Below are 64,121 nucleotides of genomic sequence, written 5' to 3' on the forward strand. Positions count from 1 at the left end.
TTTTTTTTGACGGGCTTCTTGGAAAAGGAAATTCAGTCTGCCCTGCATCCTTACTCTGACCCTTACAGCTTCTACGTATACCCAAAGAATGACTTAGTCTTGGTTAAAATGGCGTTCATGGAACCATCGGATAACATAACAACTCTAGAGACAATATTATTAGAGGATTTATAGAAATCTATTTTAAATTTCCCATTAAGGTCGATGCCTTGCCTGCTAAAGGCTACTCTACAGATCTATGAAGAAATAGATCATTATAGGGAGGTGTTGTTGTTGTGCTTATGAAGTTCGACTGACCTGACAATTGCAATTTGCTGGTGCGTGTGATAGTTTTTAATAGGCCTTTGCTTTGGTCTACCCAGGACCCGAAATATACACAAAGTGAAAAAAATAAGGACTTTCTAAGTAGTCTATATGAGGGTGGGTGAACCGCTAGCGAACTGGTCGAGTATCTCTGGAAGAATTAGGATATGTTGGAGCTGCCATTGGGCCAACTTCTCGACCTTTCTTTTGATGCTCCGTCTCAGTGTCTGCTTTATATGAATCTTACCCTTGGTCTCCTGCAAGAACCCGGTTGCTTTGAGGGGAAATGGGGACCATTTCTTATATGCCAAAAAATCCTGAACCAAACCTTGTTCTTAATATTCCTGATGGAAACATCTTACCTGAGCTTTTTATAATCATTTGCTGTGGTCCAGTTGGCCTGTGCTTTGAAGGTCACTATTGTCATAGCACATTGTTAACCGGTTTTGAAGTTCCCCCTCTGTTTGTTTCGTGTTCTGTTACTAGTTCCAGTCTGAAAGTTCTAGATGTGCACATCTTTGGGTAGCATTGGGTAGTGTCAGTTATTTCACTTTTGGCAAAGTCTTATGGGTTGCTTGAGACACAAAACCCCAGTCTGTGGTAGACGCTATGCAATATAAGCAGCTCCAGTGGCCGATGTCATCTTCTTCTTCCAAAGAATAGATAATGTCCAAATACCTTCAGAGTCCAGCAGTTGCTCTTTCTCATCTATGCTTACAGAAATAACTTTTGACAACTAAACAAATTACCTGGATGTTGGAGAGGAACCATGAGGGGACATAGTCTTGGTTTAACCAAATAATAGTTGGAAAGTTCTGTTGGACAACGACTGCAGCTGACACAATGTAGCAGCCATGGACCTTCACAAAAGTTATAGCAGATTAGCAGCTTCTTCTGTTCCATTGTGGAAAACCATGAGACAACAACCTTCTAGACTCAATCGAGTCATAGATGTCTTCAGTTATTACATTAACGCACCGAGCGGGTATTTTGGGCTTCCAGACAAGTAAAGTATTTAACAAAAAAGAAAAAGGCCACTTATGTCTCCTCTAAACCCAAATGATAGATATGTAATTATAACACAAGAAAAAGTGTTTTGTTGACAATAGATTCGTTTTAGAATAGCCTGTGCCGATCAACAAAAAGCATTGAAGTTTGCAAAAAAATACACATTGTGTTTCTATGCCGTAACTATTTTCCAGGTTCATGCATCTCCGCCATCCTTGATTATTCATTCGGAGCAAACGCCTATCAAAAAGCCTTTCATGTTGCGCTTATAATAGGTTTCAAACAGTCCAAACTGTAGCATCATTTTTTTTATGTACTAGCTACTTTGATGCAGGGTACATTAAAGTCCTTGTAATCAGTTATGGGTTCTTAAGAGTCTGATAGAAGTGTCAGATCACAAAAGCCTCTAAAATATTTTCCTGTAAGATATTAATAGATTTATGAACAAGGAAAAAAAATATGTCTTCCTTCATTCTTTCGCTTTTACAAATCATTCTGTACGGTACAAACAGAAGCCTCTAAAATATTTTCCTCTAAGATGTTAATAGATTTATGAACAAGGAAAAAAAATATGTCTTCCTTCATTCTTTCGCTTTTACAAATCATTCTGTACGGTACAAACAGAAGCCTCTAAAATATTTTCCTCTAAGATGTTAATAGATTTATGAACAAGGAAAAAAAATATGTCTTCCTTCATTCTTTCGCTTTTACAAATCATTCTGCACGGTATAAACAGTTTCTTATGGAATATTTTTTTCTTAAATAGTATTTGTACCAGCAAAAATACATTCAGGTCCTAAGGGCATCTCCTTTAATGATGATCCATCTTATGATGGTGCCTCCAGTTATGTGTATAGCATGTAAAGGTTCTACTATATGCTATATTTTATGGTTATTATAAGAAAAAAATGCAAAAAATGGGCTGATTCTTTCATAAATAGTTTGAAATACCTCCTGGTTGTCAGGCCCGTGGGAAAAGCCATTATCCATGCATAATAGAAGAATTTATTCAATTTTTTTTTTTAATGTTAATATGATAATTTAAAAATGTGCCCAAAGTACTTTGTTCCAGTGATCTCAAAATGCAGTAAATTGTGGCATATTAAAGATAAATTACATGAGATGAGGCATGTAAGAGACAGGTCTGGAAAAATTATTAGATATTTTAGATTTGTCAAAACAATCGCACCAGAAAAAAGCACAAGTTACAGGTAATTTTACTTAAATTATTCAGTTATGCTAAAATGTAACGGTTCCCTTTTTAACGCCGCGTTTAGAGGTAATTCAACAAAGTACAGGAAGGAAGATTATTTCAAAGGAGGAGAAAGAGGTTATAATCTAAAACTAGAGGGTCTTGGATGGAAAAAAAAGTTTTAATTTGCTGAGAGGGTAGTAGATACGTGGAACAGCTTCCCAGCAGTGAAGTAAAAAAAAAAAAAAACATGTTTTGGGGTGCTTCTAAGACATATGTTGTCCCATATAGAACCCCAATTCTTTTAAAGACATAGTATCTCACATAGTTTATTCTAACCATTTCTTGATTGCACATTTTGAATAATAGTTTGAAGTGGGCAGAACCTAATGATATCAAATGAGTCCCTAGTTTAGTGTGGGCTGTGATTACGACGCGGAGATGGCTTTGAATCCTAACTCTTGCCACTTCATTATCCGGATCATTTGAAGCATCCTTATCATTAGTACTATAATAAAAGTTAGGGGGCGATTATTGAGCTACTTAAGTCTAAATTAAAGTATGCCAATCAAAAAAAACAAAAAACATTCCCTTGCATGAATTATTAACGCCATAATTCCTCCCCGTAACAGTAAGTAGAATTTTTGTCAGTTATCGGTACAATTTTTTAAGATTTTTTTGCTGGCTCTTTATAATCCATAGTGATTTGAAACATTAACTCTCCGGCAAACTCCTGATTTAGGCAATATACCCCATAACTTTATTACAATCTGTAGACTTGCAGGAAAGACCGAGGGGTCTCAATATATACATCTTGGGATGGGACGTTATAGCAACATTTAAATACAGAAAGGAATTAAACAAAGATGAAATGAGACTAAAATTTAAAACCAGAGGCTTAGATGGAATGTAAGGAAGTTTTACTTTACTGAGAGGGTGGTGGATACGTGGAACAGCCTCCCAGCAGAAGTGGTGGAGATTAATATAGTGAGGGAATTTAAGCATGCATGGGCTAGGCATATGGTAAGACCAAAGACCTATTAAGGTTTGAGTCTTCACATTAGGGAAAATAGGCAGACTACACAGGGGCCGAATGCATTAAATATTAAAAAGGCAGCGTTTTAACAGAAACCCAGTGGTTTGGATGGTTATTTCTGACTTAGTTTTTTCAGGTTTTTCTATTCCCATGACATCACTCGTAATGCGATAAATGCTGAGGCATCTGGCGAGGCAATCGGAAGGGCTTTAAAGATATCACCGCAGAGGGACATTGTATTACATTCATACAATATGCGGCATCATTGCTACAAATACATGCGCCGGGTCCTCTTCCATCCCAAGGAAGCCGAAAGCAATGCATTGTTGATGTATCAAATCCCCCAAAACGGATAAAAGTTTAAAAGCGCCCATAAAATAACCGTTTAATGGACATACGCCTGTGCTGAAGACGGCTAGGATATTACAAATATCGAAGTGCGTGGTCAGATAATACGGACCCTTATCTGCTGCCTGCGAAGGGAACAATTTTAACAATTCTCACTTTATTTTATAACTTTGCAGCTAATCAGATGCATCAAAATATATATAAAAAATCCAATTTTATCAACTTTAATATGAAATAAAATTTGTTTTATCGTTTCTATGATCATGTAGACGAAGGCCAGGCAGACACTGAAATCACAAGAAGAATACTAATTGTAAAGGATCAGAGGCACGGAATACAATTCTCCTTTGAAATTTCCATCTCATATGGTAACAATGTACCCCTTACACCTTTGGATTATTAAAATACCTACAATAGCTCACGGGCCAGAAATGTTGTGTTTCACAAATGTATTTTGTGTCAAGATAAAATAATATTTTGAAACACTAAATAAAGTGGTTTATATAATAATATAGCAAAGAATAGAAGCATAGAATCTGCCGGCAGATCGGCCCCTTTCGGCCCGTCTAGTAACCCGTTTTTCCTGCTTTAAAGACTTTAATCAGATGTTGGTCTCGTCTTAGATTCAGGAGCCGTATGCCGATCCCACGCATGTTTAAATTATGTTAGGCCAAGTCCTTGATATTGATATAAAACCTGGAATCTAACATTAAAGGAACCCTATATGCAATAGTAATGAAAATAGATACCATGAATAGTATTTCATAAAGATTCTATTGTTAGCCAGACAGTAACAGGTTAAATACAAACCAGCAATATAAAATCTCACCAAAAATAACCTCAAGTATACCGTAATATGAAATAATTTTTGCTGTATGAATATGGCAAGAAATCCATAGGATTTTAGAATGATCAGCCAGAAACAAAGGGTTAAGTTTACTTAAGGACGTGAGGTCCAAAGACAAAGATCAAGATTTCCCAAGGTCAGCGAAGTCCAAATCCAAGGGTCAAGGGTTTCGGAGGTCAACAAAGTTCAAAACCAAATCTGAGGGTCAGGGGTCCCAGAAGTCAGCAAAGCCCAAAGTCAAAAGGGTTAAATCCAAAAAGCAGAATAAACCATCTAAAGAGATAGTATTCAGTTGTGAACAGGACAAGCAACGATACAATAAACAATCTCAATATATACAGATCTGATTAGAAACACATAATACAGAACATGTGGAATTAACCCCTTCATGACAAAGGGGTTAATTCCACCCTTTTTTGGGGTGTATATCCACTACATTTCAAAATGATAAATGGGTATACAGCTTAAGAGTAAACTGAGTCTTTGATTAAAGCTGATACTTTTTTGGGGGGGCAAAAAATAAATTCGGGATTCGGAGACCTTAGAGGTCTCTTCTTCAGGTGGAATGGCAAGACAAGACCAGGGACCAACTAAGGTTTGTAGTTCCACCTCAAGTCAAAAACCTTATTGTAGGTGGCCCCCAAAATTTCAGGGTTTAAACATATCATTATCCCACAATGGCTTAAGAAGGACGTCATGCTTATCCAAGGGAAGGAATAAAGCCGGGAATCCTTTAATAGCTGTGGATCTTCAAACCCGCCATTGTTTATAGGCGATATATGATACAATATATGATACGGAAGAGACTATACGGCAATTCTTAGTTTATATTAATCACCGATAACGCTTCTTTATATTGTTGTGGTCACCTGCATTCCAATACTTGTTATTGGACTACAAGTCCCATCATCCAGATGTCCTGAATATGGAATAACAGCTGTATGGAAGCGGTTCCCTAGTTATACGCGCCTCTCATTCATCAGCATCCTCCATTCGATATTTTATCCAGTTATCGGAGGATATCATTCCCCATTATCAACAGAACGCAAAGCGCTGCAAAGGACTCCTCGGCTTTCATCTCAGAGGAAATGGTAGTTTAGCTGGAACAATGCGACTTCCTTCCAGTTCAACGCCATGTTACAAAGCCAAAGGCATGACTTATTCATGAGATGTTTGATAATATGTGTTTCAAAATCCTTTGCTCTTCCGTTCCTCGTGAATAATTCATGGTCTCTCTCTCTCCACTCTCTGAGGTTTTATTAGGATTTTTTTTATTTATTTATGCATTTCTAGAGATTGGGTTTATGTGGTTTTTTTTTTTTATTACGTTTTAAACTTGTTAATGGCACTAAAGTCTTCTGACGCATCAAAGGCATTTCGTGATATAACGGCAAAGATAAAGCAAGGCATCCATACATACGATCAATGAACCAAAAGGATGTCAGTATTCTTTAAGGACATTTCCGTTCCAATGTTTTTAAAGTTAAGTGTTAATATTTAATGTAAAAACATAACATTTCTGTTTGAGCGACAAAATTATGTTTATTTTTGTTATATTCTTATAGTAAAAGAATACACTATATGGACAAAATTATTGGGACACCTGACCTTTGGACCAACTGGACTTTGATGACATCACATTCTAAATACATAGACATTAATATGTAGTTGGTCCCCCGTTGCAGCTATAACGGCTTCCACTCTTCTGGGAAGAATTTCCATGAGATTTTGGGGAGTTTCTGTGGTAATTTTTGCCCATTCATCCAGTAGAGCGTCTGTGAGGTCGGGCACTGATGTTGGATGAAACGCCGGCTCACAATCTCTGTTCCAGTTCATTCCAAAGGCGTTCGATGGGGTTGAGGTCAGGGCTCTGTGCGGCCGGTCAAGTTCTTCCATCCCAAACTCATCCAACCGTGTCTTTATGGACCTTGCTTCTCATGCTGGAATGTCCAGCCGTAGGTCGCGCTTACGACATCCGGCAGCCACTGGCCCTTAAGTACCATGGCCGCCTCAACATCACCAGCCTGTGCCTGTAAAGTAATGTCAGGATAGATCGATGCCTTTTGTAGTTGGAAGATATTATTAATGAGCAAAATGCTTAGCGGTTTATCTTTGTTATAATGCCATCTGCTGCCACCGTGGCATTTTGCTCCCAGTGCAATAAGCTTTCCCCAGCCTGCACCATCTGTCTTTATGGTTTCAAGGCAACTTCAATCACTCTGCGTTTGTACATCAGCTTGTTTACTTTCATTAGATGTTAATTTGTAGCCGCTAATACCCTCTCTTCTGTGCTGAAAGCATTTGTCAGAGAGATCTGCCAACGTGTGGGTTTAGTCGTCTGTTCCCCTTTGTCTTGAGACGTGAATTATGTCCACGCAGCGTGGAAGAGACAGACAAAGCTCTTCGCCTGGGTATTTTTTTTATTTTATCCATTAACCTGCTTTCTGTAATAACTGGTCCAGAGCACAGATATGACCCACTTTAGACTCTCATGATGCTGCATACTGATATTTTGTGAAATGAGGGCTTTCTAGGTAAGAGGAGAGTTCACTCTTTTGAAGTCTGTGGTACGGAAAAGTGGATGTTGCCGTATTCTTTCCGGATAGTCGGAGAACTTTTTTCATGTTGTTTCGTAGATTTATGTTCTTCTCTAAAGCCCGTATCATGTTTTTCTTATCGCTGGTGGTGTACAGTAGCTGTGTAGTTAGTAGGGTATCTGGTGTTGTGTGCTAGTGTTACGTGAAACAGTGTGTGGACCTTGAGATAAGTATGGACCTGGGGCAGTTTAAGGCCCCTCTTGCCCTTAATGTCGTTGACAGCCTTGGTAGACATATACGTTTTCAACAATGAACATAAGCTTTCAAGACCTTTAAAATCCCTTCTTTAGGTGTACAGAGGTACTAGGTATACGGGGGTAATAGGTGTACAGACGTAATAGGTGTACAGACGTAATAGGTGTACAAACATAATAAGTATACAGACGTAATAAGTGTATAGAGGTAATAAGTGTATAGAGGTAATAAGTGTATAGAGGTAATAAGTATACAGAGGTAATAAGTATACAGAGGTAATAAGTGTATAGAGGTAATAAGTATACAGAGGTAATAAGTGTATAGAGGTAATAAGTGTATAGAGGTAATAAGTATACAGAGGTAATAAGTGTATAGAGGTAATAAGTGTATAGAGGTAATAAGTGTATAGAGGTAATAAGTGTATAGAGGTAATAAGTATACAGAGGTAATAAGTGTATAGAGGTAATAAGTATACAGAGGTAATAAGTGTATAGAGGTAATAAGTATACAGAGGTAATAAGTGTATAGAGGTAATAAGTGTATAGAGGTAATAAGTGTATAGAGGTAATAAGTGTATAGAGGTAATATGTATACAGAGGTAATAAGTGTATAGAGGTAATAAGTATACAGAGGTAATAAGTGTATAGAGGTAATAAGTGTATAGAGGTAATAAGTGTACAGAGGTAATATGTATACAGAGGTAATAAGTGTATAGAGGTAATAAGTATACAGAGGTAATAAGTGTATAGAGGTAATAAGTGTATAGGGGTAATAAGTGTATAGAGGTAATAAGTGTATAGGGGTAATAAGTGTATAGAGGTAATAAGTGTATAGAGGTAATAAGTGTATAGAGGTAATATGTATACAGAGGTAATAAGTGTATAGAGGTAATAAGTATACAGAGGTAATAAGTGTATAGAGGTAATAAGTATACAGAGGTAATAAGTGTATAGAGGTAATAAGTATACAGAGGTAATAAGTGTATAGAGGTAATAAGTATACAGAGGTAATAAGTGTATAGAGGTAATAAGTGTATAGAGGTAATAAGTGTATAGAGGTAATAAGTGTATAGAGGTAATAAGTGTATAGAGGTAATAAGTATACAGAGGTAATAAGTATACAGAGGTTATAAGTGTATAGAGGTAATAAGTGTATAGCGGTAATAAGTGTATAGAGGTAATAAGTGTATAGAGGTAATAGCACTTCATTAGCAAACCGACAATGTAAGGTGGGCTACAAAAAGTGGAATGCCTTCTACATTCCTCTAATTTAACGACTTTTTAATTGTTTGATTTGCGGTTCCACATACAGATTTTTTTCCGTTTTCCACTGGACTGCGTATTCTCGATGCTCCTGTCTTCAATGCAGTACATTTTGGTGAATTATTTGCGTTGCCCCTGTCCCATACGTGAATATGGAGCTGGATGTGATATAATATGGACATTAGGCTAGCCCTTTGCCTCCAACCCAGTCCGAGCTGCTCAGGACGCTGCTCACATATTTTTTTCTCATCTGTATTTGTAACATATCTGCTGTGGAATTTTTTCATCCTTGGGATTTAAATAGAAATATACATAAAAACCCAACAACGTGGAAGATAATGCCTTTTCAAGATCCAAGCAGCCATGGTTTTCAGATCACTTATTTCAATCACGACAAAAGAATCAGTCAAATAACATCTCGGCTATTTATAAGGGGATCTTAACAATAACTGTGATAAGCATTGCCCACATGGAAAATGTATAGTGCATGCCTTAAAATCATGTGGGGTCATTTTGAATTCAGCTTGAGTGGCAGAGGCTCATCTAACGGCATGTTTCCAAATACCTTTCACAATGAAATCAAGCAAAGTTAAATATGCTTTTATAAATATGAACATGTTTTATACTGAGGTGCACTTTTTAGACACAGCTCTTAAGCACATCATAGAGCTGAAGTGCATGAGCTAAAGTGTCCCCCCCCCTAAAGAAAGTCTCAATCTTTTAAGTGGAGTATACTAACGGCTATGGCTCGTGGAATGTGAATATTGAACAGCACATAGCCAGAATTCTGATGGCAGAAAGCCCAGTCAAGTAAATCTACATAATTGGTGCAACAATCTCCTACTAAACTTTGCAACATTGTAACAAGTTGAGCAATAACAATCTTTTCAAGCAGTTTTCACCAATTAAGATTGGTTCTGCGGGCATGAAGCCCAGAAGGCAATTAAGAAAATATCCCCATAACAGTGACAGTGATTTAAAAAAAAAAAACTTGAAATGCTAAGAGTTAAAAAGTAGTTTCTGGATAACCCTTACAATGCTGGTAACTATTTAATTTAATGTCAATAATAAGATTAAAATGAATTGTATTTAGACTCCTCTCTGTATGTGAGCATTTCTTTTGCCCTTTAGCAGTGTGTTCAATGAGTTAAGGTGTCAGACATGAATAAAACAACATAAAATAAAATAATAATAATCATTAATTATTTTAATAGGAATGTATGACCGATAGACTAAGATGAATCAATACCTTAAAGAGGGCCTGGCTCGCAAGCTTACAATCGGCTATCATTCAGCATATTTATATATATTACCCAATTGCTTTTAGATGCATACTGAGGACCATTAATAATATAATCACTTTTTCTTTATTTCATTTTAATAACTCCACAAATCCTCCCAGTTAAATTAGCGACGAGGAGCCTTTTGTATCGTAAGACTCCAAGCCCCCTTCTAATCATTATTTCATGGTCTTAACGTTTGTTTCATTAACTTGAAACTTTCAAACGATCTTTTCCATATGTTTTCTGAGAGTGGCAAATGTACCCATAATTATCCCAGTTTTATGTTCTGTCACCATGCTAACCTTATCAAGCTCTAATGAGGTGAACTTGGATAGTGTAGCTTTCTTTGAAACATTTAAGCGATGCTACAGGATTTGGGAACAAAAAAAGACAAGGAGATATTTTGGAAGGTCAAAGGAGTGTTTCATAGTTACAATGTGTCTAACAGACCAAGACAATGTCAGATCGAACTTCACCATGCGTCCAAATACTGCGTAATGGTGTGAAAACATACCGATCTGTCACAACTTTTACCATAACTACATTCGTTTATTAAAACCACCTATAGTTTTATTTTTTTGACAGTCAATGTATTTGATTTGGAGATATTTATTTAAATGTTCACTTCTTGGAAGCAGACATCGGCAGCAGCCTGTGGCAGAACCAGCAATCTCATTCCCAAACCTTACAGAGGCTGCATGACCCAATCAACAACAATCAGGAACTCAACAATAGAGGAGAGATAACTTGATGGGGGGGAATAATCAAGCAGATCCCGTGGCGTACAGTTATGGTGGGTTTTATTTTTTTATATAAATTGCTTATCAGTAAACAGCATTACAAATGTTTAATGTAGTTTATACATGATCCACATGCTTCATGTATTAAAATAATGTAATACTTTAATAATAATAATGATAATAATTTCCTAATTAAAATATTAAAGCCCCCCACTCATCAATAAGGAACACCATACTACTTTTCTAAGCCACGGCCTTCGTTCTAAAAGAGGTCCCCCCTAGTCTTCTCCATTAACCCCTTAATAGCTCATTAAATAGATTGCATTGTGGTGATCTGCTAATGGTGGCAAACAAATGCTTTCAATGTAGAATATGAAACCATAAGTGGTCAGAAGGTAAAAATATTTACAGATGTCTTATAGAAGAGAAAAAAAAACAGTTGGAATATTCGAATATAATATATAATATATAATATAATAGCATAAAAGCAGAACCAAATCTGCCTATTAACACTGAGAAAAGAAAAAACATGGTCCTTTTTGGCTATATTTACCATAACTACTAATATGTGAGGGTGACATCACGACACGGTCCACCTATGTTATGTGGGGAGGTAGTTTGATGATATAGGGCCCTCGACGCACAGATTGCCCCATCTCTGTCTATTTATTGGGTTCACAATTTCCAGCTGCTTGACTGATCCCTAAATATACCATTTTATGATCGCCATGGCACAAAGGGAATCTGGTTACCCCCTCAACCGGTTGTCTGCGCAGGGCACCAAATATAAAAAACATATACCTCCAAAAGCTAAGCCTACAAGATTTTTCATCTGGATCTCTTCTGCTTTTAATTTCCCAATGAAAATAATATGGGGTGTTGTGTACCCCATGTTTAATTTTTTCTCCAGTAATAGAAAAGAAAAACCTGTTCTGAATCTCCCCTTTTAACGGCTTTTAAAAATACCTTTAACGTTCTCCCGAGGCTGCTGCTGAACATTTACAGTAAATAATCTGCAATCTTACAAAGTGTTCGTCAATAGCTGTACGAGAGACCCGCAGGGAGGCTTAATGGCTCACACCTCTGATTGCTTATTAAACTCATTCTGTCTTCTCATCAAGGTAGTCAGGCACCTTCTGTGTTAGAAGCGAGAGAGAGGAGAGGAGGGATGAATCAAAGAAGATGCAGGGAGGACATAGGGAGCAGCAAATGAGATAAGGAACGACTTAGCAGGGGGGGAGAGATATTAAGAAATCAGAGGCACATTGACCTTTTCTGTTATGTAATGACTGCCATCCCCGTCGCTTGAAAATAAGTCAACTTTCCTGAGAATGCATTAAAGGACTGGATTTTTCTTTGGTGTAATTATTGTAGAGAAAAATGTTCCTCTCCTGGCTTCTTGGCATCCGGAGAGCGTTTCTACAAGACTTTACCGAGATGCCAAGGACTGAACTGCGGCTTCTCAGGCCGACTCTAGAAGTCTAGCGTGTTGGAGCATTATAGGGATCCGCTTGGATTCCAGCCTGAAGAAGGAAGGCCCGTGCATGTTCTCCGCATGCAGAAATATCTCCAGAAATGTGAATGAATGAAATGTTGTTAATTTTTCTGAAAGACAGGGTCAGGGACGATTCGGTGGGACATCACAAAAAAAATGGTTTGTTATACTCATGGGCAAAAGTTGGGGAAGATAGACCTGTTGGGTGATCAGGGCTCCTGGTGTTCCACCGCTCAATGGGCTGATTACAAGGGAGGCTTCTGATCTTCCCAGCCGGCACATTTACTTTATGGAGGATTAGGCTTAGCTGGAACAGCCTCCGTAGCATACGGTACCTTCAAGAGACGGAGCTTCGTGGATGGGTTGGTTGGGAACGCTGCATGGGTCAGGCCAAGAGAAATGGTCCACTGGTTATGCCTATTTACCTCCCAAGTGGCAAGTTCTTTCTCTGCTTCAGGAGGAAAGCCCTGTAGGACATTCAGATCTCTGCAGTCTCTTCTTGATGCCTTTGATTACAGGGATAGACATTTTGCGTTTGGCTAATATGTGTGCCTTTCCCACTGATTACATATTCAGATATTTAATAAGGAGCTTACATAGTAAATTCTGCATCAAATCCTTTCTTTTTCATTTTTTTTTCAGCATCGCCATCCAAAACGTGAAACAATATTTTTAACTCCACCATCAAATTATCCCTTGTTTCAGCCTATTAATGTAAAATGCAAAATGTACAATTTCTTTGGTCAGGGGCCATTTATTTATAAGTGCCCCGCTGACCTCAGAACTGTTTATTTGTTGCATTCCGCTAACCTGAAACGCATTATTACCTTCCATTACTACTCCGCTCTCTCGCGGACAACCAATTAAGTCAAACTAAAGTACATTAAATAACATAATGACCCAAGTCATAGAAAAGATACCAAGAAATCGACCAATTACAGTTCTTACATAAAACCTAACTTGTTATAAAGACGCCTACCTTGTCCATTATGGCCTAAACCACAAATAGTCACTTAAAAGTGATTAGTGATTTTTAGTACTGTTTGCAGCATTCTTGGCAAGGGCTCACAACTTTTCAGCTGCTATTTGTTTCCTTCCAACAGAAAGTAGCTTTATAAGAAGAAAAATAGTTACAAAGTTTCTTTAACCCCTTAAGGACAATGGGCGGTCCCTAAAACCATGGAAAACAATGAACTTTGTCATTAAGGGGTTAAAATAAGTAAATACAGTGCTGTGGGGGCCATATTTCTCTGTCACTGGACGAGTTAAATCAGGGGTAGGCGATTAATAGTCTCCTGGTCTAAAAATTGCCCCCAAGTACAACAAGCCAAAAAAAGATACATTTTTGCAACATTGTAACAAAATTGTTCATACTAAACAACCACGAAAATGTTAACAGTTTTTTTACAAAGGTACTGCGGCAATGAAAAACATTATAATTTATTTTTAATGCATTAATATCTATCTATCTATCTATCTATCTATCTATCTATCTATCTAGATAGATAGATAGATATTAATGCATTAAAAATAAATTATAATGTCTTTCATTGCCGCAGTACCTTTGTAAAAAACTGTTTGTTAACAATTAGTTGTGTACAAATACACACACACACACACACATATATATATATATATATGTGTGTGTGTATATGTTTATATATATATATATATATATATATATGATTATGTAATGCACAGATAGGTTGTGTGACTATTTCTTTAACCTGTCACTCAGTATCGCACAATGACAGGTAACTTTAACCCCTTAAGGACAATGGGCGGTCCCTAAACCCATTGAAAACAATGCATTTTGAGCCCGTACATGTACGGGCTTTGTCATTAAGGGGTTAAAGCAAAGAATACTGAGAACCTTGGAGATTTCCATTGAAAATGTTGCCAGTAATATTTCATTCTCTTCACTTTAACGTCGCCATTAATTTTAATACAAGTGGGCATCGTAAGGACTCCACTCTAGGAGATAAAGAGCCCTTACTCAATTTACTCAATGGTGACTATTAAGAGATGATGTGCCGGGCATATTAAGGATTCTCCGCTCATATACCTCCGTGTTCCCAATAGCAGACAGGCCTTAAATCAAAAGGGATCAGATAAGGCGGAATAATAACCTTACTGTTATAGTACGCCTTGTGCTGAAGGTCCGTTCTGTATTGAATGCTGACCTAAGTGCTGATAACTGCATTTACTTCGAGGTTGAAAGCAGTTCTTTATTTTAAAAGTCTTCTTATCAGCTTCATTACAATTGCGTGAGCTCCCATTGTTTTCTTTTTATTGAATATTTATTTTCAATATATCATAAGAACAATATAAATAAAATACGATATGTACTGCATTCAGGGCTCCCTCGTGGTGCGTGGTGACTTCATGTGGAGCTCCGAAATATGACATCATAATCATGGTGCCCAGCATCCATTGATGGCACACCTTGTGAGAGAACACTGAAATAGAGGCTTGTAGGAACAGACGTCATTTTGGGAAGGTTCCTCCAGTGGTGGTCCGTTCAGTCTGCCCCTGGAGAGAGCCGGCAGGGTGATTGACACAACAAATTGTGGTGGTGGATACCTGTGTCGTGGATGTAGACCTTGCTGACCAGTTTAATGTTAATTCCAACAACTGATAAATAAACGTAATGTTATTTAAGGAATCCAGATAAAATCTATTCTGTCTACTTTATGATGTTTTGTAGCAATTAGTCCGGTTATTGCCATTTTAGGGAGACTTTACTGCAGCTGGCGGCTGGCGGCCGGCGGCCGGACATGCCCAACTGCAGACTACACGAGCATAAAACAGAGTGACCGTACATCCAGCCGTTGGCTCTTATTTCATCAGGTCGCCGCTGGCCTTAAAGTTAAAGGGCTGCCAAATCATCACCAGCCCAGTCCCGACTCGAGACATCTCATAGCTACAATGTCCCGTTTTACCAATAAAGCATAGAGTATTCTATACACATTATTGCGACTTTTAGGGCTGTAGAACCCTGCGATACCCTCGTACCCAGCAAACATTTCAAGCTTCTCGAAAAGAGGGGCATCAGGGGAGGAAATAGGGGCAGGAGGATTTGGGTTTGAAAGTATCATTACTAAATATGGACACTCGGAGATTTGGTGCTTACCTCCTTCAACTTACATGACAATTGCGGTGAAAGAACTCAACACACGGGACAAGAACTGAACATTGTGCGAAGATATCAGACAGTTCCGCACCGGCATTGGTTCCGTTAATAAAAACACGTTTAGGATAACCTAGGATGCCGCTAATCTTTCTATTCAGGCTTATCACCCAGAGTGCAGAACCTGTGTGTCCTACTCTTTTTTTTCTCCCCCTTATCACCAGAAACACAACACATACAAAATCTTTCTCCGACAAGGAGTAGAAAGCGCTCGGACTGACTTTTGCTGATTACACTCAAAACGATCTTGAAAAGAGAACAGAAGAGACAGACCCACACCGTGCGTTTAACACAATCTGTTCTCTCCAACCCTCTCGGTCCTCTCTGATTAACTCTGGAAAGGAGGAACGTGACTAAGATTCAATGTGATTGCCGCGTTTCTAAAAATATCGATATACAGAGCTTTCACCTCATTGTTAAAAGTCATGGCCAGATTAGGTCCATCCCAAAATATATATACCGTATTGGCTCGAATATAGGCCGCACTTTTTTCCCCCACTTTAAGTTTTTAAAGTGGGGGTGCGGCCTATATTCGGGGTCTAGCGCCCGACGCCCGGGACATGCAGTCCCGGGCGCCGGGCAGGCAGCGGGGTTAAGATACAGATCCCCCGCAGCGGTGCAGGGGACCTGCATCCTACTCCCTGATACGCCCAGACAGCCTCCCCTGCCAGCACTTCCCACGGGGGGGAGTACCGGCACGGGAGGTTATCTAAGCGTTTTACCTCTGCCCACCCCCGACTTACCGGAGCAGACTCCCGGGTGTCTTGCGGGGCCGGCGGGAGACATTTACGCAATACGCGCATGCAACTTCCGGTACCGGTACCGGAAGTTGCATACGCGTATTGCGTAGATGTCCCTCGCCGGCGCCGCAAGACACCCGGGAGTCTGCTCCGGTAAGTCGAGGAGGGGGGGCAGAGGAGGACAGCGGCAGCGTATCGCGGGGAGGGAGGACAGCGGCAGCGTATCGCGGGGAGGGAGGACAGCGGCAGCGTATCGCGGGGAGGGAGGACAGCGGCAGCGTATCGCGGGGAGGGAGGACAGCGGCAGCGGATCTCGGGGAGGGAGGGCAGCGGCAGCGGATCTCGGGGAGGGAGGGCAGCGGCAGCGGATCTCGGGGAGGGAGGGCAGCGGCAGCGGATCTCGGGGAGGGAGGGCAGCGGCAGCGGATCTCGGGGAGGGAGGGCAGCGGATCTCGGGGAGGGAGGGCAGCGGATCGCGAGGAGGGAGGACAGCGGCAGCGGATCGCGGGGAGGGAGGACAGCGGCAGCGGATCGCGGGGAGGGAGGACAGCGGCAGGACAGAGTGGCAGCATGTTTTTTTTGGTGCTTTTTTAAAGAAAAAAACTTTTTCTTTAAAAAAGCACCAAACTATTAGGGTGCGGCCTATATATGGGGGCGGCCTATATCCGAGCCAATACGGTATATATATATATATATATATATATGTATATATTTTTTTTGGGGGGGGTCCTTTCTTAATTACTTTATACATACATATTTATTAGCATTATTTAGAAGTATTATTCTTATATAAAATACAAGTTTTCAGGAAAAGTTTAATAAATAATGCTAATAAATACCGTACTATGTATGTATAAAGTAATTAAGAACCCCCCCCAAAAAAATAATTAAAAATATATATATATATATATAATATTTTTTGGGGGGGTCCTTTCTTAATTACTTTATAAATACATATTATTTATTAGCATTATTTAGAAGTATTCTTCTTGTATAAAATACACGTTTTCAGGAAAAGTTTACGTAGAGGTCTTTTTATTTTTGGACTTGTGAATAATACAGATACCTTCTCCCAGGTTATGAAGAACGAGGAATGAAATGAGTACTAAGCGGGAAATTTTATCGGAGTTGCTAACAGTCTAAACTCTGTCATTAGACTTTCGTTCCAAACTTTGGTGTTCTGGTTTTTGGGCCTCAAATCGGCCACTACAAAAAAAAAAGTGAGCAGAGCATTAGAGTCCGTATTGGAACTTCTTGAGTCTCAGACAGCCTTAGAAGACATCTATTGGGGCAAGTATTTTAAGGTTTGGGGCCCTTGGGTGCGCCTAAACCTCTAGGGGTAAGTTAATGGGTGTCTCGTCTGGATTAGAGGGCATGTACTTCATAGCATTTAACAAATTAGTTCTCTACTTCCAATAGCCTAAGGTGTGTGCAGAAGGTCTGCAAGGACATGCGTGGAGGTAGTCGGTACCGGGCATGATCTCCAATGTGACATTTCTTCCACTTTAGACAAAACACGCACTCTCAAATATAATTATAAACCTCAGACGATATGTTGTTTTGTTCTAAATCGCATAAAACATGGAAAATTGCTTTTTTTTCTATGTGTCTCCTTTGTGTCACAGGACAGGTGCTTCTGGCAATGATTATAAAGACAGCAACATTTTACATGATTACAAGCGGTTGTTGTGAAGAAGTTTGGATGTAAAAATCCCCCATGCTAAGTGGAACAGCTTCCTTAGGGATATTAATCTCACCTAAACGCTATTTTAAGTCCCTAAACCCTGCCCTTATCTAATGCCTACTTTTCGGCTGGTTGTCACAATGTTATATTCCTCATATTTATTTAAACCTGTTCCATTAGATAAAAAAATGTCTTCCACTAGGCCACCAAAGGGGCTGCTTCAACCAATCAGATGCCCGAAAGACATTGATAATCATCAGGTCCTATACATATATGGGTCAGCTCGACATGATGGTGACGGAGGGACTGAACTTTGAGCCATTAGATTTTTCTCATGGTTTCCTCGGTCCAATCACCTCATTTTTACCTTTTTTACATATTCTTATTAAATCACGCCATGTTTTTCTATTCTCAGTTTCTGAATTACAAAGTCCGTTGTGTCTGATCCTTTATTAGGTGGGATGAGTCCTCAGCAAAGCCCTTCATGTATCATGAGAGCCAGGCTCATCAACTGGAGTGGGAATATTCAGATTCAGATGTCATGTAAGGTTACCGGATATCACCTCATCGTATCATCACATGCCCAAGAATAATGTAAATGCAGTCGAAAATGAGTCACAAATAAAAGTACTTTTTTCAGAAAGTATCTTTGATCAACGAAACACTGTGTATACTGGGAGATTTTTGGATTTATCCAAAGAACTTATTGTATTGTAGCTAGAGAGTGTCTTAAAAAGTAACTTTTTAAAATTCTCTTCCTCAAGTAACTATAATAAAAAAAATAAATAAATGTCAGCTAGTGCCTATTACAAAACTATTGGCAATTGGGGATTATATATATATGCACTATATGGACAAAAGTATTGGGACACCTGACCATTACACCAACAGGGACTTTGATGACATCACATTCTAAATACATTAATATGTAGTCAGTCCCCCGTTGCCGGTATAACGGCTTCCGCTCTTCTGGGAAGGATTTCCACAACATTTTGGGGAGTTTCTGTGGTAATTTTTGCCCATTCATCCAGTAGAGCGTCTGTGAGGTCAGGCGCTGATGTGGGACGAGACGCCCGGCTCGCAATCTCCGTTCCAGTTCATCCCAAAGGTGTTGGATGGGGTTGAGGTCGGGGCTCTGTGTGGCCGGTCAAGTTTTTCCACCCCAAACTCATCATTTATGGACCTTGCTTTGTGTGCTGAGCACAGCCATGCTGGAATAGAAAAAAGTCCCAAACTGCTCCCAACACAGTTGGATGCTGAACATTGTCCAAAATATCTTGGCATGCTGAAAGTATATGCCGAAGGAAACAACCTGTCAACAACATCAGTCTTGTCTCTTAGGCAGCGGCCCAGGTCGTCTATATAGTCCACCCTGAACTTTAAGAGACGCTCACACCGTAAAAAAACATAACTCCCCAAAAACGTAATATTGCAGAAACCGCAAGAACCCTTGTATTCCGTTTGACATCTCGGCGACAGATACCGTTTGCAAGATAAATATAAAAAATACACATAGCGTGAAATGTCTGCTGTTGAGCTGTAACGCTAAATAAAGGGTTTGAGTGTCACTCAATGGAGTAGGCGCCATTCTATTCCCAATCCTCAAAGATATTTACACGCGAGGCTTTGTCACCAGGAGTCATCATGCTTGTAATTAGAGCTCCAGCAAGGACAGAGTTTGCCGCTTACCTTCCAAACAATACAAATAACACATTTTCACTTCCATGTCTTAATAGCAAAGGTGCAAATTACTATCTCGCTGGCTATTCTTCCTTAAATGAAGGATTTATTCAGACGCTTCCTGCGTCGTGTCCAATAAGACAATAAATTCCCTTCTAAATAAAACCTGCCCCCCCTGTTATTTATTACCGCACAAATCACATATATTTATATAATTTATGTGTTATTCTTGTCACAAATGATGATTTCGAGCTTCCTGGGGGTCGTTACATATTTTTTTCAAGCCGGCAAGACTTTAAAGGGGACCTGTCGCATTTTATCTTTTGTATGACATTATTTTATTCATTAAAAATATCTATACCTTGTTCTTTTTCTTCTGTAATTTTCGGAAATATTTAATGTTTAAAAGTAATGCACTATTTATTTCTTTATGTTTTTTTAGAAGACGAGATCTATGTTAAAGAGAAGGGGGGGAGGGGGGGAGCGAGTGAAAGAATTGAGCTCTAGATTTTTTTTTTAGCTCTTCTCACCTGAAATTTGAAAATTTAGTATAAAAAAAATAAAACATAAAAAAAAACACGTTGAAAAAAAAAAAATCTAAAGAAACAGACAAAACAAGGCCTGCCCAGAAGCCACTATCTTTGTGTGGAGTGGTGTGGGGGTAATAATATAGATCTCTGTGGGGTATACGGCCTTGGCAGCCCCCCACTCCCTGTCACCATTAGCCCTCTCTCTAGAATTTCATTTTCAAGAAGGAAAAACAGGTTTGAAAGAGGTGGCTTCAGAGAAACGTGTGACTGTTTCTGAGGATTGGCGCAGAGGTGAAAGTGGATGATGATAAAAAAAAAAAGATGAATTATTACTGTTTTCGCAGTTGTTTTGTCTTTTCCGCATTTCACACAAAATGTCCTGAAACATTTAAGTCGTGCTTGTGAATCTCGGAGGACCCAGTGGAATCCCCCCATGCATTTCCAATGGGACACAAATGTAAAGGGGACACAGCGATCATATGCATTAAAGTCAATTTAATGTAATTAAAAAAATATATATTTTGGGGGCAGAAAGTGAGAAATAGATCAAATATCAATTACTGGGTTCAAAAATACACCCTAAGAATTGGGTTCGGCTTATCCACTCATACCATGGCTGGATCCCGGGAGCAGCAGAAAGACACAAAGGGTCACATTGGACATAGGTTGAAGGGGGTCACATAACATTGCGTGACCCCGTAGTAGTAGCGTTGCAGCTTACACTACAAGTTGAAGATTGGCTTACGCTTAAGTGTGTGTATTTCTGTGTTTGTCTGGGTATGATAGTGTGTGAGTGTCTGTGTGCATGTGTGTGAGTGTCAGGTTGTGTTACTGTGAGTGTCTGGGTGTGTGTATTAATGTGAGTGTCAAGGTCTGTTAGTGTCAGTGGTGTGGGTCTCTGGCAGTGTTCCCTCTAAGCTGTGCGCTTGTGCGCGCGCACATAGCTTTTTTAGAGAGCGCACACGTCCAAAAATTGTGTGTTTCTGGGTGATTTGGTTGAAATTTGAAAGGGCCAGCAGAGGTTCTTATCCGCCAGTAGTTATGGAAGCTGTTCATAAGAAGGGACAAGACAAAATTATCAATACAAACATAGCAAAGCGTAGCCCTTTGAGTGTCGGTGCATATCTAATAATTAAAATAAATGAATCCCATGCTATGCCTGCACTTTACGAACCTTACTCTCAGTGTCAATATACTTGAATCTATCATTTATAATCCTTCACCTAATTGCCGGTTTTACAAACAAGTATTTTTTTATTTTTTTTAATGAGCAGGGATCTCATCTGGCTCATGTAACCGGATTGAAATTTGTGAATTGCTTTGATCTCATTGGATACTTTGATCATAATAGACTTGCAGTGGTTGAGACTTGGATTCAGCGCACGTTGTGCTTTGATGAGGGACACTGTCACCGCGTACATGGCACAGAGCTGATAGAGATCATTTTTGGGTTTCTTTGCCCTGGGAGCTGAATTACTTAGCACTGAGTGTACATTTAGCAACTAATCTCCTTTTTTATTTTCATTTTTTTTTTGGAAGGCTCTCACCTTCTGGTCCGGAGGCAAGTAAAGCCAAGCGGCCCCATCAGCCCCTCGCCCTGTCCAACATACGCACTGACAAACATATGTACACACACTTACACAAATTTATACATTCCCTCTAACACACATGCACATGATTACACATGCTTAGACTAACATGCACTTACTCATATTCATACACTTACACACTCCCCGTTGTAACGCACATACATTCACATATACTGCCTCTCTTACACACTCCCTCCCACATTCTCATTGTAACACACATACATTCACATATACTGCCTCTCTTACCCACTCCATCCCTTTCGCACCCCCTTATCTCACTGGCAGCTTGCTTTCTGGCTACTCCTAGACTGTGTGAGCAGCCTCGCCAGACCCCCCACAAAATGGATGAGAACGAAGCAAAAAGCATGAAAGTCTTGTCCAAACTTTGTAGGCTCTTTCATTCTCCCTACCTTCTCTGCCGACCACTTCCGCTTCCGTGTCTCTCGGCTCCGCCTCCGTGTCTTGCATCTTCTCGTTCTTCTCTTCTTTCTTCTCTCTCTCCTTTCTTCTCTCTTCGTCCACGTCTCCATAGACATAACCTCCTGGGGAAAACTTCAACCGAAATGGAGGATCAGGGAGAGAATGTCAACGGAAGCGCCACCATTTTTTCTCTGAACAGACTCTCGCCACAGCGCTCTCCAAGCCAGTCCTAGAGCCGGCCCGGAAGTGAGTATATCATGTGGAGAGAGATTTGTTCAGCTGAACGCGTCTCCTGCACGGCAACTAGTTGGGTGATAGCAGAAAGATGTAAACACGCCACACAACTACCATGCATATCATGCTAATACTATAGGTGGATTGTCCCTTTAACACCATATAGAATTTTTTGTGCAGCCAACGCAGGATTCCTACTGGTGACGAAAAACCCAAGTCCAGAATATTAATGTCATGTCAGATAGAGCGCTGCATTCCCGGCACTCGTTACAAGTTGTCACAGGTCCGTAATTGATTACATACTCATATAAATACGCTCGGGTGGCAGATACTAAGCTCCAGGTATAAATCCGGAGCGTAGCTAAAGCACGATAAGGGCATTGTCAAAGCGAATGTATCATCATAGATGTGGCTAATAACTGTTACACAGCTTGACTCGTCAGTAGAAATTCAATTAACTGCGAGAGTGATCGGTAATCAAACCTCAGCGGTGTGTTAATATTATCTTTAAAGGGTCATTTCACAATCAGAAAGTGAGTGCGGTGTAAATCAATCGCATATAATTTGACAGCTGTGATAAACAGTTTTAACCCCGGCAATACCTAGAAGATCCGGTAACAGGCGGCAGCAGGTAGGAGAGATGTAGTTAACCATTCATCTGCCACATGACATTCTACGCACCGCTCTGCATGAGAAGAACAAGTCATCTTGTGGCGGAAGGGTTAGCAGCGTCTTCATATTAACAAATGCCCTGTGGCACTCGAAGAGTCAACAGGGTGCAGATCTGGGTTGTTATTCGGTATTTTATAAGATGACATTATCAAATAAATCTTTCGTAGGCGTGAGACTGGAGGGAACACAACCATTTAATTGACGCTAACTGCTTGGAAATATACAAAATAAATATTAATTCCAAGAAAATACAGTTTAGGGAAGTCATAGACAGATTTGACCCGGCGGGGCTGCACAGGCAAAGGGGCAGGTAATTATTTTATATATAAAAGTGCTATAATAAACGAGACAGAATACCCTAATATAATAACAGTAACTCCCATCACAAACATTCCAATTGCCAGGAAGGGGTTAATGAACGTAGGCTCTTATGCCAGTCTCGGCGCTCTGTCCTTGCGCTCACCTTGGTCTCGCCTGGTTGCCGATCTGACGTAGAGACCACCTTGGGACGTGGCAGTTTAATTAACCCTACCAGCGAGGCTTGAAATGAGTCGGCCCGTCGGCACCTCTATCCATAAAATTCCCACGCTGGATGAAACTGGAACGACGAGGAATGGCTGTTCGTTGTATAAGTCGATTGGACGCGTCCTCCATACTTGTGTAAATCAATTAATTAAAGAGATGCTTTCTGTGCAGAACATTTATTACCACGTAAAATCTGGCATTTGCTAACCCCGTTCCAACAACATATTAATTAACCCGTTACATACCAGCGCTGTGTTTGGCACCCACTCTTAATATGTATTAAAAAAAACCCGCATACACGAGAAGAAGCTGCAGCTGCCCTACTCTCTCCAACTTGAAAAAGTTTAGATTAGGACAATCATTAGGACAATGATGGATTTTGAAGGACGTGACATTTTTTAACCCAAATTGCAACTGGAAATAAAAGTTAAAAAGAGATATCGATCAGTGCAAATTCTGCATAATCCACTTTCCTGCCGTAGTTTTCCGGTTTGCGCTTTAATAAATACCCAGGGCTGTTTTTCCATCATTCTATTCCAAGATGAAAACACTGACGTCGTTCTCTCCGGTTTCGCTGAAGCATGTTGACAAGCGCAAGATGTAGAAATCGCCTGGCTTTCCATGTGATCGGTCTGTGTCCGCTGCCTCCCTGCGCTCCCGTGAGATGCACCGGCGTTCCGTTCATGCATTTTGAGCGGTCCCACCAGCCTGTCAGTCGAGAACGAGATTAACGAGATAAAATGTTTTAAAATTTGGACGTATCTCGAGTAGCTTTATAATAATCGGCACATTCAATTCATAGACATCAAATGCGGTTTCCATGGAATTCAAGGCATTGTTCATTGTAACAATAAATTCTATTTTCTTCTCGAAAGAAGGACTATTCACATGGCCAACATCTAGTTTAACTTTATACCCGCAACGGACCTCAGTGTTGTCAACCATTCATTCTTTCTTTCTTTCTTCTATTAGTAACAAGTATCCCATAACTTGATAATAATTTGAAATTACATTGGCCTCTGAGCAGATGTAAAGGGGCTATCAGGCCCCGGCTATCAGGAAATCTGCCGGTATATCTGATGACCAGTCAGGACAGGGTCTCATGGTCCTATTTTTGGGAAAAAAGTAACAGATCTGCTTTGTACGAGTGATGTCCTATAATCCTTACCAAGCTTAGGTCTGTTGATGCCAGTACAGCACTTCCACCCCTGCCCGGGGTAAGTTATGGAGCTCGATGGGTCATTGAGGGAGTCAGGGGATTAGTAAAGACGGGTAGGTGTTGGCTGGGGAATAACTTCCCCCTCTCCATAGTGCAAATCAGGAGATAACGAGATAGAAGATATTGTGTGGGGGTGTCTCATCATAACATGCTGTCAGTTAGCACTCTGTTAGTGAATGGCACTATACAGACTATAAAATGAGACCTACTATTAAGATCGTGAATATGCAGCATCATGGGAATAATGGGAAATAAGCTTTTAAATGCATCTGTCATATAGTTGAAAGCAAGGCAATTCACCCGCTACAGGCCCCGTACTATGCATAGTATATGGTGGGAGGTTTCTCAGTCATCACAAAATTCCTCTCAAGTGTCCCTCTTTGGGACCCCAATGCCCCTTTTCCTGCCCTGATGCCCCCTTTTCCAAGAGCTCGGAATGTGAAGAGGTCTCATACTTTGTCTCCTTAACACAATTTGAATACAAAAGCTTCAGCTACTTAAGAAAAGCCGAAGATGAAAGGCTGAGAACGTTGCTATTCTGCCAGCCTGTAACCGCGAGATAAGAGGCCTGGATGTCCGGCGTTTAATTGGGAAAACGTTAACCATCTGAGAGAGGTCCTGATCCCCAAAAATATCTCATTATGTGCTTTCAATACGGCGGCCATATCAGACGGATCGTCTTTAGTAGCCTTTCACTATTAAAATGTTAAAACTCAGTTTGTAACCAGTGTAATCATTCTGGTTCCAAACATGCAGTTATAAACCACTCAAGGGGTTAATAAATCAAGTTCTTTCTTTCACGTATTGTCACAAAAATAACAAAATGCGTCTATATTTAAGACAACATTGTGGCAACCTGGTACCAATCTGTAGCGATTTACTGCATGTGAATCACCCTGGGGGGAAAAGGAGCTAAGGAGCTAAGGATCTAAGGATCTGAGGAGCTAAGGATCTAAGGAACATCCTGCAAAACTTTACGTAAGTTTTCCTGCTCTTTAGCGTCAAGCAACAAAAACCTACTTAACACATATCGCTCGATACCCTACTGGCAACATAATTATGCCACATACTGGAAAAAAACAACTTTGCAACTTTCTTTAAAATCATCACCCCGCATTGACAGAAAAAATACATTTCTCATCGCCCCCCCTGCAATTCTGTGTACATAGTAAAAGCTACGTGAGCCCAAAATAATACTGACAAGAAAGAGCTCGGTATAGAAGAACAGCAATACGCCAGTAACATCATCGGTTTCCAAAGATACCAGAATATCCTGGAGGAAAATGATGGTGCTTAGCATAATGCTCATAATGCGCTACGGTCTCCAGGTGTCTGTGCTGATAAAGTACAATAACCCCCCCAAGCGTAGGATGAAAGCACCTGTAGTGTGTTTACTTACCTGTCTGCACCTGTGTGGGGTACTTGGACAAGGTTTTTAGGATACCGTAGCGAGATAAGTATAGACATACTCAGAGTCTTTACTCACTCCCTTGAGTTTATTCAAGAACAGAACTCACATTACTTACAAGGCATTACAGAATGCAAACACCGGCGGCTTTACCATTTCAACTAAACGCGGGTACCAAAGACAAAATCTGGGAGACAACTATGAAGATAAGTCACGTTCAGATGGCCAGTTGACCTGGGCATCAACACTTGAAGACAGAAGTGATAATGTATTATCGATGCACCAGACCAGCCGATAACTTTAAAGAAGTTTCCATGGTAATAAATGTCTGATTTCACTGGATGAACATCAATAACTTAAAGTTGATCTTTCTTAGAAATCACTGAGAAAGATGACATCTGGGATCAGTTCGTTCGGGTTTCATGGAGTAGAATCCTGCAGTAAGGAGTTGGAATTGAAGTGGAAGACACGCTTAGGTTTGATTCCGTGTTTTATAGGTGCGGAGAATGAGCCTTTTTGATTCTGTTATGGAAAGATCTTTTTGCTATTGATCTCATGGGTTTACCTCCAATTTACAAAGGACTACAATTCCATGGAGTGGGGATAACGAGGCAGCGCTGCCACTTTAAGGCCAGAGGTCGTCTAATGATGTCAGGGCGATAGATACGGCAGGCTGAATCTTTTTTACGATTACATTTATGATGAATGAATATATGTGTTTGGCTTTTGCCGCTATTAGTACTTGTCAGGAAATAAAAATAGCTTCTAAAAATATATATTTCTGTCAAATGTAGGCATGAACATGAAAATAAGTAAGTGGAAGCGATACATAATTCAGTGGCATAGTAATTAGAGTAGGAGTAGTATAGCAGTAGGTTGGCACCTCCTGGTCTGCGGGGCATGTAAAGGTGAGTGGCCCCCAGCCCCTACCCCATAACTAAAACACACACTTACTCTAACACACACTCACTCTAACACACACACACATCCTAATCCATAGTCAAACATCCACTCAAACTCTCACACACACGTACTCACATTGCACAGACCCTAAGCCTGTCTTCAGGACTGCTTGCACCATAACTTCAGGTGTTAAATGACCTTGTTGAGCCTCACCTACAAAAGCCACCCGACTTGAAGCGGGTAATTGCCCCCTGGCAATTATTGTGGATATAATGATTTAAGGATATAGGACTTTCCAACCCCTAGGATGAATTATGCCATTAATGCTTCTTGTCTGAATTACAACCCCCCCCCCACATAATTGTAGAAATGTAGTCGTTGTCCCATGTAGGGGGAATGATTTGTATCGGAGGAGTCCCGAGGGCCACACTGGACCAGGCCCTGTTTTTCCATATAGCACCTAAAATAAAATAGATGGCAGCGGGACGTTTCTTCCTTTTAATGTAAACTTGAAACAGCACAGACAGTTCGTGTAAAGGACGTACGGACGAGGCTTTTTATCACACTATCTCCTGTTCCAGTCTTGCTTATCGACACATAATTTCTCTTGATTTCCTGAAGAAAGTATTTAGACCTCAATTTTCCACCCTTCCTCTCCATCTGATTATCCTCTTTTTTTTTATTTCGCTTCACAATCAAACGTTAAAGCACAAAATCCGGCTTCAAAATCCATCTTTGGCTAAAATCTAAAGATTTCTTAAAAGCAATATTTTTTTTTAAAGCAACCAGGTCCAATTTTCAGCATTCTTCCGGTCTATCCTAGTTCCAAAATGCAAATAATGTTTAATAAACGCACAGTTTAGTAACACATCCTACGGTAATCCTCTTCTCTTGAACCTCTCAGGTGAATTTACTCATTATAGAGGGAAAACCTTCTATTCTCCAAAGGATATTAATGAATTGCTCCTGAAGGCATTATTCTGGAGACTCCATTAGAGGTCAATCTTTTATAGATTATATAAGCTAAATCACCAAAGCTTTGGTGACCCCAGAGACTCCACGTATGTAAACATGGTTTCATCTAGCAATGTCAACCAGCGATAAAGGAATCATACAATTCTTTAGATTCCAGCATTGTAGAATGATACCATCTAAAAAAGGTTCTAGATCCAAAGTAAAGCTATTTTCATACACATTTTGTACAATCTAAAGATACAAAAGATAAAATCTCCTACACAGTGGAGATCCAACAACCTCAGAAAGTGGCCTCCTGGAATCCTGCTTTGACCTCTTGGTCTCCTTGACCTCCTCAACTTTAACCAGAAGAAAATCTGTTGATATTTCCACATATAGTGGAATTTCATGGCTAATCCACAGAGCCATGACGGATTTCAGTGCTGAATACCAATAGGACTGTCCTGTTATTGAAACAGGGAGTACTGTGAATTCGGAAAGCAGTTTATTGTATTATTATTATTATTATTATTATTTATTGTTTTATATAACGCCGTAAAATTCCATGGCGCTCTACATTTAGGGTTCAAAGTTTCACTGAGTGTCCATCCATATAACCCAGAACAGAATGTGCTCACCTAAAAACATGCCCCGTTCCTCTTATCCATAGAAGATGGGATCAGGTGGTTTAGAGAGACCTTTAAAAAAAAAAGATAAGGATAGAAGCAAAGATAAAGAGCAAAGGAGAATCTACAGAGGAAAGATGTTCTGGGCAAAGAGTAGTTAATGCTGCAGTTTGGATATTTCTTTGAAACCAGAAAATAGAGTCTGGAATAATAAACGACTTAACGAATGAGAGCTTTCATTCATTAAACACTGCATAGATCCACATACCTTTGATTTCCAGTACTGATCTTTGGTATATAAAGCAGGTTTCTGGAATCGCTCCAGTTGGTGCTTGGTGGCAACTTCATGGCTGCCATCAAAGTTCGAGCTTCGGGGAACTGAACCAGAGACTTCTTTCTTCCAAGTCCAAGCTAAGAGACAACACAATATGTTATGAAAGCCCTAACCCTCTCTGGTATTTTGTTATCTCTTGATGTCTCCTGATATTCACTATGGAGGTAAAAATTGTAATAATAATCAAGGGTTTACTTAAAATATTTAATGTCTCTAAACTTCTTGCTATTTTATCTCCTGCCCGAAGTTCCTCAACTTGGTCGGCTCGATAGGTCTGACGTTTGGAATAATGACCTGAGCTCCTTTCTTCAATCTCAGCTACCTAGAGACACAAAGTGAGGTGGAACTGCTGTGCCGGCATGTCGGGGGCAGTTCATGACCCTAAATACCCCAAAATCAAAACAATCATCGTTATAATGATATACATGGTACTGGTGTTATTTCGCATATTGAAAAGGTTCAAATGTTATTCTCCTCATTAATCACATAGAAATATATTTTCATTAATATCACATTATGTAAATATCAATGTTTATTTTAGGTTTGCGAGTTCCCGGGGTCTGTGATTGCAGTAATAATGTAGACTGGAATGACCCGCTGCGTTTCCTAGTTTCTTAGCCTGATTAAAAAGGAAGAAGAAATCATTTTGCCTTCATTAAAAGTGATAACCCGTCATGCTTCAAACAGGCGAATCGTAACTCCAAAGACGTGTTCTTAGCATGTATAATCCCCAATATGGGTGATTTAAGATTAAGAGAGGCACATATTATATAGGGGAATATAACTGGATTTGTGGGGGAGGGGAATTATTTCTGGTTAATTAACAATTACAATGTTTAAAGGGTTAATTAAATTAGAACGAAAGGCGCACGTTATCTAAATGTTATCTTTGCATACGCGGCACGGAGACCGTAACATATCTCACCCGTGGCGAACAAAAGGATGAAGTTATCAGAGCTAAAGAAAATCCGTGAGCCTTAACTACCGAAGTGATTCATCTCAACGCACTTTGAATAATATATACAATCAGAATCGCTTCCAAGGGGTATTTGTCGCCCTAGGAGAAAGAAAAAAAACAAAACATTAGCGTTCCAGCATCATTTCCACCGAGAAAGCGTTTAAAATATTAATATATGCATCACATTACAACAATCGCTCTGATACACGGAAACCGCCAAACTCGGGGCGCATTAAAAGTCATTTTACAACATAGGGAAAAAAAAGATGTTTTTTCCCCCTCCGTTGGCCTTCCTGTTAAACAACAACTTTTTTTTTCTTAAAATAAGGTTTTTAGGTTATTTCTTACTGCTTAAGGAGTTTTGTGAAAATGTAGTGCAATTTTTAGGTTTTAAAGTCATTACTTTTGTATCCCAGCTGAGGATGCACGTCGTAAGCAGCTATTACCTCAAATCGATAGATGCGATTCAAATCCAGAGGGATGAGAGGTTGCTCGTGAAAGTCGATAAGGTGTCACTTTCCCAAAGTCTGTATTTTAGAGTTCAGTTTATTTAATTAAAAAAACGCCAAACGTTCACGTTTTTTGTAGGACAGTCCTGCCAAATCGTGAAAATAGGCCAGACTCCTCTCACGTATCGGCTGAAAATTAAGCAAAAATCTCAGAATTTTCGGCCGAAATTTGCGGGTCCGCATTCACTTACACTCTCACTCTCTTCTAAGTGTTTCCCTACCTTCTCTGCTGACCACTTCGGCTTCCACATCTCCGCATCTTCTATCTTCTCCCTTCTCTTCTGCTATCTTCTATCTTCGTCCTTTTCTCCACAATCATAACCCGACGGGAACTTCCACCCAATCCGAGGAGAGGAATTCACACCAAGCACCCCTATATTGCCCCGAGTGAGGGCGAAATGACAGGGCTTGCAACGAGGTGAGACGGAGATAGCAGATTGAAGATAAAAGATAGAAGATGAAGCAGCGAAGCGGTCGTCAGAGAAGGAAGGGAAACATTTAGAGGGCATGAGAGAGTGAACGGAGTGAGACCTGGCCAACAACTGTGTTCCCGAATTAAAAATGCCCCCCGAATATTTGGCCGAACCGAATAGGCAGAGATTGCAATTCCTTGCCCGGAAACGTATGGGCAAAAAAACAAATAAAAAAATTTGCCCAAATAGTTTTTGGCCCATTTGCACATGTCTAGTGCCACCCATCGTACCCGTCCAGCCATCTCAACCTCCTGTCCTCCCCATTTTGCTAAACCTAGTCCTGGCATTCTTGGAAGGATGGAGTAAGGAGAAGAGAGGTATGATCGGGGCAGAATCGGGGCAGATCGGGGCAGAATGAGTTGTAGAGTTTGCCACCAAATAATGGCTGAACATAGAGAAAATGGTATCAACGGTAGAAAACTAAACTGTCCGTATCTTATATATACCGGTAACTGGGGTTACTCCAGGTTTTTAGGGTCCGTAGACCTTAGGCAATATGATTGATTACGAACAGGATCACAATGTTGTGATGAAACAATAAACTCATCACATCTGAAAAGCCCTTTGTCCTCCACCCTCGGAACAAGACCAATTAATCAACGGTGCTAATGCAGAAGCTTCGCCTATTATATATACAACGAGCGCAGCAAACCAAGAAACAGCGTGAAATACAATACAATCATTAAATGAAATGTGAAAAGCTGTTCAGCTTTATTTACTAACCCACAAAAGGCTCCTCTGCCCACGTAAAATCCTTTCTTTCTGGGTTTCAATAGTTTAAAGTCTTTTTTTTTTTATAGTTTGCGAAAAGCTTTTGATGCATTTTTAGAATATCTCCGCAATATTTTAAAATATTTTTTATTTCACTCTGGAAAATGTCAGGAATTCTCTAAAATAACGAAAGGGAATGTGGTAGATACACTATTTATATGGACAAAAGTATTGGGACACCTGACCTTACACCAACAGTGACTTTGATGACATCACATTCTAAATACATAGACATTATGATGTCATTGGTCCCCCTTTGCAGGTATAACGGCTTCCATTCTTCTAGGAAGGATTTCCATGAGATTTTGGGGAGTTTCTGTGGGAATTTTTGCCCATTCATCCAGTAGAGCGTCTGTGAGGTCAGGTGCTGATGTTGGATGAGATGCCCGGCTCACAATCTCCGTTCCAGTTCATCCCAAAGGAGTTCGAAGAGGTTTGAGGTCAGGACTCTCTGCTGGCCAGCAAAGTTCTTCCACACCAATTTGGACCTCCCTTTGCTCACAGAGTCTTTGTCCTACTGAAACCAGATATAGTCACAATCGTCGGCTTGTGTGCCGCTCCTTGTCTATGGAAACCTTTTCCATAAAGCCGCTGAAGAGCAGTCCTTGTGCTGATGTTCCTCCAGAAGCAGTTTGGAACTTGGCAGCGAGTGTTCCAACTGAGGGCAGGTGTTTTTTATATGCTATGTTCTTCAGCGCTCAGGGGTCCCGTTCTGCGAGCCTCTGTGGACTCCTACGTTGTGGAGGAACTGTTGCTGCTTCGGGGAGGTTTCCAGATAACAGCATTTACGCCCTAAACTACTTTTTGGAAAAGGTGGCATTCTGTGACAATGTCACGTTGAAAGTCGCTAAGCTCTTGCTGTTCTACTCCCAATGTTTGTCTATGGATGGCAGTGGGCTTGATTGTATACACTTGTCAGCAGTCGGAGCACTTTGTGTGTCTCTGAGTTTTGCGTTGTGTGTGTGTGTCACCTATATTGTGTTCTAGTGTCACTCTCTTAAAGCAATTGATCTCATTATGTTCTTCACGTTCTCTCCATATGGATGGCTCGCTGCTTATCTCTCCAAAGAATGAGTTCAATCAGAGCTCGCTGTATTTTTAACCTCCATTCGTCTGTCTTAATAGCCGCTGCGATGCCATCAAACAGCAATTGATGAAACGTCCCCTTTTAATTCAATTATTTCATTCGACAAGGAGAGCCGGGTTTAAAGTGTTACCTTTGGTTGCTAAATATATGCAGGAGATAATGGTGTCATTAAAAGCCAGTATTTGTTGAGTTTCCCCAAGGGGTACGCTGACACCGCGGGGAAATAGCTGACAGTTTAGTGGAGAAATCGATCATTCCTACTAATGATTGAGCCCGAGACGATCATCTGATGAAACCAATACGAGCCAATTTGTTAGAAGCGGACAACATAAAGCAAGGATATAAGTAGCCCACGTCATAGCCATTACATTTACGGAATTAAATGTATTTCAGCATCCCGAAGGTTCCACGTCTCAGAGCCTCTTATTTACAAGTGGAAGTGAACCTATTGATTTATATAGCGAGCCGCTATATCTCGCGGCAGGTTATTTCCGGAGAACACTGATGCTTTGTTGCCTCAACGTTTCAAATGTGTGAGTCAAATTATTGGTGCCAACATACCCAACCCCAACCCTTTTTCCTCCCCTGATGTCCATCTTTTCTGGCAATGTTTGCTGGGTATGAGTATATCGCATTGTTCTACAACCCTTAAAGTCACAGTAATTGTAGAAAAACAACAGAAACGTGTTTATGAATAACATTTTTGTACTTCGCGATTTTTCTTCTTTCTTCTCTGATGATCTGCAATTCTTCTTCTTTCTTCTCCAATAATCTGCGATCATTCTTCTTTCTTCTCTGACGATCTGCTGCATTACCCTGGCCTCCTGGAACACTTTCACGTCAGGGCGGAGCCTCGGCGTTCACCATGTGGTCAACCTCTCGCCTGATTGGAAGTTGTCCTGTGGTGCATGCCGAAGCTCCGCCTTGATGCGAAAATGCACCACGAGGCCAAAATAATGAAAACAGATCTGCAGAGAAGAAGAAGCGCAGAAATGCTTCTCTTTCCCCATTCCTCCAATCTGTAGAGAAGTTGCCCCCCGTGGTCCTCGCTAAAGCTCTGGTCTGATGCGGAAGTGGTCCAGGAGACCAGGGTAATGCAGCAGATCACCAGAGGAGAATGCAGAGAACATGGAGGAGAAGAAGAAACGGAACTATGTAAAAGGAGAGACGATAGGGAAACATTGCGAGAGAATGTGACAGAGGGTGAGTGTGGGAAAAGAAACCTAAGCAAAAATTCTGAGCTTTCAGTTTAAAATTCGTACACAATTACAGATCCTCCAATGTTTAGGAGCACCAAGGTGGCACCCGTTGGGATTAAAGAGTTGACTTCAGAAACATGGACAGGGACTCCATTCATAACCACGTTCACCAGAAAAAGAAATCTGCTCTTCTTTTTATTTGCATGTCGTAGCAAAGCCTGCCTGAAGATGCCCTGACCGGATACGTCATCGGATGAGAGTATGGAAACCTGTAAGTTAGACATTGAGCTCCCTCTGCTTCATAGACTCCCGGCAACAATATTTTACATGTCACTTTTCTTAAGTACTATTTGTTCTCCCTGTAATTACTAAAGCTGGGGTCTGAAGGCAAAATATTTTCTACGCAACGCACATCAAAGTAGCACAATGGTCCAGATATGCATCTAATAAACGACTCTTAAGGCTGTAGAACCCTGTGATACCCTCATACCCAGCAAACCTATATACATATATATTTCTATATATTTATCTATCTATCTATATATATAATAAACATACTCTTTGAATACCATAGATACAGTCTGCCATCTATATAGTCTGTTTTTAATGATTGATTTTCAATATAGGTGTAAGATAATCTTAAACAATAAAGATAAACAAATATTTATTAAACATATCATGCTAGGCCAGCTACTTCTGCGCAGGACAGTGGCTCTGCCTTGGGAAGTATATAATGTTATATATAATGTTATATATAGTGGTTATTTTCATGGGTACTGACTTGGTCAAACCCAGAGAATTCTCAGGTATACCAATTAAATAACCCTGCTGTGGGCAAAATTCTAGCCGTGGCAATATTGTAATGCAGGTAATTATCATTATGTAAAAAGAAATCAGCACGTAGCGTGAAACAGTGTGTTTTCTACTATTTATTACCTCGTTAGATACAGCGTAAAAAAAAAATGAAAAATGTAGTTCCTAATTTAAAAATGTGACAATAATTGTTCTGACATTTAATGTTCCAAACAAGCAAACAAGCCCCCCCCTCACCGCAGAGGAAATGCGTGTTTCTGAATTTCCGAGAACTAAATCTTGTTAGAGCCTTTGCAGTGATTTCAAACATAATGATAAATTGTCCTTCATTTTCTTAGATCAATTTATCTACAAAAAATCATTTCTAAATAACATTGTTCGCCGTGTTCCCCATGGCTAGCGCTCTAGTAATGCATTTTAAATCTGCCTTATGGCTCTGAGAACAGCATCACTCATTATTCCCTGTTTGGCCTCAATACACGCAGCTTTGCCAACACATCTCAATCATGCCAGGATTTGTAATTTCTATGCCCGGTTTTTCCATTTTTTGGCAATGGTTCCATTAACCTGTTTCCCTGGCTGGCCCCTAGCGGCGTATAAGAACTTGGTTTTAGTTATTTTTTTCTTCCTGGTGAAACACTTTCTAAATAAAAAAAATAAAAATAGTGTTTTCCTATTATATTTACAAAAAAATAGGGAAATATTTCAATACTGACACCAAGTGGTCAACTAGAAAACTGCAGTATTCTACCAGCAACCTTTTTACCCCAGGAAAGGAATGACTGATGAAAGTACAATACTCATTAAGTAATAATCATTAGAAGTAAAGCTGGTGAAAGCTAGTTAATGACAATACACATTAGTTACCAATTTCTTGTATTTTTTTTTTTAATTAAAAGGGAACATTTAGTCCTCATTATTTCCATATATATATACATATATATAATATACATATATATAATATATAATGCATTAATATTGTTTAATAACCAAAGATATGGTGGGTAAAAGTGATGGGAAAGTAATGGAAAACTACTCCACTTAAAATTAAGGGGGTAGTAGAAGCATTATTATACACTCATCTACAGACACCAGACAAGCCAGAAGGACTATGCACAGGACCCGTGGTCATCCATTTAGACTGGAAGAAAGGAGATTTAGTCTAAGGCAGAGGAAAGGGTTTTTTACAGTTAGGACAATAAGGATGTGGTGGAATTCTCTGCCTGCAGAGGTAGTTTAAACAGCAACTGGATGAATACATGCAAAAACATAATATTCAGGAATATCAATTTTAAATTATGAGGAAATTCTGGGCTCAAGAAGTATTTTTTTTTCCTTGATTTTGCAAAATTTGGAACAGCAATTAACAGATGTGGGAAAGGCTAAACTTGATGGACGCATGTCTTTTTCAGACTATGTAACTATGCAATACAAATGTGTGAAATAAACTAACAACGCAAATGTGTCTCTAAGCATTGCAGCCGTCCAAAGCTTCCCTGTTGAGCATATTTGTCTGTTTTCACAAATACTACCTTTTCCCAGAAATTATCCTCAGTTACACAACTAATAAGTCAGTGATGCAGTGAATAGTTTTGGAAAGAACAGATTTTATTAATCCACGTATGATAAATCAGATCAGTTATGTCAAATCAGAGATGGCGTCACACTATTCCCTCCCCAAGAGTGTGGCCATACCAACTATCAAGTAAGTCACATCAAAATGACCTAAAAGTTATGTTTTCATGTCAAAAACATGTGAAGTCTCTGTATCATTGCCAGGCTGGGTCTTTGATCTTCCTTGTTGTTTTAGTCCTCATCACTAAATGAAGGTTGAAGAAGCTGAGATTCTGCTCCCTGTTCAGCTTCCACCTCATCATTAGGAGCACAGAGCTTACCCTTCTCTACGTCAGAAGACTGAGCTTTGTTTACAGTTCTTCTCCGGAGAAGCCAACAAATGAAAAACAGCTTCGCTATCGAGGCTACGAAAGCCACGCTTATAACCACAGCCATGGCTATAGTTTTAGGTGCCAGGGTGGATGGAGTGGTGCTAAGGTCTGTACTTGGAGATTGAGCCTGTGAGCAGGAATGGTTTTTGGCGTTGTAGGTGGACAAAGGTGAGCAGGAAGTGCAATTATTGTCCGACTTCCCGTTACAGGTGTTACAGGATGGATGGCAAGCAGCACAAATACGGGTAAAGCCATCAGATCCTTCTGTCTCCACCGTCTGCGTAGTCTTGAAGTGCTTGGGAGGGCAATAAGACAGGCAGAGCTTTCCAAAGATGTAATACGGTGACTCACATTTTGTACATAACCCATTGCTGTCAAAGGTCAAACAGTCTCTCCTTACAGACCTCTGGATTCTTCTGGCCATCATGTCTTCTTCTGTACCATACAGAATCAGCTTGAAATTATTAAGAAATCCATGGTTCCTATAGCCTCCCTTGTTTAAAAATTCCAAGGTCCAAATGCCCTGTGGATTTTCATCCCAAGTGTGTGTCGTCATGAAAGACCAGTCTTTGTACCCATCGGTGCTGGTATCATATGGTCTCAAAGCCATCAACACAGAACGGGTGCCCATAGGGCTGGTGAGAGAGATTTCCAGGTCACCTCTGCGACTATAACTTAGGGAGATTTGGGCTTGGACGTGTTCCAGGGACACTATGTGGTTGGGGGAACCATGACAGGCAGTGACATTCACGGTCACCAGTAGGTCAGAATCCAGTTTTTGTGGGGTGTTTACAACCTCAATCAGGCACTTTCTTTGAGGCCGAGTTGTCTCCCACATTTTAGCCAGCTCTACTACTTGTCCAGCGTTCAGGAGCCCATAGCCATAATGGTGGCTGACTTTTCGTCCAACTCCATTTGATACCCAGTCTTCAGCAGTCAGGTGGGTGGGATTGGATGATCTTACTACAATATGCTGTAAATCCCTCCATGTTAGAGCTGGGTTTGCCTCCAACGCGAGAGCTAGAATTCCAGTAGCAAGTGGTGCAGAAGCTGAAGTGCCAGTAGACTGATCTGTGCACTTGTGACGAATATCAGTGCTGACGATCTTCCCTTCGTTGTTGATGCCGCTGCTGTATGTAGTGGTTAGTAAGGCTGAGCACGCCTCACTGTACCACGGGACCTTTCCATTTTCTGATGTACTACCCACAGAAATGGTGTAGATGCTGTTAGAGTAGCCATCAGCGTTGCAGTTGTCATAATGCAATCCACCATTCCCAGATGCCCAAACAAAGACAGATCCAAGGCCACCTCGACCATTCGCTATTCCTTTAACGAAAGCCTCAGAAGCAAGCACTCCTGGTCCGTCCACAATCTTCCCATCATCGTCAGGGCCCCAGCTGGCACTATAAATGTCAATATGCTGTGGGTTTAGACTCAGCGACTGAGCTTCGATAATATCTGTGATCAACCCGTCCAGCATCCGCACACCGCCTATTGCAGCATTGTAGGCGATTCCGGCGCCACAAATACCATTATTGGCAACTGCAGCCACCTCACCTGCACAGCGGGTCCCGTGGTGGTTCTCATTTGATGGGTCATATCGGGGCTGAGGGTCAGGATCATTACTGTTAAAGTCATAACTTGCCATTGGATCATAGTTCTGTGCCAGATCAGGGTGGTCCTTTTCAAGTCCATCATCCACAATGGTCACAACCACACCCCTTCCAGTGTACCCATGGCTCCAAGCAGTCAGAACGCCTAAGTCAGGATTGCCATTTTTATTCAGGTACCACTGCTTGCGGAACATGGGGTCTGTTGGCTCCGGATAAGTTTGTCTTTTCTTCCTTCTCTTCAAGGTCTGCTGCTCAAACGAACTAATCTTGGGTTCTTTCTTCAGCTGAACATGCCTACCCCAGTGAGGGCTGAAAGATTTCCTTTGTATACTCCGATGGACTAGATGGTAGAAATCACTACCAAGCACCACTTCCCCAAGATTGATGAAACCAAATTTCCTTGCTATGCGTTCTGCCTCTGCAGAGCCATCAGGTATGCGCACCGCCCAGCTATTTGTATACAGTTCAAGAGCAAAGAGCGCATGGATCCCGACAGCTACAATCAAAACCAAAGCGATTCTCCACATTTTGCAACGTGAGTTTAAACAAAACTCTGTGTTTTTCACCACCAGTGTTTATATAGCCACTGCTCACCAGTAGTGTCTCAATAAGAGTGTTTGGCAGCAGCAGTGACACAGAAACAGAATGTGGCAGCAGCAGTGTCACAATAACAGGGTGTGGCACGTGGACAGCTTGCATCACAATAGCAGGGGGAGGGGCATGACACGCTCAGTGACCAGCCAGCCAACAAAGTAATGCTTACAATGACAGTGTCAATATGTTTATATATATATATATATATATACACACATACACATACATGTATATACTACTGTTCAAAGGTTTGCAATAACTGGGCTGTTTTTATGAAAAAAAAGAAAACTTCTAGCTGAAACATACTTGCAAAAGGGTTTTTTAAAGATCAACTGTCATTAGACTGTACATTAACTGGACATTTTTCCCAGCATTACTAAATATTTATATTGTTATGTACAACAAAAGTAAACATGTTAAATAAATACTTTCTGATTTTAACATAATGTGCAGTACTGTAGCGTTTCTATAATTTCTTGATGAGGCTGCTTAATTTGTGAGGCTGTCTCATCTGTCTCCACACTCAGCTGTCTGTTCAGCACTGGAGGGGTTAATGTTCGCTCGTAGCCTTTCCTAGTGCCCATTACCGACCGCCATGCGCGGGTAGCTCTGAAACCAGGGGCATTGCTAGATCTCCAAAAGATCCAGGGCTACACCACACAGCAGATTTAATAGCAGTGGAGTCCACTTTTGCAGCCGTTACTGTGCACATAGCACACACACACACATATATATATATAGATATATACACACACCCATATATATATATATATATACACACACACACATATATATATAGATATATACACACACCCATATATATATATACACACACACACCCATATATATATATACACATACACATTTTTCCTATTACCCAGATTACACACAGACACAGGACTCACCCAGATTGCACACACAGTGGTCTCCTCTCTGATTTTCAGGTCTCCACTCAGTCTCGCTCAGGCACATCAGTTATTCATAAATACAAAAAGCGGCTTAAAACTAAACCAAATAACTGCAGGATTCTAAGGGGTAATCAAACCCTAATGATAACCGATCTCAGACAAGTATCTAATATCCTGCCAATAAAACATAACTTTTATTTGTAATGGTAGTCTGTAAGAGCAATACAATGTATCTAAAAAGTGGCCGTCTCTGCTCTATATAGAGGTTTCTAATGACAGACACCATGTATGACTATTCACCCTGTTGCTCCTCTAAACTGCCCATATCTAACAAAGCTTCTCTCCCATAGTGACATAGTTCCTAGCAGAAGATGGAAAGGGTGCCCAAATCTGTCAGTCTGTCTCGTCTAAAAACATCCTAGGACTGCCTAAACCAGAGAAAAAAGAAATACATAAAGCCCCGACGTTCGAAACTTGGTACAGTTTTTAAAATACTTGCGTGAGACGCCCATTGGACAGCATCCTCACATCCCCGCACGTTCATTGGCTCACATCAACACAGCAGCTTAAATCAGCTGAAAGGAGATTTCTCTCCTCGTTGGTACATAACGTCACACCTCCAGGGTTTTTAAATCAATTGTTTCTTTTACATATGTCTTAATGACCTTACAACAGATACATACACTGTTACTCGTTAATTAATATTGTTGTTTTAAATTATTTTATGTAAGACAATGACTGCCACACACAACAGGGAAAGATATACAACCGAGACATTTCCGTATATTAAGTGCAAACTAAATGGTATGCCTTAGCAAGAGCAGAAAGGACCAAATGTGGACTACTAGTTATTCAATAGTCCCATATAATTCACTGTCCCTTTCCTTCTATTTGGAGATCTTCCTCAAATCAAATTTTGGAACAGATGCCAAGGCCGATCCTGTGTGGTTGCAGCGCATCATCCTCCTTAGAATGCCCCCGAAATGTTGTCCCAAATAAAAAAGACCTCCAAATTTCAGCCGAAACGAACAGCCAGAAAACAAAATTTCTCAAAATGTTTTTAGTGTTGCGGAAAACCTTGATGTAAAGGCATCGCAACGTCAGCTGAGCGAAGAACGCAATTGCTTTCTGAGCCTTTTGAATCCCATGATGTGCCAGGCACGTCAATTGTCGCTGTCATCTGTGTGATTTTTCATCAAGGCGTTAATCATAACTCTAAGAGCAAATCAGAGGTCGCCCAATACTTTTTCATCCCCCACACATTCTGTGAATTAAACTTTTATTTCTTTATATCTTAACCATTCTCAGAGGAATCCTACATATTTTGCTTGTACAACAAACTAGGCAACAATGTGTGCTGGTTGAATTAAAGGTCGAATTCTCAGAAAGAGTTTCCTTTCTTCAGATCATGCGCATAATCGAGACAAGGCACGCAACAAACATAAGTCGGAGCATGGACTAATTACATGTTTAGATTACATGGTTTATATAGCATCTTATCGTCTTCTAATGATATATCCTGATTGGTTACTTTTCAAGCAGTTAACGCCTTTTAAGCTGCATAATTAAGGATGGCCTATACTTGACCCTTTGCATGCATTCAAAGAAGCATGGAGTAGATGTCTTGGCACAGTTTCAAGGATAACATTATATATATATATATATATATATATATCTCATAAGTCCTCAGCAACATGGAATACAACAGCATCCTCCAAATATTAATACTGCAGCTACTATAGTGATGGTAATTATCCCGGACATTATGATTCCTGACCATCGCCCAAACCATCCTTCTAACCAAGAGGTGAACACATCAGGTATCCCTGCATTCTCAGCAAGTTCATTTGTAAGGATGTTAGTCCTTCGAGGGCTTTGGTGGTGCTCCCATCAGGGGCAGTATTATTTGGTGGCCAATAGCATGTCCAAGCCCATTCGATTCTGCCCAGCCATAAGGGAGGTCGCATCCAGTTGCTCTTGAATTTCTTTAATAGCATCTCGAGTATAATTCACAAACCGCTGTTGATTATAATAGATGTAGTTTATCCAGTCCACGTTTTTTGCTATCGTACTCCACCAGAAAAGGACCGATGCGAAACCTGCAGCAATTTGATTTCAGGCCTTGAATGATGAGTTGTTTATAGAACATTTTCTTGGATCAATGAAAGGTCTTATTGTTTGGTCTCCACACAACCATCAAATCTCTGCTATCTATCTGGGTTGGCTGCCGAAGTAGTGTGGAAAAAGTCTCGACGCATAGTGAATCAGATAATTCCTTAGAATTAAAATAGCTTCCATTACCCTGAAGTTCCATACAGGTGTAATTTCTTTCATACATTTGCACTGCTGGAGGTAATGGAGCCCTTTTAACCTTGGGAAACAACAAGTCTAATGTATGACAAGTTCCATTTCTAGGTGGAGTATAGTATTATTATAGTATAGTGTCATTAAACAATTGCATCATATAATCAAATCCTATTGGATCATTTTCTTTTTTTAATGGAAATGGCAGTGTACCCAAATGCGGACGGGCTTCTGCACAGACTATACAATTCTCTTTGTTTAGACTCCTAACAGTAAATCGAAGCCATTCCAACCAAATGTTATCTGCATGGAATCCTGCTTCCAAGGCAATCTAATCAATAGAACTCAAATTGGTATACTGAATTACCCCTGTCTCAACTTCCTCAACTTGTTTTTCTTCCTGGATCTGTAACTCTTTTTCTGCTTGGACCTTATTTTCTGGAAAGGATAAAAAAAGAAAGTTCCCTGTGGGTCCCAATCGGAAATCCACACCCATATGGTATATAGTCTCTCATCCGTCTTCATAGGTTCTTTCAAGGTAAATAGCAATTTATTACAATTATCAAAGGTTGTACATTCAGATTGTAATCTTTTTACAGAAAATCTTGTTTTGATCTAACTCCCTCTTGCCCCGGGTAAATTATATCCCCAATCTCGACTAGCTGTTGTCCGCATAGCATAATCCCAACCGAGGCATGATGTTATACTTCGTTTCCCGGGGGCTTTTCGGGCATCCAACATATATATACATGGGCCTTAGCATTCTTTACAATAATTTACACAGATCAATGACAATGGAACTATCTCCTGTTAATGAGAAAGTTTGATTTTTTGCTCTGGTATCAGTCACCTTCTTGTTCCCATCCCACTTAGCATTAGCACTAGAATAAGGAATTATTGAAAAGGCATCAGTCACTACCCAACAAACTATAAGCAGGCACCACCTCTTCATCCTACCTGGCCGTCAACTCAGGGTTCGGGGAATGGATTTCTTCACTGGCTTGAGACGAGTCCAACCTATCGTCTGGACCCCCCTTTGTACCCAGACTTAATGAGTGACTACCAGCAAGTGGTGTTACCTTCTTACAGTGCGACTGATGTATCCAACAACTCCTTTTGGCTATTTTACACGCAGTGGGGGAGGTAAATAAAACTTGATACGGTTCTTCACACCTTGGTTCTTTCCTAAAAGTTCTTTCTTCATGTCAAAAACATGTGAAGTCTCTGTTGCCAGGCTGGGTCTTTGCTCTTCCTTGTTGTTCTAGTCCTCATCACTATATTAGGGCTGCAACTAACGATTATTTTAATAATCGATTAGTTGGCCGATTATTTTTTCGATTAATCGATTAATCGGATAAAAAAAATGAATGTCAATTTTTCATTTATTTAAAATAATTTAATAAACAAATGATGTTAAATACAATCAGCAGAATAACTTTGATAATACATTTCTTGTCTTTATTTCCCAACCAGCCCCCCAATATATGCACATTTGAGCCCAGGCTTGCTACGCTGCCTCCCAGACATGCCATGCTGCCCCCCCACATATGCCACGCTGCCTACCACAGCACTCCACGCTGCCTCCCACATCTGCCACTCCACGCTGCCTCCCACATCTGCCACTCCACGCTGCCTCCCACATCTGCCACTCCACGCTGCCTCCCACATATGCCACTCCACGCTGCCTCCCACATCTGCCACGCCACGCTGCCTCCCACATCTGCCACTCCACTCTACCCCCCACATGCCACTGTGCCTGATACGCCTTATACCCCCTGAAACACCACTCCATCCTCCCCAGACATGCCACCCTGCCCTCCCCACATATGCCACGCCATGCTGCCTCCCACATCTGCCACTCCACAATGCCTCCCACATATGCCACGCTGCCTCCCACATCTGCCACTCCACGCTGCCTCCCACATCTGCCACTCCACGCTGCCTCCCACATCTGCCACTGTGCCTGATGCGCCTTATATCCCCTGATACCCCACTCCATCCTCCCCAGACATGCCACCCTGCCTCCCAGACATGCCACTTCTCTACCCCAGATATGCCACTCTACCCCCAGATATGCCTTATACACCCTGATACACCACTCCGTCCTCCCCAGACATGCCACACTGCCCTCCCCACATATGCCTTATATACTGTATATGCCTTATACCCCCAGATATGTCACTTCACTGCCCCCAGGATTTAGATTCCCCTAAATTAACCCTAAACTCCCCATTAACCATAACTGCCCCTAAATTAACCCTTAACACCCCCTTAACCACAGCATCCCCTAAATTAACCCTAAAGACCCCATCAACCACAGCATCCCCTAAATTAACCCTAAACACACCATTAACCACAACTGCCTCAAATTAACCCCAGACACCCCATTAACCACAGCTGCTCCTAAATTAACCCTAAACACCCTATTAACATAACTGCCCCTAAATTAACCCTAAACACCCAATTAACCATAACTGCCCCTAAATTAACCCTAAACACCCCACTAACCATAACTGCCCCTAAATTAACCCCCACCTCCCCTAACTTTCAGTAGCCCAAATATATATATATATATATATATACACACACACACACATACACATTATATATATATATACATATACACATATACTTACAGTTAGATGAGTGTCACAGCCATGTGGTTCTGGCCTGGAGAAGGAAGGGGCGGGGCCAGTTGTCACAGTGATTACAGGGAGGGGGAGTAAGTAGGAGCTGCTGCTGTGAGACGGTGAGTCAGACTAAACGGATTATATAATGAGGGGGATTTTTCAGAGCGTTTGCTCTGAAAAAACCCTCATTTTATAATCGATAATAATCGATTCAACTAATCGATAATGAAATTCGTTGCCAACGAATTTCATTATCGATTATTATCGATTTTATCGATTAGTTGTTGCAGCCCTACACTATATGAAGGTTGAAGGAGCTGAGATTCTGCTCCCTGTTCAGCTTCCACCTCATCATTAGGAGCACAGAGCTTACCCTTCTCTACGTCAGAAGACTGAGCTTTGTTTACAGTTCTTCTCCGGAGAAGCCAGCAAATGAAAAACAGCTTGGCTGTCGAGACTACGATAGCCCCGCTTATAACCACAGCCATGGCTATAGTTTCAGGGTGGATGGAGTGGTGCTAAGGTCTGTACTTGGAGATTGAGCCTGTGAGCAGGAATGGTTTTTGGCGTTGTAGGTGGACAAAGGTGAGCAGGAAGTACAATTATTGTCCAACTTCCCGTTACAGGTGTTACAGGATGGAAGGCAAGCAGCACAAATACGGGTAAAGCCATCAGATCCTTCTGTCTCCACCGTCTGCGTAGTCTTAAAGTGCTTGGGAGGGCAATAAGACAGGCAGAGCTTTCCAAAGATGTAATACGGTGACTCACATTTTGTACATAACCCAGGGCTTGACAAATTTGTTGTGAATCTAGGCGCCAGGTAAAAAAGTTAGGAGCCAGGGTTTTTTAAACTAACAGTTGGTCAGGAGTGATCTGATCATAATCAGCCCACTTACTAAACTCACAGCATTTGACCTGGAAGCACCCTGGACTTTCAGGTCAGTGCTGGTTTTTTTTTTATTTTTTTTTTAACCCTTTCAATGCTGATGTTCCATTGGAGCACAGCATTGACTGATATTTAGTCCCCACAAGCTTGTGGGGACAAATCTTAACCCCTGCAATGCCACGAATGTGTCATACACAATTGTGGCATTGAAGGGGTTAACGCTGCACTGTCGTTCTCAGGGAGCGATCAGGCAGCAGTGGGGGTGTTGGGGCTGGTCTCCACACTCATGGGGAGACCAAAGAACCCTCTCCCCTGTCCCTGAAGCTGCCTCTGGCAGCTGGGACTCAATTGCTGGTCTATAGACCAGCCATTGCAGGGGGAGTCTCTTTGATGACTGCTGTAGGCTTCCATGCCTACAGGAATCATCAAAGGGCTTGTGGGGGCTCGTTTTTGCTGTTGCTGGTCTGCCTGGGCTTCCAGGCAGACCACCAGCAGCAGAGCCCCGTACAAAACGGGAATTAACCCCTAAATGCCGCGATCGCGGCATTGAAGGGGTTAACGCTGCACTGTCGCTCTCATGGAGCGATCAGGCAGCTGGGGGGTGTTGTGTCAGGTCCCCACACTTGTGTGGGGACCCAATCAACACACAACCCCCTTCCCTGAAGCTGCCTGTGGCAGCTGAAAACACGATTGCTGGTTTTGCAGCAACCGCGTTTTCAGCCTACAGTCTCACTCCGTTGGAGTGATCATAGGCTCGGGGGCGGGCTCTGAGTGGCTGTGCTGTCTGCCCAGACTCCTGGGCAGACAGTAGCAGCAGCGCCCCCGTGTGGTGACAGCCTCTTACATCCACAATTTTTTCTGGATGTAAGAGGCTGACAAAACCTAGGCGCCAGGACAAAATTCTCTATCGCCATGGCGACCTGGCGCCTGGGATTTGTCGAGCCCTGACATAACCCATTGCTGTCCCAGGTCAAACAGTCTCTCCTTACAGACCTCTGGATTCTTCTGGCCATCATGTCTTCTTCTGTACCATACAGAATCAGCCTGAAATGATTAAGAAATCCATGGTTCCTATAGCCTCCCTTGTTTAAAAGTTCCAAGGTCCAAATGCCCTGTGGATTTTCAGCCCAAGTGTGTGTCGTCATGAAAGACCAGTCTTTGTACCCATCGGTGCTGGTATCATTTAAAAAAAAAAAATATATATATTTTTATGTTTCAAGAACAGGCTGTTTCTTATGTGTTACAAAAATGTTGATCACTGCACATGTATTATTATTTGTAATCTCAATAAAAATATGCAATAGACAATTGCTGTTGTTCTGTCGGCCTGAAATAGTTATTTCTAATGTTTTAAACATACAGTTTATACATTATATCCCAATCATTCATCAATCATCCTCATGGAGGGGACCTAGGGCTTTCTGTCGGGGCAAGTTAACTGTCTGCTATATTATGTTCTATATCGCCCAGGGAGAAAAAAAGTAAAGAGGAAACCCAGAGTCAGAGAGGGAAAGACTAACATTCTTAGAATTCAGGCCCTTTTTAATTAACAATTTCCTCTAAACCAGCCACAAGGGCCGATTTCCATGGCTCCCACATTTTACAAAATGTAACAATATTATTGATTTTGGAGAAATAGCCTCTTTACATTGAATATTGGTATTGAATTTGATTAAAGATTAACTTCCAACTAATTCTATCTTCTTTTCTCCACTGCCTGGCCATACACATCTTAACCGCAAGGAGAACATGAACAATAAAGATCTTATCCTGTCCTCCGATGACCTTCCGGGTTACGTCAGCAGTGACGCAACCCGGAAGGAAATGCCCGATCGCGTGATCGGTCAGTTTAAAATGGAACAGCTTTCCAGCTTTCGTGCCGGAAGCTGTTACATCAGATTGGACAGCAGAAAGCCGGCGATGCCAGCTTCTTCTGTCAAATGACAGCCTGATGTGCAGCGGCAGGGATGTGTCCCTGACGCTGCAAGAAGGGCTGGACGTACCGGTAAGTCCATAGGGGATTCTTGAGAGGCGTTTTTTGGACGCCCCGGTATGTCCATAGGGGATTGAAGGGGTTAACCGAAGAAAGAAAAATAAATAAATAAAGCCCGACGTTCGCAACATTAGAAAACACGTGTAGCTCAGTACAGTTTTTAAAATACTTGTGAGAGACGCCCATTGGACAGCATCCTCACATCCCCACACGTTCATTGGCTCACATTAACACAGCAGCCTAAATCAGCTGAAAGGAGATTTCTGTCCTCGTTGGTACATAACGTCACACCTCCAGTTTGCAGCAAGCGGGCAGCCAACACGTTTCCATACTTTTAGTCTAAACAGACCGATGTTTAGACTAGACCGGCACTTATCATCCTGTAACCAATAGTGCCCTGACAGAGCATCCGTGATCCACTTCAGATAGTATTTTAAATACCAGCTCAATAAAGAAATTATAATGGTATATATTCTGCCCCAAATCATGTATTCAATTTTCTCACAAAGTCATTATGTACCAATGTCACAGTCATCATATTATGGCTAAATCTTTATGTCTAATTAAAATTAAAAGAGATATCCCATGTAACACATATGACACATTGTATCCATGTCTATCCAGTACTTGTTTCAAAATGTTAATACTTCGCAAATTATGTACTTTATATGGCAGGGCTCGACAAATCCCAGGCGCCAGGTCGCCATGGCGACAGAGAATTTTGTCCTGGCGCCTAGGTTTTGTCAGCCTCTTACATCCAGAAAAAATTGTGGATGTAAGAGGCTGAGTCACCACATGGGGGCGCTGTTCCTGTCTGCCCAGAAGTCTGGGCAGACAGCACAGCCACTCCGAGCCCGCCCCCGAGCCTGAGATCACTCCCACGGAGTGATCCTGTAGGCTGAAAACGCGGTTGCTGGAAAAGCAGCAATCGTGTTTTCAGCTGCCACAGGCAGCCTCAGGGAAGGGGTTTGTGTGTTGATTGGGTCCCCACACAAGTCTGGGGACCTCACCCAACACCCCCCAGCTGCCTGATCGCTCCATGGGAGCGACAGCGCAGCGTTAACCCCTTCAATGCCGTGATCGCGGCATTTAGGGGTTAATTCCCGTTTTGGGGGCTTTGCTGCTGGTGGTCTGCCTGGAAGCCCAGGCAGACCAGCAACAGCAAAAACGAGCCCCCACAAGCCCTTTGATGACTCCTGTAGGTATGGAAGCCTACAGCAGTCATCAAAGAGACTCCCTCTGCAATGGCTGGTCCATAGACCAGCAATTGAGTCCCAGCTGCCAGAGGCAGCTTCAGGGACAGGGGAGAGGGTTATTTGGTCTCCACATGAGTGTGGAGACCAGCCCCAACACCCCCCTGCTGCCTGATCGCTCCCTGAGAGCAACAGTGCAGCGTTAACCCCTTCAATGCCGCGATTGCGGCGTTTTAGGGGTCAACTCCCGTTTTGTAAGGGGCTCTGCTGCCGGTGGTCTGCCTGGAAGCCCAGGCAGACCAGCAACAGCAAAAAAACGAGCCCCCACAAGCCCTTTGATGATTCCTGTAGGCATAGAAGCCTACAGCAGTCATCAGAGACTCCCCCCTGCAGTGGCTGGTCTATAGACCAGCAATTGCTTCCCAGCTGCCAGAGGCAGCTTCAGGGACAGGGGAGAGGGTTCTTTGGTCTCGCCATGAGTGTGGAGACCAGCCCCAACAGCCCCCTGCTGCCTGATCACTCCATGAGAGCGACAGTGCAGCGTTAACCCCTTCAATGCCACAATTGTGTATGACACATTCGTGGCATTGCAGGGGTTAACATTTGTCCCCACAAGCTTGTGGGGACTAAATATCTGTCAATGCTGTGCTCCAATGGAACATCAGCATCGAAGGAGTTAAAAAAATGAAAAAAATGTATTTAAAAAAAAAAACAAACAGCACTGACCTGAAAGTCCAGGGTGCTTCCAGGTCAAACGCTGTGAGTTTAGTAAGTGGGCTGATGATGATCGGATCCCTCCTGACCAACTGTTAGTTTAAAAAAATCCTGGCTCCTAACTTTTTTACCTGGCGCCTAGATTCACAACAAATTTGTCAAGCCCTGTTATATGGTTTATCTAAATATTTTCATTACATGATTCGGACGAGTCTGCTTCTACAGTGTTTTATATAATTGTTTTTCTTTTAAATCAATTGTTTCTTTTAAATATGTCTTATCACATACATACACTCCGAGCCGGCCTTAGGTGTTCAGGCACCCTGTGCGGACTACTCCTCTGGCGCCCCCTCTCGTCCCCCAAAAAAGAAAGGAAAAAAATCTTGTAACAAACAAATAGCCTTCATTAAACAAAACAGCTAATCTGCTGTAACAAAAAAATTTTTTTTAATATTGAAAAAATTGGACCCTGCTACCACACCACAATTGCCACACTGCCTCAGATTAGGGGAAGACTGAAAATCACGTTAACTCAGCGATGATGGTATAGATCAAATAAACAGAATCAGACATACAAACCCTCTATTTGTAGGTATACAATAATAATGTACGGAAACATAGCGTAGCAGATACAGATCGACAGAATAACACACACCCAGCTTTGCAGGTATAAATATATTGGAATTCACATATAAACTCAGCATTAAAGCTATAGATAACCCCCTAAATCACAGCATAGATCACAGGTCGCACACCCCAAAGCCAGCCCTGGCGTCCTCATTGCCCACATAGAACCTGACCAGCACCCAGATTACACACATTACAGCCCAGCCTGAGCCAACTTTGTCCCCAAACAGCCCAGTATAAGACATCTTTGTCGGCAAAGTATGTACCCCCTCTTCTCACTATCCTTCCCCCCTCTGCCCCTTCTCACTGCCCCCTCTGCCACTTCTAACTGCCTCACCCCCTGTGCCACTTCTCACTGCCCCCCCCGTCAATTGTCGCTGTCATCTGTGTGATTTTTCATCAAGGCGTTAATCATAACTCTAAGAGCAAATCTGAGGTCGCCCAATAATTTTTCATCCCCCATACATTCTGTGAATTATACTTTTATTTTTATATCTTTACATTTTCAAAGGAATCCTACATATTTGGTTTGTACAACAAACTAGGCAACAATGTGCAATGTCAGTCAGCAGCTGCTAAGGCCAGTAAGGTATTGTCATGTATAAAAAGGGCATCAATTCGCGGGATAAAAATATAATTTTGCCTCTTTATAAATCAATGGTAAGACCACACCTTGAATATGCTGTGCAATTTTGGGAACCTATTCTAAAGAAGGATTTTATAGCACTAGAAAAAATGAAGAGGTGGGCTACAAAATTAATTACATGGAATTGAACTCTTTAGTTATGAAGAAAGGTTAACAAAAGTAAATCTGTTTAGTTTAGAAGAATGGAGCCTCAGAGGGGATACGATAGCATTATACAAATATATTCGGGGCCAAAACAAACCATTGTCTGGAAACCTATTCATAAACAGGACTATGCACAGGACACGTGGTCACGCGTTTAGACTGGAAGAAAGGAGATTTAGTCTAAGGCAGAGGAAAGGGTTTTTTACAGTAAGGACAGTAAGGATGTGGAATTCTCTGCCTGCAGAGGTAGTTTAAACAGCAACTGGATGAATACATGCAAAAACATAATATTCAGGGATATCATTTTTAAATTATGGGGAAATAGCTTCTTGGTCCAAGGAGAGATCTGACTGCTATTCTGGGATCAAGAAGGATTTTTTCCCCTAGTTTTTGCAAAATTAGAAAGAGCTACAAACTGGATTTTTAGTGCCTTCTTTTAGATTAACAGCAATTAACAGATGTGGGAAAGGCTAAACTTGAAGGACGCATGTCTGTTTTCAGATTATGTAACTATGCAATACAAATGTGTGAAATAAACTAACAACGCAAATGTGTCTCTAAGCATTGCAGCCGTCCAAAGTTTCCCTGTTGAGCATATTTGTCTGCTTTTACAAATACTACCTTTTCCCAGAAACTATCCTCAGTTACACAACTAATAAGTCAGTGATGCAGTGAATAGTTTTGGAAAGAACAGATTTTATTAATCCACGTATGATAAATCAGATCGGATATGTCAAATCAGAGATGGCTTCACACTATTCCCTCCCCAAGAGTGTGGCCATACCAACTATCAAGTAAGTCACATCAAAATGACCTAAAAGTTATGTTTTCATGTCAAAAACATGTCAAGTCTCTGTATCATTGCCAGGCAGGGTCTTTGCTCTTCCTTGTTGTTTTAGTCCTCATCACTATATGAAGGTTGGAGAAGCTGAGATTCTGCTCCCTGTTCAGCTTCCACCTCATCATTAGGAGCACAGAGCTTACCCTTCTCTACGTCAGAAGACTGAGCTTTGTTTACAGTTCTTCTCCGGAGAAGCCAGCAAATGAAAAACAGCTTCGCTATCGAGGCTACGAAAACCAAGCTTATAACCACAGCCATGGCTATAGTTTTAGGTGCCAGGATGGATGGAGTGGTGCTAAGGTCTGTACTTGGAGATTGAGCCTGTGAGCAGGAATGGTTTTTGGCGTTGTAGGTGGACAAAGGTGAGCAGGAAGTGCAATTATTGTCCGACTTCCCGTTACAGGTGTTACAGGATGGATGGCAAGCAGCACAAATACGGGTAAAGCCATCAGATCCTTCTGTCTCCACCGTCTGCCTAGTCTTGAAGTGCTTGGGAGGGCAATAAGACAGGCAGAGCTTTCCAAAGATGTAATACGGTGACTCACATTTTGTACATAACCCATTGCTGTCAAAGGTCAAACAGTCTCTCCTTACAGACCTCTGGATTCTTCTGGCCATCATGTCTTCTTCTGTACCATACAGAATCAGCTTGAAATTATTAAGAAATCCATGGTTCCTATAGCCTCCCTTGTTTAAAAGTTCCAAGGTCCAAATGCCCTGTGGATTTTCATCCCAAGTGTGTGTCGTCATGAAAGACCAGTCTTTGTACCCATCGGTGCTGGTATCATATGGTCTCAAAGCCATCAACACAGAACGGGTGCCCATAGGGCTGGTGAGAGAGATTTCCAGGTCACCTCTGCGACTATAACTTAGGGAGATTTGGGCTTGGACGTGTTCCAGGGACACTATGTGGTTGGGGGAACCATGACAGGCAGTGACATTCACGGTCACCAGTAGGTCAGAATCCAGTTTTTGTGGGGTGTTTACAACCTCAATCAGGCACTTTCTTTGAGGCCGAGTTGTCTCCCACATTTTAGCCAGCTCTACTACTTGTCCAGCGTTCAGGAGCCCATAGCCATAATGGTGGCTGACTTTTCGTCCAACTCCATTTGATACCCAGTCTTCAGCAGTCAGGTGGGTGGGATTGGATGATCTTACTACAATATGCTGTAAATCCCTCCATGTTAGAGCTGGGTTTGCCTCCAACGCGAGAGCTAGAATTCCAGTAGCAAGCGGTGCAGAAGCTGAAGTGCCAGTAGACTGATCTGTGCACTTGTGACGAATATCAGTGCTGACGATCTTCCCTTCGTTGTTGATGCCGCTGCTGTATGTAGTGGTTAGTAAGGCTGAGCACGCCTCACTGTACCACGGGACCTTTCCATTTTCTGATGTACTACCCACAGAAATGGTGTAGATGCTGTTAGAGTAGCCATCAGCGTTGCAGTTGTCATAATGCAATCCACCATTTCCAGATGCCCAAACAAAGACAGATCCAAGGCCACCTCGACCATTCGCTATTCCTTTAACGAAAGCCTCAGAAGCAAGCACTCCTGGTCCGTCCACAATCTTCCCATCATCCTCAGGGCCCCAGCTGGCACTATAAATGTCAATATGCTGTGGGTTTAGACTCAGCGACTGAGCTTCGATAATATCTGTGATCAACCCGTCCAGCATCCGCACACCGCCTATTGCAGCATTGTAGGCGATTCCGGTGCCACAAATACCATTATTGGCAACTGCAGCCACCTCACCTGCACAGCGGGTCCCGTGGTGGTTCTCATTTGATGGGTCATATCGGGGCTGAGGGTCAGGATCATTACTGTTAAAGTCATAACTTGCCATTGGATCATAGTTCTGTGCCAGATCAGGGTGGTCCTTTTCAAGTCCATCATCCACAATGGTCACAACCACACCCCTTCCAGTGTACCCATGGCTCCAAGCAGTCAGAACGCCTAAGTCAGGTTTGACATTTTTATTCAGGTACCACTGCTTGCGGAACATGGGGTCTGTTGGCTCCGGATAAGTTTGTCTTTTCTTCCTTCTCTTCAAGGTCTGCTGCTCAAACGAACTAATCTTGGGTTCTTTCTTCAGCTGAACATGCCTACCCCAGTGAGGGCTGAAAGATTTCCTTTGTATACTCCGATGGACTAGATGGTAGAAATCACTACCAAGCACCACTTCCCCAAGATTGATGAAACCAAATTTCCTTGCTATGCGTTCTGCCTCTGCAGAGCCATCAGGTATGCGCACCGCCCAGCTATTTGTATACAGTTCAAGAGCAAAGAGCGCATGGATCCCGACAGCTACAATCAAAACCAAAGCGATTCTCCACATTTTGCAACGTGAGTTTAAACAAAACTCTGTGTTTTTCACCACCAGTGTTTATATAGCCACTGCTCACCAGTAGTGTCTCAATAAGAGTGTTTGGCAGCAGCAGTGACACAGAAACAGAATGTGGCAGCAGCAGTGTCACAATAACAGGGTGTGGCACGTGGACAGCTTGCATCACAATAGCAGGGGGAGGGGCATGAAACTCTGAGTGACCAGCCAGCCAACAAAGTAATGCTTACAATGACAGTGTCAATATGTTTATATATATATATACACACATACACATACATGTATATACTACTGTTCAAAGGTTTGCAATAACTGGGCTGTTTTTATGAAAAAAGAAAACTTCTAGCTGAAACATACTTGCAAAAGGGTTTTTTAAAGATCAACTGTCATTAGAGTGTACATTAACTGGACATTTTTCCCAACATTACTAAATATTTATATTGTTATGTACAACAAAAGTAAACATGTTAAATAAATACATTCCTATTTTAACATAATGTGCAGTACTGTACCGTTTCTATAATTTCTTGATGAGGCTGCTTAATTTGTGAGGCTGGCTCATCTGTCTCCACACTCAGCTGTCTGTTCAGCACTGGAGGGGTTAATGTTCGCTCGCAGCTTTTCCTAGTGCCCATTACCGACCGCCATGCGCGGGTAGCTCTGAAACCAGGGGCATTGCTAGATCTCCAAAAGATCCAGGGCTACACCACATAGCAGATTTAATAGCAGTGGAGTCTGCTTTTGCAGCCGTTACTGTGCACACATCACACACACACATATATATACATATATATATATATATATATATATATATATATATATATATATATAATATATATATATATATATATATATATATATATATATATATAGTCCAATCTCGACTAGCTGTTGTCCGCAAAGCATAATCCCAACCGAGGCATGATGTTATACTTCGCTTCCCGGGGGCTTTTCGGGCATCCAACATATATATACATGGGCCTTAGCATACTTTACAATAATTTACACAGATCAATGACAATGGAACTATCTCCTGTTAATGAAAAAGTTAGATTGTTTGCTCTGGTATTTTCCCATTTGGTCACCTTCTTGTTCCCATCCCACTTAGCATTAGCACTAGAATAAGGAATTATTGAAAAGGCATCAGTCACTACCCAACAAACTATAAGCAGGCACCACCTCTTCATCCTACCTGGCCGTCAACTCAGGGTTCGGGGAATGGATTTCTTCACTGGCTTGAGACGAGTCCAACCTATCGTCTGGACCCCCCTTTGTGCCCAGACTTAATGAGTGACTACCAGCAAGTGGTGTTACCTTCTTACAGTGCGACTGATGTATCCAACAACTCCTTTTGGCTATTTTACACGCAGTGGGGGAGGTAAATAAAACTTGATACGGTCCTTCACACCTTGGTTCTTTCTTAAAACTTCAATTTTCTCACAAAGTCATTATGTACCAATGTCACAGTCATCATATGATGGCTAAATCTTTATGTATAATTAAAATTAAAAGATATATCCCATGTAACACATATGACACATTGTATCCATGTCTATCCAGTACTTGTTTCAAAATGTTAATAGTTCGCAAATTATGTACTTTATATGGTTTATCTAAATATTTTCATTACATGATTCGGACGAGTCTGCTTCTACTGTTTTTTTATATAATTGTTTTTCTTTTAAATCAATTGTTTCTTTTAAATATGTCTTAATGACCTTACAATAGCTTATCACATTCATACACTCAGAGCCGGCCTTAGGTGTTCAGGCACCCTGTGCGGACTACTCCTCTGGCGACCCCTCTCGTCCCCCAAAAAAGAAAGGAAAAAAATCTTGTAACAAACAAATAGCTTTCATTAAACAAAAGAGCTAATCTGCTGTAACAAAAACATTTTTTTAAGTATTGAAAAAATTGGACCCTGCTACCACACCAAAAAAAATTGCCACACTGACTGCAGATTAGGGGAAGACTGAAAATCACGTTAACTCAGCGATGATGGTATAGATCAAATAAACAGAATCAGACATACAAACCCTCTATTTGTAGGTATACAATAATAATGTATGGAAACATAGCGTAGCAGATACAGATCGACAGAATAACACACACCCAGCTTTGCAGGTATAAATATATTGGAATTCACATATAAACCCAGCATTAAAGGTATAGATAACCAACTAAATCACAGCATAGATCACAGGTCGCACACCTCAAAGCCAGCCCTGGCGTCCTCATTGCCCACATAGAACCTGACCAGCACCCAGATTACACACATATTACAGCCCTGCCTGAGCCAACTTTGTCCACAAACAGCTCAGTATAAGACATCTTTGTCGGCAAAGTATGTACCCCCTCTTCTCACTATCCTTCCCCCCTCTGCCCCTTCTCACTGCCCCCTCTGCCACTTCTAACTGTCTCACCCCCTGTGCCACTTCTCACTGCCCCCCCTCTGTCAATTGTCGCTGTCATCTGCGTGATTTTTCATCAAGGCGTTAATCATAACTCTAAGAGCAAATCTGAGGTCGCCCAATACTTTTTCATCCCCCACACATTCCGTGAATTAAACTTTTATTTTTATATCTTTACATTTTCAAAGGAATCCTACATATTTGGTTTGTACAACAAACTAGGCAACAATGTGCAATGTCAGTCAGCAGCTGCTAAGGCCAGTAAGGTATTGTCATGTATAAAAAGGGGCATCAATTCGCGGGATAAAAATATAATTTTGCCTCTTTATAAATCAATGGTAAGGCCACACCTTGAATATGCTGTGCAATTTTGGCCACCTATTCTAAAGAAGGATTTTATAACACTAAAAAAATGCAGAGATGGGCTACAAAATTAATTACATGGAATGGAACTCTTTAGTTATGAAGAAAGGTTAACAAAAGTAAATATTTTTAGTTTAGAAGAATGGAGCCTCAGAGGGGATATGATAACATTATACAAATATATTCAGGGCCAAAACAAACCATTGTCTGGAAATCTATTCATAAACAGCACTATGCACAGGACACGGGGTCACGTATTTAGACTGGAAGAAAGGAGATTTAGTCTAAGGCAGAGGAAAGGGTTTTTTACAGTAAGGACAGTAAGGATGTGGAATTCTCTGCCTGCAGAGGTAGTTTAAACAGCAACTGGATGAATACATGCAAAAACATAATATTCAGGGATATCATTTTTAAATTATGGGGAAATAGCTTCTTGATCCAAGGAGAGATCTGACTGCTATTCTGGGATCAAGAAGGATTTTTTCCCCTGGTTTTTGCAAAATTGGAAAGAGCTACAAACTGGATTTTTAGTGCCTTCTTTTGGATTAACAGCAATTAACAGATGTGGGAAAGGCTAAACTTGAAGGACGCATGTCTGTTTTCAGATTATGTAACCATGCAATACAAATGTGTGAAATAAACTAACAACGCAAATGTGTCTCTAAGCATTGCAGCCGTCCAAAGCTTCCCTGTTGAGCATATTTGTCTGTTTTCACAAATACTACCTTTTCCCAGAAATTATCCTCAGTTACACAACTAATAAGTCAGTGATGCAGTGAATAGTTTTGGAAAGAACAGATTTTATTAATCCACGTATGATAAATCAGATCGGATATGTCAAATCAGAGATGGCGTCACACTATTCCCTCCCCAAGAGTGTGGCCATACCAACTATCAAGTAAGTCACATCAAAATGACCTAAAAGTTATGTTTTCATGTCAAAAACATGTCAAGTCTCTGTATCATTGCCAGGCAGGGTCTTTGCTCTTCCTTGTTGTTTTAGTCCTCATCACTATATGAAGGTTGGAGAAGCTGAGATTCTGCTCCCTGTTCAGCTTCCACCTCATCATTAGGAGCACAGAGCTTACCCTTCTCTACGTCAGAAGACTGAGCTTTGTTTACAGTTCTTCTCCGGAGAAGCCAGCAAATGAAAAACAGCTTCGCTATCGAGGCTACGAAAGCCAAGCTTATAACCACAGCCATGGCTATAGTTTTAGGTGCCAGGGTGGATGGAGTGGTGCTAAGGTCTGTACTTGGAGATTGAGCCTGTGAGCAGGAATGGTTTTTGGCGTTATAGGTGGACAAAGGTGAGCAGGAAGTACAATTATTGTCCGACTTCCCGTTACAGGTGTTACAGGATGGATGGCAAGCAGCACAAATAAGGGTAAAGCCATCAGATCCTTCTGTCTCCACCATCTGCGTAGTCTTGAAGTGCTTGGGAGGGCAATAAGACAGGCAGAGCTTTCCAAAGATGTAATACGGTGACTCACATTTTGTACATAACCCATTGCTGTCCCAGGTCAAACAGTCTCTCCTTACAGACCTCTGGATTCTTCTGGCCATCATGTCTTCTTCTGTACCATACAGAATCAGCTTGAAATTATTAAGAAATCCATGGTTCCTATAGCCTCCCTTGTTTAAAAGTTCCAAGGTCCAAATGCCCTCTGGATTTTCATCCCAAGTGTGTGTCGTCATGAAAGACCAGTCTTTGTACCCATCAGTGCTGGTATCATATGCTCTCAAAGCCATCAACACAGAACGGGTGCCCATAGGGCTGGTGAGAGAGATTTCCAGGTCACCTCTGCGACTATAACTTAGGGAGATTTGGGCTTGGACGTGTTCCAGGGACACTATGTGGTTGGGGGAACCACGACAGGCAGTGACATTCACGGTCACCAGTAGGTCAGAATCCAGTTTTTGTGGGGTGTTTACAACCTCAATCACGCACTTTCTTTGAGGCCGAGTTGTCTCCCACATTTTAGCCAGCTCTACTACTTGTCCAGCGTTCAGGAGCCCATAGCCATAATGGTGGCTGACTTTTCTTCCAACTCCATTTGATACCCAGTCTTCAGCAGTCAGGTGGGTGGGATTGGATGATCTTACTACAATATGCTGTAAATCCCTCCATGTTAGAGCTGGGTTTGCCTCCAACGCGAGAGCTAGAATTCCAGTAGCAAGCGGTGCAGAAGCTGAAGTGCCAGTAGACTGATCTGTGCACTTGTGACGAATATCAGTGCTGACGATCTTCCCTTCGTTGTTGATGCCGCTGCTGTATGTAGTGGTTAGTAAGGCTGAGCACGCCTCACTGTACCACGGGACCTTTCCATTTTCTGATGTACTACCCACAGAAATGGTGTAGATGCTGTTAGAGTAGCCATCAGCATTGCAGTTGTCATAATGCAATCCACCATTTCCAGATGCCCAAACAAAGACAGACCCAAGGCCACCTCGACCATTCGCTATTCCTTTAACGAAAGCCTCAGAAGCAAGCACTCCTGGTCCATCCACAATCTTCCCATCATCCTCAGGGCCCCAGCTGGCACTATAAATGTCAATATGCTGTGGGTTTAGACTCAGCGACTGAGCTTCGATAATATCTGTGATCAACCCGTCCAGCATCCGCACACCGCCTATTGCAGCATTGTAGGCGATTCCGGTGCCACAAATACCATTATTGGCAATTGCAGCCACCTCACCTGCACAGCGGGTCCCGTGGTGGTTCTCATTTGATGGGTCATATCGGGGCTGAGGGTCAGGATCATTACTGTTAAAGTCATAACTTGCCATTGGATCATAGTTCTGTGCCAGATCAGGGTGGTCCTTCTCAAGTCCATCATCCACAATGGTCACAACCACACCCCTTCCAGTGTACCCATGGCTCCAAGCAGTCAGAACGCCTAAGTCAGGATTGCCATGTTTATTCAGGTACCACTGCTTGCGGAACATGGGGTCTGTTGGCTCCGGATAAGTTTGCCTTTTCTTCCTTCTCTTCAAGGTCTGCTGCTCAAACCAACTAATCTTGGGTTCTTTCTTCAGCTGAACATGCCTACCCCAGTGAGGGCTGAAAGATTTCCTTTGTATACTCCGATGGACTAGATGGTAGAAATCACTACCAAGCACCACTTCCCCAAGATTGATGAAACCAAATTTCCGTGCTATGCGTTCTGCCTCTGCAGAGCCATCAGGTATGCGCACCGCCCAGCTATTTGTATACAGTTCAAGAGCAAAGAGCGCATGGATCCTGACAGCTACAATCAAAACCAAAGCGATTCTCCACATTTTGCAACGTGAGTTTAAACAAAACTCTGTGTTTTTCACCACCAGTGTTTATATAGCCACTGCTCACCAGTAGTGTCTCAATAAGAGTGTTTGGCAGCAGCAGTGACACAGAAACAGAATGTGGCAGCAGCAGTGTCACAATAACAGGGTGTGGCACGTGGACAGCTTGCATCACAATAGCAGGGGGAGGGGCATGACACGCTCAGTGACCAGCCAGCCAACAAAGTAATGCTTACAATGACAGTGTCAATATGTTTATATATATATATATATACACACATACACATACATGTATATACTACTGTTCAAAGGTTTGCAATAACTGGGCTGTTTTTATGAAAAAAGAAAACTTCTAGCTGAAACATACTTGCAAAAGGGTTTTTTAAAGATCAACTGTCATTAGACTGTACATTAACTGGACATTTTTCCCAGCATTACTAAATATTTATATTGTTATGTACAACAAAAGTAAACATGTTAAATAAATACATTCCTATTTTAACATAATGTGCAGTACTGTACCGTTTCTTTAATTTCTTGATGAGGCTGCTTAATTTGTGAGGCTGTCTCATCTGTCTCCACACTCAGCTGTCTGTTCAGCACTGGAGGGGTTAATGTTCGCTCGCAGCCTTTCCTAGTGCCCATTACCGACCGCCATGCGCGGGTAGCTCTGAAACCAGGGGCATTGCTAGATCTCCAAAAGATCCAGGGCTACACCACATAGCAGATTTAATAGCAGTGGAGTCCGCTTTTGCAGCCGTTACTGTGGACACAGCACACACACACACCCATATATATATATATATATATATATATATACACATACACATTTTTCCTATTACCCAGATTACACACAGACACAGGACTCACCCAGATTGCACACACAGTGGTCTCCTCTCTGATTTTCAGGTCTCACTCAGGCACATCAGTTATTCATAAATACAAAAAGAGGCTTAAAACTAAACCAAATAACTGCAGGATTCTAAGGGGTAATCAAACCCTAATGATAACCGATCTCAGACAAGTATCTAATATCCTGCCAATAAAACATAACTTTTATTTGTAATGGTAGTCTGTAAGAGCAATACAATGTATCTAAAAAGTGGCCGTCTCTGCTCTACATAGAGGTTTCTAATGACAGACACCATGTATGACTATTCACCCTGTTGCTCCTCTAAACTGCCTCTATCTAACAAAGCTTCTCTCCCATAGTGACATAGTTCCTAGCAGAAGATGGAAAGGGTGCCCAAATCTGTCAGTCTGTCTCGTCTAAAATCATCCTAGGACTGCCTAAACCAGAGAAAAATGAAAAATAAACACATAAAACAGTTTTTAAAATACTTGCGTGAGACGCCCATTGGACAGCATCCTCACATCCCCGCACGTTCATTGGCTCACATCAACACAGCAGCTCAAATCAGCTGAAAGGGGATTTCTCTCCTCGTTGGTACATAACGTCACACCTCCAGGGTTTTTAAATCTGTTAAATCAATTGTTTCTTTTACATATGTCTTAATGACCTTACAACAGATACATACACTGTTACTCGTTAATTAATATTGTTGTTTTCAATTATTTTATGTAAGACAATGACTGCCACACACAACAGGGAAAGATATACAACCGAGACATTTCCGTATATTAAGTGCAAACTAAATGGTATGCCTTAGCAAGAGCAGAAAGGACCAAATGTGGACTACTAGTTATTCAATAGTCCCGTATAATTCACTGTCCCTTTCCTTCTATTTGGGGATCTTCCTCAAATAAAGGCCGATCCTGTGTGGTTGCAGCGCATCATCCTCCTTAGAATGCCCCCGAAATGTTGTCCCAAAATAAAAAAGACCTCCAAATTTCAGCCGAAACGAACAGCCAGAAAACAAAATTTCTCTAAATGTTTTTAGTGTTGCGGAAAACCTTGATGTAAAGGCATCGCAACGTCAGCTGAGCGAAGAAAGCAATTGCTCTCTGAGCCTTTTGAATCCCATGATGTGCCAGGCACGTCAATTGTCGCTGTCATCTGTGTGATTTTTCATCAAGGCGTTAATCATAACTCTAAGAGCAAATCTGAGGTCGCCCAATACTTTTTCATCCCCCCCACATTCTGTGAATTAAACTTTTATTTCTTTATATCTTTACCATTCTCAAAGGAATCCTACATATTTGGTTTGTACAACAAACTAGGCAACAATGTGCAGTGTCAGTCAGCAGCTGCTAAGGCCAGTAAGGTATTGTCGTTTATATAAAGGGCATCAATTTGCGGGACAAAAATATTGTGCCTCTTTATAAATCAATGGTAAGGCCGCACCTTGAATATGCTGTGCAATTTTGGGCACCTATTCTAAAGAAGGATATTATAGCACTAGAAAAAATGCAGAGGTGGGCTACAAAATTACATGGAATGGAACTCTTTAGTTATAAAGAAAGGTTAACAAAAGTAAATCTGTTTAGTTTAGAAAAATGGCCCCTCAGAGGGGATACGATAGCATTATACAAATATATTCTGGGCCAAAAGAAACCATTGTCTGGAAACCTATTCATAAACAGCACTATGCATAGGACACGTTGTCACGCGTTTAGACTGGAAGAAAGGAGATTTAGCCTAAGGCAGAGGAAAGGGTTTTTTACAGTAAGGACAGTAAGGATGTGGAATTCTCTGCCTGCAGAGGTAGTTTAAACAGCAACTGGATGAATACATGCAAAAACATAATATTCAGGGATATCATTTTTAAATTATGGGGAAATAGCTTCTTGATCCAAGGAGAGATCTGACTGCTATTCTGGGATCAAGAAGGAGTTTTTTCCCCTAGTTTTTGCAAAATTGGAAAGAGCTACAAACTGGATTTTTAGTGCCTTCTTTTAGATTAACAGCAATTAACAGATGTGGGAAAGGCTAAACTTGATGGACGCATGTCTTTTTCAGACTATGTAACTATGCAATACAAATGTGTGAAATAAACTAACAACGCAAATGTGTCTCTAAGCATTGCAGCCGTCCAAAGCTTCCCTGTTGAGCATATTTGTCTGTTTTCACAAATACTACCTTTTCCCAGAAATTATCCTCAGTTACACAACTAATAAGTCAGTGATGCAGTGAATAGTTTTGGAAAGAACAGATTTTATTAATCCACGTATGATAAATCAGATCAGTTATGTCAAATCAGAGATGGCTTCACACTATTCCCTCAACAAGAGTGTGGCCATACCAACTTTCAAGTAAGTCACATCAAAATGACCTTTTTCATTGTCAAGTCTCTGTATCATTGCCAGACAGGGTCTTTGCTCTTTCTTGTTGTTTTAGTCCTCATTGCTATATGAAGGTTGAAGAAGCTGAGATTCTGCTCCCTGTTCAGCTTCCACCTCATCATTAGGAGCACAGAGCTTACCCTTCTCTACGTCAGAAGACTGAGCTTTGTTTACAGTTCTTCTCCGGAGAAGCCAGCAAATGAAAAACAGCTTCGCTATCGAGGCTACGAAAGCCACGCTTATAACCACAGCCATGGCTATAGTTTTAGGTGCCAGGGTGGATGGAGTGGTGCTAAGGTCTGTACTTGGAGATTGAGCCTGTGAGCAGGAATGGTTTTTGGCGTTATAGGTGGACAAAGGTGAGCAGGAAGTACAATTATTGTCCGACTTCCCGTTACAGGTGTTACAGGATGGATGGCAAGCAGCACAAATAAGGGTAAAGCCATCAGATCCTTCTGTCTCCACCGTCTGCCTAGTCTTGAAGTGCTTGGGAGGGCAATAAGACAGGCAGAGCTTTCCAAAGATGTAATACGGTGACTCACATTTTGTACATAACCCATTGCTGTCAAAGGTCAAACAGTCTCTCCTTACAGACCTCTGGATTCTTCTGGCCATCATGTCT

At 41.4% G+C, this 64,121-nt stretch overlaps 4 protein-coding genes across 4 annotated transcripts in view; all 4 read right to left on the reverse strand.

Moving 5' to 3' along the window:
- Positions 1 to 36,443: 36,443 nt before the first annotated feature.
- LOC128500352 (proprotein convertase subtilisin/kexin type 4-like) lies at positions 36,444 to 39,031 on the reverse strand. Its single transcript, XM_053469467.1, has one exon. It carries the CDS (start codon positions 38,908 to 38,910, stop codon positions 36,631 to 36,633), a length of 2,280 nt encoding a protein of 759 aa, XP_053325442.1. The 5' UTR covers positions 38,911 to 39,031; the 3' UTR covers positions 36,444 to 36,630.
- Positions 39,032 to 51,917: 12,886 nt separating this feature from the next.
- On the reverse strand, positions 51,918 to 54,318 carry LOC128500960 (proprotein convertase subtilisin/kexin type 4-like). Its single transcript, XM_053470332.1, has one exon. The coding sequence runs from the start codon at positions 54,195 to 54,197 to the stop codon at positions 51,918 to 51,920; it is 2,280 nt and encodes a 759-aa protein (XP_053326307.1). The 5' UTR covers positions 54,198 to 54,318.
- Positions 54,319 to 57,976: 3,658 nt separating this feature from the next.
- Positions 57,977 to 60,377, reverse strand: LOC128500961 (proprotein convertase subtilisin/kexin type 4-like). The gene has a single exon (XM_053470333.1). The coding sequence runs from the start codon at positions 60,254 to 60,256 to the stop codon at positions 57,977 to 57,979; it is 2,280 nt and encodes a 759-aa protein (XP_053326308.1). The 5' UTR covers positions 60,257 to 60,377.
- Positions 60,378 to 63,550: 3,173 nt separating this feature from the next.
- The window catches only part of LOC128500962 (proprotein convertase subtilisin/kexin type 4-like), a 2,280-nt gene continuing 1,709 nt past the window's right edge, over positions 63,551 to 64,121 (reverse strand). The window contains exon 1 of the mRNA XM_053470334.1: positions 63,551 to 64,121. This exon is cut by the window's right edge and continues 1,709 nt beyond it. Within this exon, the coding sequence (XP_053326309.1) occupies positions 63,551 to 64,121 (571 nt within the window).

Source organism: Spea bombifrons, chromosome 6 (genome assembly GCF_027358695.1).
Source record: "Spea bombifrons isolate aSpeBom1 chromosome 6, aSpeBom1.2.pri, whole genome shotgun sequence".
In the NCBI taxonomy this organism is placed as follows: domain Eukaryota; kingdom Metazoa; phylum Chordata; class Amphibia; order Anura; family Pelobatidae; genus Spea; species Spea bombifrons.

Bases quoted from the DNA above. Each gene is read 5' to 3' on its own strand.
- LOC128500961 (XM_053470333.1), bottom strand. From the start codon at position 60,256: ATGTGGAGAATCGCTTTGGTTTTGATTGTAGCTGTCAGGATCCATGCG.
- LOC128500352 (XM_053469467.1), bottom strand. From the start codon at position 38,910: ATGTGGAGAATCGCTTTGGTTTTGATTGTAGCTGTCGGGATCCATGCG.
- LOC128500960 (XM_053470332.1), bottom strand. From the start codon at position 54,197: ATGTGGAGAATCGCTTTGGTTTTGATTGTAGCTGTCGGGATCCATGCG.